Source organism: Hydra viridissima, unplaced genomic scaffold, assembly GCF_058129835.1.
Source record: "Hydra viridissima isolate aposymbiotic clone 2 unplaced genomic scaffold, HvirCarnegie_v1 scaffold_12, whole genome shotgun sequence".
In the NCBI taxonomy this organism is placed as follows: Eukaryota; Metazoa; Cnidaria; class Hydrozoa; order Anthoathecata; family Hydridae; genus Hydra; species Hydra viridissima.
Window position 1 is genome coordinate 15,188,997 of NW_028324311.1, and position 58,521 is coordinate 15,247,517.

At 30.5% G+C, this 58,521-nt stretch overlaps 5 protein-coding genes, 1 long non-coding RNA gene and 1 other non-coding gene across 10 annotated transcripts in view; 4 read left to right on the forward strand and 3 right to left on the reverse strand.

Moving 5' to 3' along the window:
- LOC145189142 (BOS complex subunit NOMO3-like) overlaps positions 1-6,489 on the forward strand; it is a 21,433-nt gene extending 14,944 nt beyond the window's left edge. The window contains exons 27-39 of the mRNA XM_090068877.1: positions 216-252; positions 367-456; positions 596-709; positions 835-897; positions 3,147-3,211; positions 3,331-3,388; positions 3,466-3,549; positions 3,807-3,896; positions 3,985-4,095; positions 4,184-4,276; positions 4,586-4,711; positions 4,839-4,928; positions 6,230-6,489. Coding sequence (XP_089925003.1) covers positions 216-252; positions 367-456; positions 596-709; positions 835-897; positions 3,147-3,211; positions 3,331-3,388; positions 3,466-3,549; positions 3,807-3,896; positions 3,985-4,095; positions 4,184-4,276; positions 4,586-4,711; positions 4,839-4,928; positions 6,230-6,364 — 1,156 coding nt within the window. The 3' untranslated portion in view covers positions 6,365-6,489. The remainder of the gene's footprint in view (positions 1-215; positions 253-366; positions 457-595; positions 710-834; positions 898-3,146; positions 3,212-3,330; positions 3,389-3,465; positions 3,550-3,806; positions 3,897-3,984; positions 4,096-4,183; positions 4,277-4,585; positions 4,712-4,838; positions 4,929-6,229) is intronic.
- A 1,491-nt stretch (positions 6,490-7,980) lies between these two features.
- On the forward strand, positions 7,981-15,603 carry LOC149881475 (uncharacterized). Of its 4 annotated transcripts, none has more exons than XM_090068918.1 (4): positions 7,981-8,045; positions 12,331-12,918; positions 13,464-13,838; positions 13,977-15,603. In XM_090068918.1, the coding sequence occupies exons 2-4, from the start codon at positions 12,382-12,384 to the stop codon at positions 14,133-14,135; spliced, it is 1,071 nt and encodes a 356-aa protein (XP_089925044.1). In that variant the 5' UTR covers positions 7,981-8,045; positions 12,331-12,381; the 3' UTR covers positions 14,136-15,603. The 4 variants fall into 4 exon arrangements, with proteins under 4 accessions (XP_089925044.1, XP_089925043.1, XP_089925045.1 ...); XM_090068917.1 differs by having other exon boundaries at positions 8,025-8,045; positions 12,321-12,918; XM_090068919.1 differs by lacking the exon at positions 7,981-8,045 and adding an exon at positions 12,048-12,249.
- Positions 15,604-18,644: 3,041 nt separating this feature from the next.
- Positions 18,645-18,718, reverse strand: Trnam-cau (transfer RNA methionine (anticodon CAU)). Its single transcript has one exon. It is a non-coding gene; the product is annotated as a tRNA-Met (tRNA).
- A 2,604-nt stretch (positions 18,719-21,322) lies between these two features.
- Positions 21,323-24,919, forward strand: LOC149881477 (extracellular calcium-sensing receptor-like). Its single transcript, XM_090068885.1, has 2 exons — positions 21,323-21,607; positions 21,698-24,919. Exon 2 carries the CDS (start codon positions 21,770-21,772, stop codon positions 24,458-24,460), a length of 2,691 nt encoding a protein of 896 aa, XP_089925011.1. The 5' UTR covers positions 21,323-21,607; positions 21,698-21,769; the 3' UTR covers positions 24,461-24,919.
- Positions 24,920-28,964: 4,045 nt separating this feature from the next.
- On the reverse strand, positions 28,965-30,073 carry LOC149881478 (uncharacterized). Its single transcript, XR_016445661.1, has 2 exons — positions 29,761-30,073; positions 28,965-29,365 (listed from the first exon to the last, which is right to left on the reverse strand). It is a non-coding gene; the product is annotated as an uncharacterized LOC149881478 (long non-coding RNA).
- On the reverse strand, positions 30,028-32,482 carry LOC149881479 (uncharacterized). Its single transcript, XM_090067993.1, has 3 exons — positions 32,397-32,482; positions 30,281-31,444; positions 30,028-30,164 (listed from the first exon to the last, which is right to left on the reverse strand). The coding sequence occupies exons 2-3, from the start codon at positions 31,386-31,388 to the stop codon at positions 30,028-30,030; spliced, it is 1,245 nt and encodes a 414-aa protein (XP_089924119.1). The 5' UTR covers positions 31,389-31,444; positions 32,397-32,482.
- Positions 32,483-38,073: 5,591 nt separating this feature from the next.
- Positions 38,074-39,278, forward strand: LOC145181292 (zinc finger BED domain-containing protein 4-like). The gene has a single exon (XM_090068913.1). The coding sequence runs from the start codon at positions 38,074-38,076 to the stop codon at positions 39,250-39,252; it is 1,179 nt and encodes a 392-aa protein (XP_089925039.1). The 3' UTR covers positions 39,253-39,278.
- The last annotated feature ends 19,243 nt before the right edge of the window (positions 39,279-58,521 follow it).

Here is a 58,521-nt window from a genome sequence, read left to right on the forward strand (position 1 = left end):
TTAAAGTTAGAAAGTGATGTGAATGAATTTTTATCTATATAAAGAAAAATCATGAAAACACTTTTAGGCTGATCATATAATTCTTCTTTTTAATGAAAAAATTGTCTGAAAAAACAATATAAATTAAGTCTTAATTTCTGCAGTTGTGTTGATTTGTTAACAATTTTATTAAGCAATTACAATAAAAAACTCTTCTTAGAAATTTTTTTTTTTAGAGTGGGACCTTTGCATAGCAATCTTGATTTTGTTGTTGTAAGGCGTTAGTGTTCTTTGTTTGAATTTTTCTCATGAAAAACTTGAAAGGCTTTTTAAAGTTCTCAACTAATTTTCTTATTTTTATCTTCAACTTCTCTAACTTTACTTTAGAGTGCAGTAAAAGATGGCTATGTCATTACAAAGAAGCCTGGTCAAGCTGTTAATTTTGTAGCACAGAAACTTTCCCGTATTCATGTTCAAGTATGTGGTTTTGTTAAAACTATTTCACTATGATATTTATATCTTTCTTTAAAATTCAAAAAGAGAAACAGTGTATTATACAGTATATACTAACTATGTTTTTTTATAGTACTACCCTATTTACTTTTATCTTACAAAGGTTTTAGATGAAAAAGGGGTTGGCATGAGTTCTGTGTTAATGTCATTAAGTGGTGGTCAATACAGAAGCAACAATCTAACAAATAGTCAAGGTTCACTCAGCTTCAAATACCTGGTAATGTTAAGCTGTTTAGAAGCCTTGTTATAAGTAAAATATCTAGAGAGCTTGATACTTAAAAAGTATTGCTTCATCTTTTATGGTTGCTGACTGTGATACTTACAAATTTATGTTTATTATAGAGTCCTGGACAATATTTCTTGCGTCCAATGCAAAAAGAATACAGTTTTGAACCAAGTAGTAAGGTAATTGCATAATAAAAGTTTCAAAAATTTCTTTAGTTATTTGATTTATATATTTGTTTTCATCTTGCTTAATGAGTTGTTTTGGTTCCATTTCATATGTATCAGTTTTAATATTATGAAATCATTATTTAATCTTCCACACTTAAATCAGTTCAGGTAGTTTTACTGAATTTTCATGTGTATTGTCAAAACCAGTTAAAACCAGTTTGCATCAAATTTGTTACAAATATTCAGGTTTATTTAAACTTATAGTGTAGCTTATAGAAAATCTTATAAACTTAAAGAAAATCTCACCAAACAACCTGAACCAGATTGTCAAATAATCAATGTCTTTTTGGTGATAAATTATATCCGTTTATCATACGTAAGTTTGAAAAATAGTAGAATGAGCCATGTTTAAAATGAGTTTAAAGAGAGAGAGATCTTCATTGTTTTTCAAAAAACAATAAACATTTTGTTTTACAGTTTTACAGTTAGCATTGCGATTGTCATTATTTTGATAAAATCATTGTTAATTATTTTTTAAATTAGTTTTCCCTGCATGGTGTCACAAATATTATACACATGCACACTTTATTTTGGCTTGCATAATTGTAAATCAGAATACAAAAGTTTTGAGGAGGACAAGAAAATCTCCAACCAAGATTATGATCCAAATTTTGAAGAAGGCAAGAATATCGTCTGCCAAGATTGTTATCTAAAACATGCAGAATTTTTTAACCAGAATTTTATTGGAATCAAAAACTTCTGACATAACTCATATCTTTAATGAGAGCTTTAGGATTCCCAACTCAAGTAGAAAATGAAGAAATAAATAAGGTTTGTTTAAGATGACAAGAGATGCTTGGTAAAGTATATAATACACTAATCTCACTTGTCAACTCCTTGCCAACTTTTGATAGCAGTTATTGGGTTGTAAATTTACCCCAAGTCTAAGTTCTTAAATAAATTTTTATCTAACTCATAACGTCTAGTACTACTAAAAAAAAATACCATGTAGTAATACCATGTAAAGTACCACGAAACTAAAATTTAATCCTGGACACTAGTCTTAATATTGTTCCCAAACTTTGAGATTTTTTTTCATTTGTTAAAATAAAATGAAAAATTAATATTTTTTATTTATTTACAAAATATCACTTTTTATGAGTCTGTTTTTTCACGTTTCAAATATTTTTATTTTTTATACTCTTCCAATCTTTTATTTAAAAAATTTAATTGGAGGAAAAGAAAAGGAAAATAAAAAAAAAAAACTGAAAAAGAAAACATTCCTAACTTTTGCATACATCAACCAAAAAATTGTAAATGAGCATTAATCCCTAAAAAATTTTTCCCTGGGTTTTTCCTGAATGCATCCAAAATTTTATAAACAGTTTTTATCTTAAATTTTTACAGTTTTTTTAGTCATGCAATGTATTTATAATTAGAGAAATTGAATTTTACATTGAAAAAAACTTGATACAGGGAAATGAGTCATTCAATGAAGTTTTGATTCATTTTATGTCAAAACTTATGATAAGTTTAATGGAAGAAACTTAGAGTCGAGAGATGAACATTTTTAGATCTATTCACAACAAATTTTGGTCAATGAGACTCAAAATTACAAGAGAGTATAATAACAGTTAGTTCAGCAATTTTCAAGTAAAAGTATGACACTTTGACTCCATTCCTTAAATACTCAAACTGTTTTCTTTCTTAAAATTTTTAATTAGATCTGTACATAGTTATTTACTGGCATACATTTGTTTTGATGCTCTAATATATCATGTAAATATATGATGCATCAAAACAAATCATGTCCACGTCATTCTTGAAATTTCAGTCAACTAGTAGATCTTAAATTGCTCTTGCTGTTGCTCAGTTATTTCATAACCATCTGTTATTAAAACAACTCTAAGTAAGTGCTTACTCTTCCTTACATGGCAAGAGATCAGCCTATAAGGGGTTTACGGCTAGAGATCAGCCCATTTTGGGGTTCCACTTACTAAAGGACAATAATGAAAAAAATTTTGAAGTTATTCAACTTAAAATTATAAAGAAATATGAAGAAACATTTTTCTTTATAATTTTAAGTTGAATAACTTCAGTCTGTCGTGTGTGGTGCTTCAAGGGTTTTACCTAAATTTATGCATGCTTCTGGTAAAGATTACCTGAACTTCTTCAAGTTAAGAGATTAATAATGCTCTTAATGATTCATTTATACACTATTTTAAATGAATTTTTTTTTTATAAGTTAATTTTGCTTTCAGATGATTGATGTTAAAGAAGGCGAAGACTTGACTATTCCTATTACTGGTACTCGAGTGGCTTTCAGGTAAGAAGTGTTTAAGTATCTTCTTACTAGAAAGAGAGTGCAATATCTTAATTGCCAACGTTCTTTTTTTTTACAACTTTTTTAATTGTAGTTTTTTTGTTTTTTTTTGACATTTTTAGTTGTATTGGTCTTTTATCTTCGTTATCTGGATTGCCACAGGAAAAAGTTGCAATTGAAGTATGTTTATTTGCGTTTGTTCAGGGAATCTTAATAAAGGCTGCATAAAACAATCATTAAAAGTAATTTTCCTCTAGGCTGTTGGCATACACAAATGCGCAGATTTGCATGAAGCAACAATATCTGATGCAAGTGGCCAATATAGGATACGTGGCCTGCAGGTATGTTACTAGAAAACACTTTAGTTTTTGCTTTTGAAAAAATTTATTTGTAGTTTATGTTTGTTAAGTTTTTGTGTTTATATAATTTTAGTCAATGTTTTTACTTTGGTCAAATGAAAAAAAAAAAAAAAAACAAAAAAAAAACAAGAAATATAATGATAATAACAAGCATCTTTAACAATTTAATATTCATCTTATTTCCTGTTTCCTGTACAATTATTATAAGTGTTTTATTATTTGCATATTTATATGTAAAGCCAGGTTGTTCATACAATATTCGAATGATAAGCAAGTCAGATGAAAATCTTAATATTGAAAGGCTGGCTCCATATAGTCAAGTTATTCAGGTATTTTTATGGCTTTTGTATTTATAGAATTTTATATGGAATTGTGACTGTTTAGTTTGAGTGTTTTGGAGAAACATTTGTTTTTAAGGTTCACGAAGAAGACACGCTTGATGTAAATTTTGTGGTTTTTATGAAACCTAACAAGCTGCATATTACCGTTAGCTTAGAAGTGCAGACAGATTATTTGTCATCTTTGAAAGTATGCATAACAAATTACGGAAAAGAATTTTTCTTTTGTGTTCCTTTATTATTTTTTTTTATTGACTTCTTATATGTACTCTGTTTAGGTTATGTTATATGAAGAAGAGACTGAAAGACTCGTTCATGTTGTTACACCTGGTGTTGTTAAATATATTTCATTTCCACCTGTACCGCCAATGGTATTTATAATGCATTAATGAGAGCTACATAACTCAAATGCTTTTTTTAGTTTCTGAAAATTTTTTTTAGTTTCTGAAAATTTTGTGCTGACTTAAGCAGGCTTTTTAGTGCAGAATGTAATATTTAGACGTTGTGTGTAAAAGATGATGATAATGCTCAGAATGTGCAATCCCTAAGGAGAGCAAAAATTCGTGTTTAAATAAAAATTGGAACGATTTCTGCAAAAATCAAAAATCTGTTTCCATTTTTTCTCAAACAAATAAAGTAATTTTCTTGATAAACATTTTTTGGGAATTTTTTTTTTTAAGGTTTACGTTGTAAAACTGCAAACCTCTCTCTCATCTAAAACGCACGAATACCGTTCAACATCAGCGACGATTGCTCCGGATAAAGAATTTAAGAAAAAACACGCAAAACTCCTGTTCGAAGCAAAAGTAACGTGTTTTTGTGTTTGTTTCCCTTTGAATATTCATTCTTTTTAAATTTTTACAAAGACGTAGACGTTGGTAATAGTTTAAATTTTACCGTACAATTTCATTTACGCTTTTATTTTTTCTTTAGGAGAAAAATATTACTTTTGAGCCAACTCAATCTGTGGTCGCACTTCCTTTAGCTGTTGCACTTGTTTTTCTCGTCTATAACTATGATTCGGTATGAATAATTTTTATATTTCTATCTATTGCAACATAAGTTTTGTTTTATGTCAATGATATAATAGTTTTTTATAAACAAAAAGATAAACTGAATACTGGTGCTTGTTGAATGTTGGTGCTTGCTGAATGCTGGTGCTTGTTGAATGCTTTCATCAAAACCTGAAATAACGCTCATAAGTGTTCTTCTTGTAAATAGGTTTTTTTAAAAAAAGCAGAATACAAGAAATGTCTTTTGAAGAATCAATGGAAGGGTTGAGAAGAACGGGGGGCTATCGACCAAAAATGAAAAAATGATATTTTTATAGAAAATTTTGAATCTGTTGTTTTGATATAATGTAAAATTATTAGAAAATGCTCAGTTCAGAAATGTCGAATGATAAATGCAGACTTTGCACAATAAATATTCTTAGCGGCAGGATATGGAGAGACCAGAACACTAGCTCTTTAGCAAACATGGTGATTATCCTTTCACGCATGTTTTCCCGATGTTTTAAGAATAATAGAGCTAAGCTCACATGAGCCATTTTTCGGTCCAAAGTTCCAGTAACGCTTCCCATAGTTCATCGAATATGCACACATTCACTGTACACTCACATTTGGCTAGTGTAAAATACTTGAATTTATTTCAGGTATAGGAGTTTGCATGGCTTGTTCTAAATGATCTCCTTTTTCTTGATATTATTCCGCAGCTCTTCGTACCCTTTGTGTCTTTTTGTTATTCAGTTCTGTCTTTAGGAGCAGCTCTCTTTTTCTTTACAAGCAGCTTATTTCTTGATCAATTAAACCAGGGTTAACGACCATCGCTTCGAATTTCTCTCTGGTTTTTTATCACTGGTAACACATGCTTTAGTTCTCGGCGCTCCAAATCTTAAATTAAATTCATACAGAAAAATGTATCTATCCATTCGCTCCTTAACATCTTCAGATATCTAGGTACAGTGGAAATATTGACAAGTTGATGGTTGGGTTTAAGATTTACTCTAGTGCAACCCTCCTCTCTAATTAATCTTAATTTTTTATTAATTTTAATTAATCCTTTTTGATTACTTTGTATAAATCTTTGTTATTTGATCAAATTAAAACAAAAAAAGTTATTAATTATAATTTGCCTTCTTTATGTAGCTGAGGTTCGAAAAAAAAAATTCTCTTTTGCTCTTGTGACATTTTTTTTAATTTGCTGATTTCTAAGTTATTTTTTTGGTTTGTTAGCAACAAAATGCTTACATTAGCAACGAAATGCTTACGTAACTCACCGAACTTTCAACGAAAATTTTTATATCGTCATTTATGTTTTTTTAGGTTCTAATTTTATTGATGATGCTAAACTCGTTTATTCAATCCTTCAATAAATCAGAAATCGAAGAATCAGAAATTGATCGAGACGATGATTACGTCAAAAATGCAGTTAGCAAAAAGAGTAAAAAGCAACGCTAGAAACCGAATTGCTAAAGTAACAGCTTCAATAGGATTTTTTAAAATTGTTAAGGCATGGGTTACATTTTTTCTAGAGAAAAAAAAACAATTCAATCTTGTTTTGTTGAGAACTCTGACTCGACTAATTATTTGTAGTTTTTCTTTTACTTTTTTGGTTTCTTATTGTTACTATGCAATTTATTTTCAAATTTATAACTGCGAGATTAATCATTAATGCTCCCACAAAATTTTTCTTTCTATCAAAAACTGCAAACATTTAAGCGGTCAGTAATGTACGTGGCAGGTTGAACTTTTTTGACAATGATTTAAATTCGTAAGGAAATATTTTTTAAATATTTTTAAGTTGAAATATTCTGTAATTGTGGAAGTATGAAAAGCTCTGAAAATTTTAGTCAAATTCAAAGTTACATTTCTAGTAAAATCTATTTTTAAAAATGGTGCGAATTAACATAAAGTTGAATTTTTGTCGAAACGGAGCATGAAATACTCCATTTCTCTTAAAAGCGCGATTACGTACGTAAAGTGGTATTTGTAGATAATTAATAACCTACAAATAAACTCGGTCGTCATGACTAGGGGCAAACCAAATTCACGGCAAAAGAAAAAAGAAAAATCATAATAAGCAAAGCAACAAATTCCGCTATCTTATTAAGACTTCTTAGGGCCTGTTTGTATGGACAAGGGCTAGCCCGGAAAATGAGTCAGTTTTATAATTGCGTTTATATGAATTTTTTGCCGAAAAAAAAAATGATATCGAGGTCAGCCTGGCTTTTTCTAGCAGGGCTGGCCTCTTTATCGGTAAAATAATAACTTTAAAGACAAAAAAAACACATTGCATTTAAACAATACGTTTAACTGATATTATAACACAAATAATGCTTCTTAAAGGGCCTAATTGTATTACACAAGCTTCACTAATTTAAATTTGATAATTTTTTAAATATTATTCTTTTACAAAAACGATAACAATCACTTCAAAAGATGAAACAAGCAAGAGAGAGGCGCCTTAAAAGAAAAAATTGTAGTTGCTGGTTTAAAACCGGCAGAACTGATTTATGGTGGCATAATATAATAACTGGTGTTGCTCCCATTGATGTATGGAAAACAAATTTTAGCCTTTCACGGTTTCTTTTTATGAATTTGGTTTCAGAGTTAAGCCCTTATTTATCTCCTGACCCTTTTTCGCCTAACTCTAGAGCTTTATCAGCAGATAAAAAAGTAACTATTACTTTATTTTACTTAAAAGATACTGAATCTTTGGTAAATTATAAAAGCAAAACAACTAAAATTTTAAGTACACGGAAGTTGCCAGTTTTATTATTAAATTTTATATTTTACGCGGAAGCTTTCAAATTTAAAAAATGTAAGAATTTGTACGCATGCGTACAAATTTATATAAGAAATTAACCAGCCCGTTTGCCGAGATCTCGGCAACAAAAATTGAGATCTCGCCATCTGGGCTAGTTCGTTTATTCATATAAACGCAAAATAAAATTAAGTTAAAATATTGATGACGTCGATATCTCGGCAAACGGGCTGGCTCGGCAAACGAGCCAGCCCGCTTTCATGTAAACAGGCCCTTAATAATGCGGTTTTTCGTTGTTGTGCTTTTTGTGTTTTTTTTTTTTTTTTTTTGCTGTGAATTTGGTTGGTCCCCAGTCATGAGTCTATTCACCTGATTGTAAGATGTTTTTTACTTTTAAAGTATTATGGTTCTTCGTTAACAAACAAAAAACTTTTTTTTTGCAACAAGAAAAGTTTTAGCAGAAAGTTGGGAATAATTTTTAGAAAAGAGGATTTTTTTTTTAAAAAGAATTTGAAAATCGCAATTCTTAAACTCGTCTTTAAAATTAGTAACTTTTTACATCTTTATTATCCTTATTATTAATATTAAAAATATTTATGTTTTATTAATAAATTAGCACTGCTATAATTGATCTGTTTTAAACATATATCACTAAACAACTGATAAACAGTTTCACAAAATACGTAAGTCTTCCAGTTCACGCAGTTCATATAAAAATCGTCTTTTACCTTTTTTAGACTTTTGAAAGAAAAAAAACCACTAAGTTCATATAGTTCTTGTTAAAAACATTTTTTTTTACGTTTTTAAAAAGGAAAAAAAACAAACTCCAAAGCAAAAAACGTCTACAATAAAAAAAAAACTTTTGTATATTTTGGATTTTCTTTAATTACGTCCATTGTAAAAATATCCTTTTGAAATCCAGCAATCTACTATCAATTTTTTTTCCTTACGTAACTTAATAAAATATTTCTGCTTGTTCATTGCTCGCATCCTTGACTTTTATTATTTAGATATTATAATATCTAAATAAAAAAAAGTCATAAAATATCATTTTATCAACATTAAAATTTGAGCTTTAGCAAAGTATCAAAGTCGTGTTTGGATCAATTGATCCAACTTAGGGCTTCTTGCGTTAAAACCGGCAAAAACACAATTTGTAAAACGCAATCCGAGTTCTTTTTTCAATTATGGTGATTGTGTTTGATTTCGAAGTGAGCGAGACAAGCCTTTCATAAAACGTCACAAAGATTAACATACTCTGCTTCTAAAGAATATTGGTGAAGGGAAAAAAGTTCATCATACCGAAAAATTTTAATTTTATAAGGTGCGATTGAACTCTGTTGTTCAATTTCATATTGTACGTCTAAAATTTTTTCTGCGCACAATCTTTAATAAAATCTGATGCAAGACTCTAGTCGTTTACAAAGTTCCGGTGCGTTTATCAGGTTATCAGATTTTTTTAATTTCCATGAACTGATTTTTGTCCATACTTTGAGGCAGCCTGTTTACTATCATTTACATGTTAATGTAATCGAGTTGATTTTAAATTGTTGACGAGTTTATGTAGAATATTAACGAGTTTATGTAGAATGTAAAGGAGAACTAATTATGCTTACTTTGGGGATTTATAATCTTTTATTTGCAATTTTATTAAAAATAAAAAAGTGATCAGTATATTACTTTTTCTCTTTTATGATGAGAACAAAATGTTCTCGGTTATAAATTATTTAAGAGGATTTTTTTTTTTTTTTTTGAAGCTAATGCCGTGTCACATCGTGGCCGCTGAAACAGGAAATCCCAGGGAGGCCACTGCTTTTTTTTCTCGGCAAGCATTGTTTACAAACGGATACAATTTTTGTAAAATTGTCGTTTAAAACAAGAAATACCCAAATTTCCTCGCTTTCCAAAATTATTTGGCAAATTTACTTTGTTTTTATTGTAGGGAGAGAAACATTAAAAAAAAAGATAAAACTGTTGATAAGAGATGATGAGACATTTTTTTGAAAATTGTTTTTACAAATCTTCGAAATGTTTTTATTTCTTCTGTTACCATTTTTTTTTATGACTTACCTTTTAGGTCGTTTTTTTTTATGATTTGTGTATTAAACATTTTACGTACATAAATCTCTCTGTACCTAATGTTATATCATTAACTACCGCAAAATGGTGAGTGTTATTTTGTATTTATTCTTAAAATGATCCATCACTAGCCATCCTACCAAATTTTATTAAAAGATGATAGAATGTTTTGCACAAAACCGAAGGTTATCAAAGAAAGAATATTTTATACTTTGTAAAAATTTTTCTTCGAGCTGAAATAAAAAATTAAAACTTATCACCTTAGTATAGCTCTACTTTATAGAAAAAATGGTCACTTATGACTCGACAGAATAAATTCTCAGAAAAAATCATTTTTCAAATCAAATTCTCGCAAGTTTTTGATTACATTTTGAACTTAAAATTTTTGCGTTTTAGCCAATACAGCATTTTTTTTCTTGTCTAGACAGTTTTTCACTTTTCTTTTCAAAAAAGAATTTGAAATATGTTGGAAGTTTCTTCGTCAACCGTAGTTTCGTCCTATCGAAGAGTTTTTTTCATTTATGACTATAAAATGTCCTTACAGGAATACCAATTTTCCTCAATAAATCCTCATTTTCTGAGCGAAAGATTTCTTTGTTTATCTTTAACGAAATCTTAGTAAAAAATTTTTTAAGAAACTGAATTCTTGAAGGAAGATCACGTCATTGGTAACGGCCCCTAAGACTGTTAAGTTATTGTAGTAATTATATTTCGATCGTCAATTGCAATAACTATTTATCAACAATTAATTATATATCAATCATTAATTATTACAATTCCACATTAAGAGGTTTTGATCAAAATAAAAAAAGTATTTATCTATGTATCTATATATATATATATATATATATATATATATATATATATATATATATATATATATATATATATATAAGAATGAAAATGATAATTGTAATATCAATTACGTCTGCAATTCGTTTTAATGTTGTTGTTGACTCGCTGGTTGCCTAAGATGAAATAGCCAATATTGACATTGCTTTTTATCAAAAATAATTATTTAAACTGAGTTGTTTTTTTTGCTGAAATTTTGTAAGTAAATAAAATCTCATTAACACATCCACAAGATCGAGAGAATCTTGTACAACGCAAGAAAAGGAAATAATATGAGGTTAACTTGTTTGCATTGCAGTCGGGTGTGACTTCGTCATGCTAAGGCGGCTTCGTGTAACGTCGGAAAATGATGGCTGAAGCAATTGCAGTTCTCATTGTTTAATCAAACACGATTAAACTTTACAAACATTTTGTAAAACAAAAAATCGAGACGTTTTGGTCATCTCAGCATGCTCCCATCTTTAGTTGTTCTTTCGTGATCAAGGATATGTTGGGATGGAAGACACCGCATTTTGTTCTTCAATTATGTAATTTGAATACAGGATATAGAATCAACTTTTTTTTGAAGAAATTTTTTTAAGTAGGTAAAAAATGCAAAAAAAAAGTTTTATTAAAAACAGAATTTAACGTTCATCCTTTTTGTTTATGACTTTCAATGTGCAAGTTTTTAAATGATGTAGTTACTCGTATTAAGTTTTACCGAACGTTACGAAGCCATATAGTTCATTTTTTGTTTTAGCACCTTGTTTTGATATTTTAACTCTAGAAATAAAAAAAAAAAAAAAGCTATACATTTGCACATTGCTACATGGTAACTTTTTCTTTCTACTTTTAATGTTTGCTTTTTTTTTATTTTTTTATTTTTTAGTTACAAACTTTTTGAGAGGTTTTCAAGTTTAACCCATAAATAAATTGGTTGCTAACGCAATTTTTGTGTCGTGAAGCAAAAAAACTTTTTCAGCGAGTTTAAATGAACAGCATTTAACGTAAACTGCTCATGAACCTGCCACTCAGTTTGGATAAAATTTTGAAAAATTATTGCTTTTTGTTAGACAAACTGGTGTAAAGGAAACTTTGATTTAAATTTTTATATCAATGACCAACAATTTATCTTGCCTTTTTTGTTCGGCTGTTTTTGCGTAAAACTCGCTGTAAACTCTAGGTAAAGAAAAGCTACATATCGACTATTTCTTTATAACTTTATTGACCTTCGAGTTATATTCAACAATATTTCAGCTATTTACTAAAAAGCATTACAAATTGGATTATTTTCATTCTGGTTTCGAAAAAGATCGATTAGCATAGTTCACATTTTGAATGGCTTTTTTGAAGTTCTTAAATTAGCGAAACAAAATCAAATTTCAAAAAATTGAAAGTTCGCATCTGTTGTTTGATTGTTTCTATTTACAAGCGCATTTAAAATCTTAAGTTTGTACTTTTTTCTTTAGAGAACTCTGCCAGTAATTACTGGCCGGTGCTCTGCGTGCCATAATTAAGTGCAACAAAAGGTTGCGCAAACGATCGGCGAAAGTCATTTTTATGAAATAACGCAACGAACGTCTCTTGAATATTATGAAATGACTGAACGTAAAAATATTTTCAAATGAATGTTATTCTCTGATATTTTTGTTCTCAGAACCGGTAACCGGTAAAATAATATTTTTGTATTTGATTGCTGTATATAATAGTTTTGCTTATGATTTTTTATCATTTTACCAGTTTCTTTTAGGAAAGTACTAAAACACCGTTTGGTAAAAAGAAATTCCACAAAGTTCATAAAATGCACTGCTTTGATACCATGAGTTGCTTTGAATCAACTGATACTAGTGGTTCGGATACAGACAGTTTTGAAGATTGCACTTATTGGGCAAAAGAAAAGAAGATTCCATCAAAAGAGATGGAGAGAACCGAAATCAAAATCGAGAATCATGATCTGAAGTTTAAAAAAAACAAGTTACCCGGAAGTTTATCTGTGCCCTTATTTACGAATTTCGAAAAACAACTATCACCCAACTCTGACATACTCTATACAAATTTTGATCGCAAGCTATCTTTAAGTGCCAACGACTTATTTGAGAGCCAGCGTATCAATGACGACCGAATTTGTAAAACATTGACTCCAATTATGAATAGGAAAAATAAAAAGTTTTCATTTTTGACAGGAAATAAAACTGAACTGGTTAATCAAGAAGCACCCATAAAGTTGTCTCGTTCAAACCCAAGTATATTTAGAAAACCGATTGATATTACATCGTCAAAAGAGTACAGAGATATTTACGCAAGCAACGTGCGCTTGTACAGCGTCGTTATCGCAAAAGTAAGTTTGAATTTAGACAAAACTTTTTTTTTTTACAACTTGTTTTTTTCTAAAAAAAAACAAAAAAAAAACAGAATTTACTCTTCATTAGCCATTTACAGAAAATTTCGATAAACCGAGAATCTGCTTGTTACAATGGTTATTGTTGGTTCAGGGACCTTGGACCTTAAAGTCCAAAGCGTTCTCATGTTGTAAACCACTTAAATTTTAGTATCTAGGAAAACTTATTTCCGTTCGGGGAAATATTTATTTAGGTATACATCCGTTGGGGATTGTTAGTCGTTTGGGGGGGGGGGGGGGGTTGGGGGGATGGGAAGTTGGAGAACAATATTTTTAGGTACATGTTTTGGGAAATCCTCACCAAGACACGAGAAAATGAGCGAGTGTGTGTATCAGGAGTGTGGTCACTTTGCTTAAACTTTTATATTTATCATTATTATGATTTTTTTTTATAAATTATGTTTGGCGCTAAAAAATGAACGAAACTTGAAAATAATTTAAGATATACAAACAAATTATTTTTTTTTTGTGTATGAAATTTTTAGCAAATGGCTTCTTTGAGTCAGGTTGGCCGTGAAATGGATGATATACGCAGAAATAAAATCAGACAAAAAGCCCTAAACGGTCAAGATACTGTTGACAAAAGAAAAGCAAGTTCATTAAAAAATGTTTTGACTTCACCTACATCATCAAATACTCCTCCCATAAATACCGCTATAAGATTAACCAAATGTAAAAAAGAGTACCCACAAAGCGACACATCCTCTAAAGAAATTCTAACAAAGGCTACAAGTGAGGTATTGCAAATAAAACAACCCAGCGATGACCTTTGTAAAACTAATGAAATCGATGGCTGTGATTTGCTAAAACCATCAAATGCTGTTTTAAAAAATGACTTCCAACACAACCGTTACAATCGAGTATGTTTGTTTTGGATCATAATGTTTATCTTTTAAGTGACTCATAACTTTTTTGCTGCTTTTGTTGATAAGAAACTAATAATTTTGAATGAAATATTATTATGAACTATTATTATGGATTTAACAATTCTATTACAGGAAAACGAGATAAAAGCATCGAAAAGTGGAACCTCAAGATTCAAAGCTGCAGCTGACAGGACAGAATATCTACGTAAATGTCTAGAATCATTTGATGATACTGTGACTTTGGCAAATACATTCTTAGCTAAAGTTAAGTCACAAAATACGCCAGAATGACATAATGAGAATTTAAATTTAAATGCTGGCTGATGGAAAAAAAATCGATAGAAAAAAACCCTACATACGGTAACTTTACTTAGATATTAATATGCATTTACAAGAATTTAATATACACACATATTTATAAAGCAAGATTACTTTAATAAAGGTGCTAAAACTATGGAGATAAATATAATATTACAGAGGTAAATAGGATAGTTATGGGCTTGACCATTTCCAGCCCAAGTTATTTAATTTCGAGAATTTTGTTTTAGTTATTTTTTTATACAACTTTATCTAGAAAACATGTTATAATGTTTAATTAAACGAAATTGCAGAGGGCCATCTTTGATAGACAACTTTCTTTTTTCTTAACGATCCGGATTATAAAACAGCTTACAATTTTAAAAAAAACAAAAAAACAACAACAACAAAAAAAAAACAAATGAAAACAATTGTTTTTTTGTTGCTTTTTTATTTTTAAGTGTAATTTATCAATTATTTTGGCATCTTAGCAAAAACAATAACAAATGATTTTAGTAAATGGGGGCCTTGAAAATACAGGTAAAAGTTACTCGTGCATAAATCTGTAAAGTTGGCATTAATATAATTGGCTCAGCAGTTTCTTATACTGCATTTTCATAATCTGGAGTTCAGAAAGATTGCATTTCTGGACAAAACTTTTTTGGTTTCTTTATGATCAGTGAGATCCGATTAATTGATTTGTATGGATCCAAACAACTAGTATTGCATGCACAGTTTTTAGTTCGTGCAAAACGGTTTCTTTGGCTGACAAAACTCTTAGTAGACTTTCAATTACTGAGTAATCCGCAATGAAGCTTCCGTATGAAACATAAAACTGAGTTTTTATAAAACGCATATGAAATTTTTTTCTGAAATGTTTTCATATTTTAGTTCAATATCCAAAATACATTACCATTAATGTCATTCAAATACATCGATACTTGATTTTTAACATTCAGTTTGGTATTTTAATGATAATACCTGATACATTTGCTACAATTCCAGAATATCAATGTCGATTCGTGCTACTATTACTACAGGTACCTAGCGCTAACCAGTGCGATTGAGACTCCTGTTTGCATAATTCGACTTATGAAAGTAATGCTTGTAATTTCTGATTCAACATTTGGATCCAGGAACTTTGATTTAAACTTTCAATGTGCTGAAAGATTAATTTTGGCTTCAAAAATGAAAATGACAAGAAAAATCATTTAAGCTTACCTTATTTATAAAAATATTTTTGACCCATAAACTTTATAGATATTTTTGACCCGTAAACTTTATAAATATTTTTGACCCGTAAACTTTAGAAATATTTTTGACCCGTAAACTTTATAATATTTTTGAGCCATAAACCTAATTTAACTCTTGGACTATAAACTGTAAAGTGAATTACTTTTCAATTATTTTTTCATTTTTAAAAACCATACTTTGGCAAAAATGCCGATAAAAAAAAGAAAAACGAAATGTTTAGAGCAATATGATTAACGCGATTGACGTGATCAACGCGAAATAACTGCACAGTAGGGAAGGAAAGCTCTTCTGTACAAATAACATGCAAATCTAATAAGGAACTCAAATAACTTTTGATTGATTCAACCCAATTAAACTGAAGTGGCTAAAAAACTAAAATTATTTGTGCACCACTAAGATTATTTGAGTATCAATAAGACTATTTGTGAACCACTAGGACTGTTTGTGCGCTGCTGCATCAACATTACAATCCCGTGATGTCAAACCATAAAATGTCTACATTAAATTCCTTCCTCAAAAAAGGATATTTAGGGTAATGTGGGGCATAATAAGATAGAAGGTGGGAGGTGGAATGGGATGAGAATAAAATGAGACAAGTCCTATTTATCATGATGCCAAATACACATTTCTTCGTTTTTAAAATTTTTAAAATTTTTAAAAGTACATCTTAATAATACCATTCACTTATAAGAAAAAAAGACTCTGAAACGAAGAATGTAAAAAAGAAAGGCAATATTTTCATGCCTCGGCTTTATAACAGTTATGAATTTTGAAGGACAATTGATATATTTTTGATTTTCCATTTTTGACCACATAATGCGTAAAAAAAGCAATTTTGATACCAAGATGTTGCGGAGGCTAAATGAGACCATTCTGTTTTTATTTATATTGCCAATATCTACTATGTTTATTTAATATAAATATCTACTATGTTTATTTAATATAAATACCTAATAATTTCTATGTTCATTTTTTATCTAACATAAAAACTTGTCAAACAAACTGTTTACCTAATATCTTTATATTTTATCTGTTGTATTGTTGTACTTCTGTTTTATCTTTTTTATTTTTGTACTTCTGTTTTAAACACGATATAGATGTGAATGTACCAAGTGGATTTGAAAATCTACAGGTATAAATAAAAAAATTTGTTGTGTCTATAGCTGTAAAATGCTTCTTTTTTTTCTTTTTAATTTTTCTTTTAAATTCCCCATATCAAATCTGAGATTGTTGCAGTAAACTATTTAGCTACTCAACTCTCTGAAACCCCACTCCCATTCCCACCTTTTCATAATTGATTGGATATGCAAACTATATATGTATGATTTTATCAATTCTTATTGTTAAAACAATATAAATGCTGAGTTAAAGGTATTTTTTTTAACACTTTTGCACTTTCGCCTCCCCCCCCCCCGCCCCGTATCTTTTATTGTAGGTTATGAAAGATGGTTTTTTAAAACAATGATAATTGGTATCCGTTTTGTTTTTTGATTAACGCAAAGTGTTTTGATTACACTGACTTACAGAAAAATTAAATACCTACTAAAACACTAATACTCACCATTTTCTCAACATTGGGAACTCAACAAAATGCTGCATATTCGTGTTTTACTATGTTTTTAAAAATTTTTTATATAATAATTTTTTATTGAACATGCACATCATGTAAATCACTCACCAGTTTTTATGGTTTTTAAGAACCGGTATTACTGGTTTTATTCTTTAAATTGCTTTGTTTTTGTTTTTGAAGAAGAGTTTAAACAGAAATTTGAAACAGATTAGCACAAAGAAAGGAAGAAGTTCTATCTGAAACGCTGATTAAATTCTTAAAAAGTTCAGGGATAGCGACGCCTGGTTTGAACTCGGACAAATTAGGTCGTGTAGCTATATGTAAATCTGTAAAATTTATTACAGAAAAAGGAAAACTTTGTGTTTCCTCTGCAACAAGGTGGTGAAAGTGGTATAGCAGTAGCAATTATTTGTTCTATGAATGTGAATGGACAATTTGGTCCACCAATAAAAATATTTTAAGAGAAAATGAATGAAACTAGAGCTCATAAAGCATGCTACCACTGGATTACAACTGAGCTTTTTATAGATTATACGAAGAATTTTCGCAAAGCACGCAATACCTTTTACTGAAAAACAGACTCTTAACTGTGGATGAGCACAAAACTCATATAAAGAATATTAATTTATTGGACGTAAAAAAAAAAAAAAAATGGAGCTGTAATTAAAACATTACCACATCATACTTCTCCTTACAGCGACTTGCAGCGACCTCTCAGAAGTTGCAACAATCTGAAAGATTTTGTTCTGCACTTTTTGATCCTTTTCTGAATATACACCTAAAGGGATCGAAGAAACTTGAAATCCATGATCTTGTGCATGTGTAGTTATTGTGGAACAGGTGGGATTTTTAGCCACATCTGTCAATGAACTTTCTGAACAGGAGAAAAGACGAAGTGGAAGACGGAGTTTTGCAGATAGGTAAAAAGAGAGTTTTAAAGAGTAAAAATAGAAAAAGAAGAAGTAATTTTTTTTTCGATAAACAGAAGTAAGAATTAAACAGAAGTCAGAAAAAATAGTTATTTAAGTAAACGGAAGTTTTGGCGGTTTTAAGTTAATAATAAGAAGAAGTAAAAGAAGAAGTAAAAGAAGAAGAAGTAAAAGAAGAAGAAGAAAAAGAAGAAGAAGAAAAAGAAGAAGAAGAAGAGATATTCCTTTAAAAAAGCAGAATAAAAAGAGGAGTAATTGATAAAAAAAACAGTATTGAACACTACAAGTAGAGTTTCCAAACCAAACTATCCCCAAACTTTACCTTTTCCAAACCAAACTATAACCAAACCTAGCCCTTTCCTAACCCAGTAATTCTTGGACCATCAACATCAATCCCAACCTCTTCATAACCTTCCACATAACCCTAGGTCTTATACCTACTTCATCCATCTATAACCTTAATAACCTCAGATAAAACATTTTGTATAAAAAACGGCGCCATCAGAAAACCATTTCGAGAAAAGTAACAACCAAAAGTTGCAAAAATCTTCATAAAGCAATGAAAAAGAAATTCGTGGCATAAGAAGTTCATAAGAAATCTTTGAAACTTTATTTAGACTTTGAAACTTTATTTAGAAGACTGTGGCCGAATGTTGTGTAAGATAAGTATTTAGATTCGATAGAATTCACCTCCAACCATTTTAAAAAGAAAATATAATGTAATAGAGAAAAATCTGCTGCATAATACATTGCCTGATGTGAGGGTCGAACTCACGACCTTCAGATTATGAGACTGACGCGCTAACCAACTGCGCCAATCAGGCTATATCTATCACACAATTACTAAATTATATATTTTAAAATATTTAAAAACCGTCGTGTTTAGAAATGATTTCGTTCCAAATGTAACTTGACAAAAAATTATTCTTACTATTGACACTAAAATTATGAAAAACATAAATTTTTTTTTGATCTGTATTAGAAATCAATGAACATTTTAATACTGGTTAAGAAAATCATATTTATTTCGTTATATTCAAAAAAAAAAAAGTTGTGCACCGAAGACAACGGAATCTTCTAAAACCTTTGTACATTAAACAGTGCTGAGTCATCAAAATGTAAATAACAAATGTATGAGTTGCAATAAACTTAAGGTTCAAATATTTATCTGTATCAGAATTATGCATTTCTGGCGTAATTCTTCAATTAATTTTACAGCTCGTTCAGCACAAATATTTGTACGCTGTGTTCTTACAATGGAACTGTCAATTTTCCAGTTGCAAAGCACTTTTTGGCTTTGGGGAAATTTAATTCTGAAATACCATCATTCTCTGGAGAATCTCTTTGAAAATTTGGTTGGAAACCCAGGCTTCCTAAAATGCATTTGAGATGAAAGCGCATGGTATTTCTAATGATATTTTCCGTTGCGGAATGAGAAAATCCACAAAAAAAAGCGTATCTAACACGTGAATTCCATCTGGCATTGTGAGGTGATGGTAATTTATTCCACTACGGGATATACATCTGTTTCTTTAAAAAAAAAACGAAATGCTCTACATAATTGGTACGAATATTTGAAGTCATCTTTCCAACCTCGATTTTGAACAGTTTGCATTTTAGTTTCTGTCTTGTAGGAACTGCTGCAAGTCATCGTATTGTTTTATCACATCGTCTAAAAATTCATAGTTGAAAGTTGTTGAAGAAGTGTGGCTGAAGAAGTTGGATTAAAGTCTAACACATGCTTCTGGATTCTGTCAAGTATGGGATGTTGACATGCAAGGTACTAAGCCTTATGAAATCCTCTTTTCACAGTTTCAGCTTGTAGTTTCACAACAACTTCATTGATTCTTCCTGTATTAACTGTTGTTGTGTCACATATTAACTGTTGTTATGATCATTTTTAAGTTCTTCCACTCGTCAAATTTATTCAACAGCCTTTATAGTGGATTAAAAATATCCTATGATGATCCTTGTCACATTTTACCATACCTAATATCAATTCTCTTCCAAGTGAACTCTACAAGCATTGCACTTACTATTCGATTACTAAGCGATTTTATTACAATTGAAATGAATCTAGTACACATTTTCCACTTTCATTATCACTTTCTTCTGATAAAGGTGTTGCCTCAGAAAATATTTTTTCACCATCTCATATTGATGATCTGTCATTTATATCGTTGACAATGATAGTGTTTAGTGTAGCTTGTGATGCTGATTTTCGGACTCGCTTAGAGGGATTGATGGACAATCGTGAAGCAACTTTGCTTGAAGCATATCAGAATTTACCTTGTGATTCCACTTTTAAGTTGTATAGTAGTTTATCTTCCTAGTACAGCCAATTTCCGTTTGTTTTGGTTTTATCAAATATATTTTCTAATTAAACTTGGAATGAATTCTTTTTCTTCTTTCTATTATTATCGTTCGCTTCAGTTAATCTACAAACTTTAAATTCTATTGTCTACTTTGATAAAGTTGGAAAGCTAAATTTGCCCCAGAGAAAAATAAGTCAGTCAGTTATCATTAAAATTCTTTTTTTCGTATCTTTCGCTGTTTCCAAAAGCTGATGGCGACCAATGTTGTCTCTCTTTTAGGGAAGTTGAGTAAGAGTAAGAGAACACAGTGTTTCAATTATAGGTATATCTCGTGTTCGTGTTGAATCTCGTTTGTGTGTTGAATCTCGTCTTCCTGTTGAGCCCCTAATTCTGCGTTTTTATTAATAAGTTCACTTGATTTACAATAAGCCATTACAATAGTAGTCTTGTACTACAAGACATGAAAATAGAGCAAAATATACATAATAAGTCATAAAGCATATAGAAACATGTTATATATAGCACAAAAAATTAAACTATTCAACAATATTTATTTTTCAAAAAAAAAAAAAGAAAACTGAAAAGAACGAAAAGCTCAAAAAACCGAACAACTAAAGTTCGGTTTTTCGCCTCTGGGTTAGCTTTAACAGGTAGAATAATCTGAAACAGTGCGGGAGGTTTTTGTGGGGGCTAATTGCAATGATTTTTCTTTAATAATAATAGCCGCAGAAATCGTCATTTGCGACGACCAGCGAAGATAAATTTTCAAATTTTTTTTCTTACGTCATTTCCCTTACGTCATCGACAATATTTTTTAGTGTGATTTTTTAGCGAAAAAAATCCCCAATTCAAATAAAAAGTTATATTTACAAGAAATTTGTCAGTAACTTTAATATATATATAAAAAAGTATTTATCAAAATATAATTGAAATATATATATATGAATAAGAAAGTTTTGAGAAATATATTGAACTATTCTAAACTGAACTTGTCTAAAATTTATATAGAGTTCGCAATAAAAGTTCTTATATAAAATGAAATATAAATTTCATTGCGTTCAACAATTTTGTTTACGTTTTGTTTAGACAACATTTTCATTTGTTAATATTATTAAGCTGTTTTTATAGCAAATTTGAAATTTACGACTTTTTTCACAAAAGAATACGAAATGTAAAAGAAATTAATTCAAACAAATTAGAATGTTTGCTAAATTGTTTAACTCAGGAAATATTTGATGGCGGTTTTTATACAGAGAGATAAAATAGTTGTGCTATTGAATGAAAACGATTTTCTTTCAACATAAAAGATATTTATGTATACATGTTTTTTGAAAGTTTCTGCTGTTTTGTTTTTGGAGCTGTTGTATTCTGAAATGTAAATTCTAGTTTTACTACTTGGTGAGTCCGACATACGGCCATACGTTTTGAAAGCAAGTTTGTATTTTTGGTTGTTTTTAAAAGCATGATATTTAACTCAAGATTTTTTAGGTATACACACCCAAGCCAAAATTTGCAATAAAGTTTATTTAGAAAACAAGCAAGAAAGAAAAAAAAAAAAAAATGTGGTTTCAAATCTGTTTTTTTTTTGCTGCGATAAAATATAGAATGGCCCAAAATCAATGTCTGCAAAAAAGCTATATTATAAATAATAAATATCCAAGCCGCCTCATTAGTATTCAAAAAGGAAATTACACTATTCAAGGAGTACTTAAATTCACAGAGGACGATTCATATGATGTTGTGAGCCTTTATGGCTTGATAAATGCATTCGCTGTTCAATACGCTGTTGATAACGCAAACAAAAATCCTAACTTAACACAGTGGGCTAATATTGGATTACGTCTTGACGATGACCACAGAAGCTTACCAGTAACTATGTCTATAGCTATTGAGTTTGTATCAATGGTGCGCAGCAACTCTGTATGTCGGGCAGAGTTTTTACACTGCTCAGGGGTCAACCAAACAAATCCCGACAACATTCAACCAGCTACTGCTCTTATTGGGACCGATCGAAGTGCTACAACTATTCCGCTCGCAGGTTTAATGTCGTTGTATCAGATTCCGCTTATCAGCCATGCTGCTTCTAGCCCTTTGTTAAGTAATACAAACTTATATAGGTCTTTTTTTAGAACAATTCCATCTGACGTTCATCAAGTTTCAGTTATGCTGGACATAATAAAAACTTTCAATTGGACTTACATCATTGCTATCGGCTCAGATGACGACTATGGAAGACTTGCAATCAGTGATCTTAAAAATCGAACAGCGAACACCAACATTTGTGTAGATTACGAATCTTACATAGCTGTTAACTCATCAAGTACTGAATCCTCCGTAAAGAAAGCACTCAATTTTATACAAGGATCAAACGCCACAGTTGTCATCCTGTTTTGTTATGTCTTTGGCATAGGAGAAAATATTTTGATGGAAGCAAACAAAATGGGTTTAGAGCGCATTTGGTTGACAAGTGACCCTTGGAGCCCTACCGCAGAAACCATGAGTGTAACACTTAAAAATCAGCTGCATGGTATAATATCTGTTTCAATGAAACAGCAAGCACTACCGAAATTTGTAGAATACATGGAAAACGAAGTGAAGACAAATTATCTATGTAACATGTGGCTAAAAAACTATTTGAAAAATAATTTTCATTGTGAACCGACAAACATTTCGATAAACAAAGAAATTCTTAGGGGGGAAAATAACTGTTCTATTATAATCAATTCCTTGGTTCAAAAATTGTCGAGTCTCGGAGAAAAAACTAGCAACTTAATAGATGCAGCAACAGTTCTCACTCGCGCTATTTACGTGTTTCTAGAAAAAAACTGTAAGCACGGCCAAACTTGTTTATTTCCAAAAATCGATCCTTCTGCTTTAACTGACATAGTGAGAAACATTTCGTTCTTAAATAGCGCACAAGACCTTGTTGGGTTCGATCAATCGGGTGACGCTTCTTTTGTCTTCTATTCCATTGAGAATTTGCAATTCATTAACGGTGCGTTAAAATTCAAAACCATCGGAAATTGGAGCAAAACCCGCACGAATCGTCTCGTGCTGAATAAAGAACAAATCCAATGGCCATTTTGGTTTAAAGAAATTAGCAATAAGTATCCAGACTCTCAATGTAGCAAGAATTGCCAAAAAGGAGAGTATTACATTTCCAAGACTAATTGCTGTTGGGAATGCAATAAGTGCGAAGGCACAAACTACAGTGATACTATAATGGCGTCAAAGTGTAAAACGTGCCCCAAAGGTTATCACACGAGTGATAATATTAATTGTGTCGTTACGCCTGTTTTCTGGTTAACTTTTAAAAATGCGGAAGGAATTACAATTTTTATAGCAAGTGGTATTGGGCTGCTCTTTTCTTTTGTTTCGGGCATTCTTCTTTTTAAGTTTCGGCAATTTATTTTAACAGACGAATCATCTCCGCACATTATTACATTGTCATGCTTGTTGTGTTTCTTGACATTTTGCTTTGGATTTCTTCATATAGTTGAGCCATCATTGCCGTTGTGTCACGTGCGAAACGGAGCGTTTTTTTTATTGTTAATGGGCTTTTCTTCATTTCTGATCATCAAGACTAAATTTTTAAAAAAATACCTCGAAAAAAATGCGAAGCCTTTTTTAAAGGGGCGGTTGTTTCTGATGCAGTTGATGCTAATGATGTTGCTACTTCTTCTGGAGTTAGGTACAATATTTGCGTGGGTCAGGATTGATTCAGAACAAAATCCTTTAGCAACCATTGAAGCTGATTTTAAGATTGAGAAACGTTGCTTCTTGGAGTTTACGGCGGCTAGGTTAGTTTCAACGTTCGTCCCTTTTATTTTGCTTATTGCGGCAACCTTTTGCGCTTTTCGTGAGCGGAATAACGCGCATACCTTTTACGAGCCAAAATTTTTAAGCTTCACGACTATTGCATTATGCATCATCATCGTTGCTTTTTTACCCACTTTTAAGTACGTAAAAGGAAACTTTCAGGCGGTGGTGATGGCGTTTACAGCCAGCGTCTTGGGTTTCACGTTCATGGCTTGCTTAGTTTTACCTAAAGTTTATGTGGGGTATGCACGTTTTCGACACGGAGCATCTTTTATTCAAGCAAAACAGACTAAGGCCAAAAAATCAAAACGTGTAAATGCTGTTGAGCCAAAAAAAACATCGTCTCATAGGGTTATGACCAGCGATGCAGAAACGACAGCGACAAAAATATCCTCGATTGATAATGATGAATTAAATGATAAAACAATTTAGGAGGAAAAAGATCCGATGCCATGTTGTTCTTTGATTAATCTTAAATGGATAAAATGCATAAAGTAAATTGGTGTAAATTTATTACGTTGTACTCTAAGTAAATTTATGACGTTTATTAGGATGTTCAGGCAACTTAAATTTTTTCATTTTACACGAATTACAAACCTTAAGATTTATCATTTTTCAAATGCTTTCAACCAGCTTCTTTAGTTCCAAAGTTGGCTTCTTTAGTTCCAAAGATTTTGGTGTTTAAATACTTTTAACAGTTTGACTTTTTATCAAATATTTTCCTAAGGTATCTCGTTAAATTTTTGGCACCAAATGTTTTTCGAGAAACTTTCAAATTCAAAAATACAATGTTTCTCTTTTTTTGAATTGATAAATATGAATTTTTTTGGGGTGTACAAACACGGGCCATGAAAATGGTCAATAAACAGCAAAGTATGTGTTAAAAAAAAATTTTAAAGATTTTAAAAATTTTCATTTTTTAGATGTATTGAGCATAACCAAGCTTTAAGAAGAACATGTAAATTTAAATGATAATTTCATTTTTACTCTTTCTTCATACTTTACTACTAAGTAGGTACAACTGACTGGTATCAGCAATCTAGATCCACACATAGACTCAGTAACAACAACTCGGCAGCTTGCAAGAAGCTTGGTTAGAGGTTAAAAAACAAATTTAAAAACAGAGATTATAAAAAAAGTTTCAGCTCGATATACAAACCTATATGAATATTTATTTATATGAACCTACATAAGAAGAAAAAATTATTTGAATGTGTAGATGTATGTTTAAACTAAGAAATTGGTGGCTTTCTTTATTAAAACATTTTTACTACGCTTACAAACGTAAATAAAGCGGGGGAAAGTCTGCAAGTTGCCTGTAAGAAAATAAACTACACATCCTAATTAACCATGAAAATGCATTAAAAAAAATTTTTGCAAAAAATAAACAAGTAGTTGGAAAACCTGTTTTATTATGGTGATATTATAGTATATATATAGTATTATAGCATATATATATATATATATATATATACACATATATATATAGTATTATAGTATATATATACATATATATATATATATATTTATATGTATATATATATATTTATATATTTATGTATATATATACTATAATACTATATATATATGTGTATATATATATGCTATAATACTATATATATACAATAATATCACCATAATAAAACAGGTTTTCCAACTACTTGTTTATTTTTTGCAAAAATTTTTTTTAATGCATTTTCATGGTTAATTAGGATGTGTAGTTTATTTTCTTACAGGCAACTTGCAGACTTTCCCCCGCTTTATTTACGTTTGTAAGCGTAGTAAAAATGTTTTAATAAAGAAAGCCACTAATTTCTTAGTTTAAACATACTTACATACTAAACATACTAAACATACAATTATTTTATACAAAGCTGTGTATCTTTTTAATTACTTGCATTTTGAACAATATAAATAGAAAGGAAGGGTTTTAAACATTACAAGTTAAATTCGGATTTCTCTTAGTACCTACACCCTGTTTGGTATGTATTTATTAAACATTTGAAGACTCCACGGGAAGAAACGGCAGGGTCACATTTTGAAAGTTTCTACTTTTTACACTTTCTAGCTTTACTAACCATGATAGCATATTTTGTATTTGAATTCAAATCAAATAAACGATTTGATGCATATTTAAAGTTTTTCTAAATTTTCCTAAAACTTCGAAACTTATAAAGGTTTAAAAGTTTAATAATGATTTATCTCAAAATGAAAAAATGTGACCCTGCCGTTTCTTCCCGTGGAGTCTTCATTTGTTTAACTCAAAAATTAAAACAACCACCGTTTAAATATATATATCGTTTTTTAAAATAAACTTTAGACCATTCTCGATTTGACAAGCACTATAATAAAATACTAAACCGTAAATCTAACTGTTATCCCGGATAAATAACTTCTTACCATCCGTTCGAACAATTAACCTGGTATAGTTTGCTTAATTATTGCTTTAGTTTGCTATAATTATTCGCTCTGTTTGCTTTTATCTACCGACGCATCATATTTATTCAACAAAATATTGAAGTTGTGAAAGAATATATATATATATATATATATATATATATATATATATATATATATATATATATATATATATATATATATATATATATATATATATATATATATATATATATACATATTTTGGGTATGTCCAGCGACGTAGCAGCCATCCCCTAGACACGCCCCTGCATGTTGGCAATTAGAAAAATAATTTTAATATTGATTTGTTTAATTTTAATGTGATTGGTTTCTTATCAGAGTTGATAACGCCTCCCGTCGGCAAAGTAACTTTCTGCCGAAAGGCCGACTTTTTTTAGAAGGCGGACGGCACTGGCGGCCGCCGTCAGAAGATATTTCGGAGGCAAGTTGGTTTAGAGACCGCCTTCAGTGGCTTCCGCCTCCCTATTGGCAGCAGCAGCCAGAATTTATTTTTGGAGGCAAAATATTTTGGAGGCCGCCGCCAATCGGGAGGCAGAATCCTCTGGCGGCCCCCGTCAGAAGATGTTTTGGAGGCATGATGATTTGGAAACCCCCTTCAATGGCTTCCACCTCCCAACTAGCGCCGAAAGCCATACTGAAGTTGGTATTTTAGTCTCACGCCGCCAGAAGAAATGAAAACAAAGGGTGTTGCCATATTGTCAATAAAGGAAAAGGAGCAGGTGTTTTTGATTGCTCATAAACTCTCGATTTTTAAAAGTGATAAAGAATTTGTTAAAACAATCGATAGCAAGGGAAAAAACAGCTTAATTGTCATTTGAGGCTGTCGTAAAAAACTCTCTAGGAAATAAAAAAGAAGAAAGCTCTGCTGTTTAATTTTTAGAAAGTTGAAAGCCTTTTGTGCTCTTCGATGCGAAATAAGTATAAAACTTCGTTTTATAAATAGGCATCTTAAAGAGTTTCTTAGCCAAGATGATTATTTAAAGGAGAGCGGTTCCACCAAGATCTTAAGAAAACGGATGATTGTTATCAAGGACATTTGGAAAAACACATGATGGCAGACTATTGTCCAACAGTTCTGTCCGACTTTTTTTTGTCAAGTTGCATCAAGTAAGTTGACAAAAGAAAGAGCTACAAGCAAAAAGTTTCTTCTCGTTCGAATATTTATGAGTAAACAATTTGATCGAAATCCTTTTCAAAATTAAAATTTACGTTAACTTTTTATAAATTTATAAAAAGTTTGACTTTGATTACTCATAAATATTCTTCCCGATTGAATATTTATGAGTAAACAATTTGATCGAAATCCTTTTCAAAATTAAAATTTACGTTAACTTTTTATAAATTTATAAAAAGTTTGATTTTGATAGGATGATGTTCATGCTATAAATTGTTTATTTTAAACATGTTATTGACTTTTTTTTTTCATCTTTTAATTTTACAAAAAATAAAATCTTTCAAAATATACCCTAGAATTTCCAAATGAGTTTCAATTCAGAAATACTTCGGAAAAAATGTGCTAACTACCAAAAGTTTGCAAAAATTAAAAAATTCTATGCAAAAAATCTGATGTTAGATTTGAATTCAGCGTATCAAAATAACAAGTGTCAAAATTAATGTAATAAATTTTTTGCTTGCCTGTGTTATTTCATAAGAAAAGTTAATTGTTTTTCTGCACGTTTTAAGACAAGATTTAGAACTTGGGTTTTCTCTTATATTCCATTTCAAAACAAGTGAGATTAAATGGAATCCTTTTTTTTATTGCTTGTATTATAATATAATTCAAGCTTATTGGAAGACAAATATTATTTTGTCAATTTAAAACTTAAGACAGTAAATAAAAACTTTTTTTCGATACTCTCCAATTAGATACTTTAGACTTGATAAGTTTTTCCACCATCCTAAAGATATACAATTTAGAAACGATAAAAATTGACGTTCTTTAAGAAAAAAAAGTATAAAAGTATTTTTTAATGACCTCAAACACCACAACGTTGTGATTGTTTTCAGTGCGGGTTTTTTTAATTATAACTTGTTAAGGACAAAATGTTTTTTTATTAATCAAGGACATGTCTTGTCATTATTTTCGAATGTTTCAGTTAGCAATGTTAATACTAGTTGAGTGTAGTTATTTAGCCATCAGCAGAGTTTATAAAAGACGGAAAAATTCTCGTCTACACTTTTATTTCGCAGCCATTGGCGTCCGCCTCCTCAAAATACGGAAATCTTGAAAATCGTTTTATAATATTAATTGCCAAATTTTGAGTATTTAAACAAAATTATGACTTTGTCAGAGATTGGTTTTTTTCAAAAGCTATCGAATAAAATATTTTGGTACGATGAATTTTTTAAATTTTAAAATATTTTACAATTATTTTTGATTCGTAATTTTTTTAATTTTTTTATTATACAAACTTAAATAAAAATCGATTTAATCATTGAAACAAGTCAATTTTACTGAGTCTTCAAAGATAAGAATTAAAGTTTGGGTTGTGTTTTATATTCCATTTTAAAACAACTAACATTAAATAGAATCTTTTTTTACATATGATTAACGTAATAAAGAGAATTTGACTTTGTCAAGCAAATCCAAATTTTGTCTTACTACTAAAATCGCGTTTAATGTTTCATCCGAAAGCCGAGTTCTGAAATGGTTGTAGACCATTGCAAAGCTACTAAAATCTCGTTCAACTTTGACCTGAGAAAATGTAGCACCAAAAACAACTTGAGAAATATTGTAAAGTTCCTTCCAGTTAGGATCATCACGTTTTTAATGCCAATATTCAAGAATATTAAAATTTTCATTCACACCAATACGTGGCTCACTATATACAATATTTGTTATTTGCTAATAAATTCTTGTGTTTTGTATAATATCTATGCTTTGCCGTTGACCTCCTCCTGAAAGAAGAGATATCAATTATTTGTTAATCAAACAACAAGTGTTGTCTATTCGAACTGATTTTCGAATCATTAAAAGTTTCAAAGTTTTTCAAACACTTAAAAGATAAAAACTTTTCTTTAAAATTTGACTTTTTGACCTTAAATCAAAAAAATGTCAAACTATTTTCGTTTGATTTGTGAAGAAAAAAAAAAAAAAAATAGAAGAAACGAATAATACTCTATGATGACGAAAATCATTAATATCAAGTTATTGAGTAGCATTGAACTTTTATTGATATACAGTGTGGAAATTCTTGATTTTTTTAATGTAATTGAATAAAATTTATTTAATAAACCGCTTGATATCAAATACTGGTTAAATATCAATTACTGAATGATAGTAAAATCTCTACCTGAAAGTTGAGTCAAACGTTCTTCATCTTCATCTCGTAAATTTTCAGGCTGTCGAGCAATTTCAGCAAGTTGTCTTTGTGAGTTTACAAAGTGATGAATCTTCAGTAGATGATCTACTCCACGGCTTCTCAATAAATCGTTGAAAACTTCATGACTAGCACTATTCCATGCAAAACGAGGATCCAGTGAGAGCAGCGATGAAAGCATCACATTCATAAAACCTTTGCGAACGTAAATTTAAAGCTTCTAGAAGTTTAGATGTTAAATTATTTTGTCCATCGGCAATCTTTTCTAAATTCATCACCATTCTCATCCATCGTAAAAAGAAGTCCGACATGGTATAGTCTGATCTTTGAAAATCCTTTATTGCATAAAATATCGGCTCGAATGTTCTTGCATATTCCTCAATAAATTTCCAAGTTTCATCATTTAATCTTAGCTCGCGGTTATTTCGATTAGTCCCGATTTGTTCATATATCGCGAGTTTTTTAAACATGTCTGATACCATGACGTAAGTACTACTCCATCTCGGAGTAATATCTTTGCGTGGTTTCTTGAGATCAGCAAAAATTGCATCATATTTAGGCGCTTGTGTATTTCTTATAAATTTTCTTATTTCGGCAAGAGTGGCTTCAAACGGCTCTGTGACGTCTTTTGCAGCTAATTGGCAAACATGCGCTCTACAAAACATTTTGGTACAGATTGCACCAATATTGTTTTCTAACACATTTACTTTTCTCTCTTGTTCTTGAGTATGTGATAGCCTTTCGATCCCATCGTCTGTATATTCAGAATTTTCTACAAGCTCTTCTTCAAAATTGACTCGGTCAAGCAGATCGAAATCTTCAAAATCAAACTGTTGTGCTTCCTCAACAAATTCATTACAAACGATCATTTGACTTTCTCTGATAGCATCAGAAGCTTTGATCATGTTTTTACCTTGATCCGAACAAGTTGAGTAAATATCATCTGCCCCTTTCTCTACTTTCACAATCAGAGTAATTAGCTGATCAGCTAAAACCGCTCCAAGTTGCCGTCCGTGGTGAGTGAGCATTTCCAAAGTTCTATTGTGCAATTTTTCACCTTTTGTATACCAAATACTTGCAGAAAAAACATTTGTATTGAAACGAGACGCTGAATCAAACATTAATGACGAATATACATTTTCTATATCCTTTGCAATAATTTCATAAATTTGGCCAGCAGCTTTAAGAATAAATTCTTTTGCTTTTTGACGATTCCATCTCACACCAATAGCTTGAAGAGCCTTTCTAATTATCTCATTCTTCCCCATGTCATCAGCGACTGTCATAGGCAAATTTCTCATCAAAATCGATTTTATGAAGTCTCTTACTGTATCGTTTATATCGAAGTCAAATTTAGCTTTTTTACGCGAAACGAAAGTAGCATTTTCTTCACCGTTACCCTCATAATGATTGTTATTTCGAACTCTCCTCCTTTCCGAAATTCCTAGTTCTATAGCAATATCCTTGTGTTTTGAATGCAAATGGTTTTTGAGATGAGAAACATTTCCGGCAAAAATTGCTGGCTTTTGTTCTGCGCACACTTTGCATTTCCATCTGTTATTTTCAGTCAAAAAATATTCTTTTACTCGTGTGTTTTGCATTTTTCTCTACATAAAGCTTAAATCATCCCGATCAATCTCTCAGAGAAAAAGGTTAACTAAAAAAAAATAATAAAAAATACCATTTCTTATTACTCGAATCTTAATGAATAAGAAATTCGAACGATGAAAATTCCATCGTGTAGAGACGCTTTTCAAAAAAAACTTTATGATACCGGTAAAGTACGAGATTTTTACTCCCACGTTTTTTTTACTTAGTAAAAATCTCATAATTAATTTTTACTGTATTTTTATGTAAAAATTTATTTTGCAACCACGTATTTTGTCAATACTTTTAAACGTTGCATCGTGTGGGGAAATCTCTAGGGTAAATAATTAGTAAGAAAGCGACAAGGTAACCAGTTTATATATTTATAGTTGTTTAAAATAATTGGATTGAGTTTCCAATTATGTGATTTTAAAAGTACATGCCAAACTAAGCTAGTATCGCACCACTTTTATAGTGGTGCGATACTAGCTTAGTTTGGCATGTACTTTTGTATGGTGCAGTTTTCAACTTAAAAAAATTCAAAATTTTTAAAGTTTCTTTTTTTAAATTTTTGTTCAGAGAAAAGTTATTTGGTGTAAAGAAGAGCAACACCACATAATTAAGTTTTTGAATGATGCTAATGATATTTCCAATGAGGCAAATGCGTTATCTGGCCGCATAGGCATCAATTCAACCACAAGAAATATTCAAAAATTTTTTGGTAAAGAATGGTAAATTCCATTGCCACTTTTGTTTTAGAATGTAATAACTTTCAAAAAGCTAAAAAAAAGAACCTTCAAGTGAAAATCGTTACAGTTCAAAAAGTTAACATAAAGCAAGTTATGATTGATTTGACTCGATTGCCATAAGTAATATGTTATTTTCAAAAATTTTGAATTTTTTTAAGTTAAAAACTGCACCACACAACAAAAGTGCAGGCCAAATTAAGCTAGTATCACACAGTTGGTAACATAAAATGAATATAAGTAGTATAAACAACTATAAATATATAAACTGTTTACCTTATCGCCAGTTTTACCTAGATGACACATCTCATTATTATTAATTATGAAAAGCTTTGTTTTTCTTCGAAAATTCGATTTATGAACACCATTTACTAGTAGTCTTTGGATTATTTTGTCTTTTAAAAAAATACAAACGTCAACTAATTCAGTATGCGGCGTTTAATTTTTAATGATACAATGCATTTAAAAATCTAAAAGAGAAAATTTTAATTTTATTCGTACGAAATGGAATCGCTTCTTTATTGCTTTTCAAGAAACCGCAATCTTAAAAGCGATTAAAAGTAATGACAAAATACAACGCGGTCGCAAAATACATGTTTGCCGCAAAATATTCTAACTAGGGGATAAATACCTGGTGATGACCGTAAAAGATTTATTAGATTTTTACTGGGGGAGTTAAAAAAACGTAGTAGTAAAAATTTTATAGCAAGCTGGAAATTTCAACAAGTAAAAAAAATCTCCTTAGTATAATATTTGATTTGACGAATGCGCATTTTTGCATTTTCAAAAAAAAAAAAAAAAGAAAAAATCAATTTTCATAAAAATTTTGATCATTGGAAAAAATTCAATTAAAACCGATACAAATTTCTAAAATTTTTAATGAGTATTTAAGAATATTGGGTTTGTCAGAAATTTTTAACAATATCTAATGAGTAAAATTAAGAATTTAATGTTATGGTTGAAAAGTGACAGTTTTAATTCAACCGATGCACAGTGGGCCAGAATTCACTTTTACTGGACAAAATTCGTAACTAATTTAATATTAGAGCTATATTCACTAAAATTAGTATGAGTACTAATATGATGTCTGTGCTTTTTATGAAGGTAATATTTTTTTATTTCGTTGCTATGGATACCTTTATTTTGCTTAGCAACAACCTACTTTGTTATCTGCAGATATTTTATAAGTGCTATCTTCACTAAATTTTGGCATGAGTACCAATATGAGATCACACTTCTTACAAAAGTGATAATTTTTTAAATTTAGTTGCTATGGATACTTATATTGCTTAGTTACTGGATACTCTCCTTAGTTACAAAGTGGTAAATTGATATTTGAATATTTTATCGGATTTTTGACTCACCTATATTGAAAAACAATTGAGCATTTAGGTAAATAATGTTTTACGAATAATAAAAGCAAAAAATAGTGCAAGAAAACATTGTAAATTTTAAATTGCATCAAAAATTATAAAACAATAATATCGTTTGAACCTTCCTATCAATCATTGTAACTTCAATAATACAATTCACTTCAATAGAAGATCTGCAAACCTCTAATAAAATCATACCCAAGCTTTCTATCTCACTTTTAATGTACTGATCTTCTTCAATCACAGAATCCTTGGATTCCATTTTGTATGCAAATCTTATGGGTCTACAATAGGCTGTGGAGGACGACTTTTGATTTCTCCAAATAGGCACCTTTTCGTTGCTGTTGTTAAATCCAGTCAAACCCAATGGGACAAGACAAGTAATAAATAATGATTCTTCACGCTTTAAATCTCTGTTAATGTCGGGTTCTGATAAAACTTGTTTATAAATGCTTTGGCCAGTAGCACCATCAAAACCAGCCTTACACGTTAGTGTCATTGTTTTTATTGCTTTGTCGTTCAATATCAAGTGCCTCAGCACAGGTTCCTGAACTGCACAGATTCTTTGCAAAGTATGAGTCATTAAATCTTTTAAAGGAACTGAAGCTGAATAGTCCTCCACTGTTATGTTTGCAGGATAACATTTCAATTTTGCATCTCTGATATCATTGTAAGCAGGGTAGATGTTATATTCTTTCTCCAAGGCTCCACTTCTAATCAATTGATAGGAAGCTTTTGTCAGACTTGCATCATATATTAAAGCCAGTGCTTCGTCTGCTGAATATTTAGTTGCTTTATCTGTATTTGAAATACTTAAAATGTTCTTGGCAGCAATAACAATAGATTCATCTCTAAATTTTCTATTAGCAGCAAAAAATAATTCATTGGATGAATGAGATTCAATTAAACAAGATACACGCCGTTTTTTAGTTTTATTAGAACTATTATCAAATGCAACTGGTTTTCGACCACGACTACTTGCAGTTGGTTCATTGTCTTTTTTTCTGACAATTAAATATTCATTAAGCCAGTTCACATACTTCTTTTCAAAATTTTTGACAGTATAGTTTGCAGATTTCCACTTTTTTTTTATACAAGTAAACAAATCGTTGAACAGCATGTCTAAAATCAACTTCTTTAAAATCAGCAAATTTTGGCTGAATAAATTTTGATATATCTTCATTAATATTTTGTTTTGAAATACTAAGATTGTTTTTTTGGAGAAAATTATGAATGTCTAAGTTTAATAAAACCATATCTAAATAATTATTGTAACAAGTATTTTGTATTTAAAAGTTTAATGTTATAATATATATGCCGCCCGGACTACTAATACTTGTTATTAATTAAGTTACTACAAGTGTTGGTAATTAAAATTAAAAGTAATTAAATTACTGTTAGTGTTAGTAATTAAATTACTAACAACTACCAAAAATATGTTGCTGCTATGCTATGCAAAGTAAGGTATCCATACTAACCAAAAAAAAATAATCTCATAAGAATTGTGAATCTCATTTTAATACATACCCCCAATATTATGTACTTAGCGGAAGTAAAATACTTTTAAAACAACGTTAATGTAAAAATGAGTTGTTGCTATGCAAAGTTTAAGACCATAGCAACTAAGTTAAAACGTATATAAAATCTGAACAGGGATTTAAGGGGACAAGCAATCAATTAAAACTCGATTGAAGCATTACATAGATCAAATAAATATAAGACAGTACATGGCAAATTGTGGTAATTATTAGTTATAGTGCGGCAAAAAAAAAATTTCTTAAGGAATTTTTTTTTTTTAATCTGTGATTTTAAAAGTATAACTGAGATAACATGCTTTGACAAATTTATTTCACACATTGGTTTTTTCTTATCTCTAAATACTCTAGAATAACATGTACTAATTTTTTGTTTCAAAAACGTAGATTTAATTGAAATATAACACAACGTTGATGTCACCTTGAATTACTTATTTATATATATATTTTTAAATTTCAATATTCAAATGCTTAGAGTCCTGGTAACTAAGGGATTTAATATAAATAAGTTATCAATAAATTTCTCCTAATATATATAGATACTAAAACTTAATAAGTTTTCAAGATTAGATAACTAAAATTTTTCCCATTTTGTCCACCTACTAGCCCACTGTGCGATGAGCGACTTGTTCAAAAGTTAAAACTTAGATCCCATCAAAAACTGACAATTTATTTTCTATTAACTTTCGTGGAAAAGATTTTTTAGCCTACAGCATGGATATAAAAATTCCAACTTTTAACTCTTGTTTTGAATATAAAACTTCAAATTTTGTTGATAGCTATAAAAAAAAACCACTCTGACAAAATCGTAATTTTTTTAAATAGTCAGTTTGACAATAAATTTTATATAAAACTCAATTTTAATTTCAATTTTTCAATATTTGAATTCAATTAATCTTTAAATTGCTTGTTAATTTAAAAACAAACTTTTTATAATTAATAGAGCATGAAGGTTAACCGTTAAACGGTTAATAGGTTAACCTTAAAACTTTAAAATTAACCTTAAAGTTTTAAAGGTTAACCTTAACCCTTAAAATTAACCTTGAATTTTTAAAGGTTAACCTTAACCCTTAAAATTAACCTTAAAGTTTTAGAGGTTAACCTTAACCTTTAAAATTAACCTTAGAAAATTAACCGAAGTATTCGGTTAACCATACAAAATAACTTTTTGTACGGTTAACCGAATATGAATTTTTTTAAAAGTGTATAAACTAGAAACAGTGTTGCAGTTTAAAGACGACAAAGTCTCATGCAGAGGTGGTGTTTAACCCCCCCCCCCCCTTTTTTTTTTTTAATTTGGCATCTATCTAGAAGAGAGAAGTTAAATGAACTTAATTTAATTTAATTATCTGTAAGAGAGAGTTTTTCTCTTTTCACTTTTACAATCAGTGCTTGTTTACTAATTGTGTTGAAAAGTTCTACATATATATATATATATATATATTCAACTTCAACAAACTTCAAATTCAAATTGATCAAGTAAGAAATTTATTTATTTATTTAATTTTTTATTTATAATCACATTATGTTTGAGGGTATATTTAAGTGCGTCACCTTAAAACAGTAATTTCTAAAACATCTTTTTCAACTAAGCACTGAATTTCTTTCCAAATGATCGCTATGTTTTTTATCAATAAATTAAAATATTATTTGTGAGTACGAAAATCTTTCTTTTTGGCATTTTGGAAATTTTGTATTTTCATTTTTTTATGTGACCCTAGCAAAAAATTACTAATTAAGAATCATCAAATAAATATAGAAGAGAAACATTTTAATAACAATTTTTCATTAACTAATAAATATGTTTTTTTAAAACAGCAACTAAAGAACCGAAATGATTGATTTAGAAAATATACCATATATTTCAGAGATCCAAAAGTATTTTGGTTACTTATAATATTCTTGATTATTTGCAATAGCTATTTGTTAACATGTAACAGTTCTATGAATTTTTAAAAATATAGCGCTGAAATATTTTTATACAGAATATAAAATTTTTAAACTGTGTCAACAGTTTCACGAAACTACAAACAGGGAATTTTTAACCTAGTCCGCCCCCCCCCCCCACTCCTCCCCCCTCCTCCCCCCTCCCGTCAAACAGATAATCTTTTTTACTTGCAAATATTATTTAATTGCTTTCTAGTTATTAATTTCTTTTATTACTTTCAGTTTCATCATCATCAATCATCATGCCAAAAAAATCAATGATTTGGGACTTTTTTACAAAAACTGATGATTCTCATGCTAAGTGTAATGAGTGTGGCGCGATCCTTGTTTCAAAGAATGGCTCAACATCAGGTATAGGGAATCATCTTAAGAGACATCCTCAAAGTTTAATTGAATTCGAGCAAAGAACTGATTCTCAAGCAGTGTTAAATTCCAATGGAGCAAAGAGACACAGTAGTAGTGAAAGTGATAATGATGAAGACTTCATTCATTGTCGTAAACGTGCTCGTTTAGTAATGATTCCTGGATCATCAATTACCTCATCGATCAACAAATACTCAGAAAACTCCAAAAACACCAAGAACAGCTCGTGTTGTAAGTCAATGGCCCAAAGACCATCCTGAAAATGTGCAAATAGTTACAGAAATAACTAAGTGGATCATAAGGGAACAGTTGTCATTTAAGATAGTTGATAGTGAAGGATTTCGTACAATATTGTCACTGACAACAAAGGGAAAATATAACCCTATCTTATCAACTTCCTTGTCCCGTTTAAGAATTCCAAAATTATATCAATTTGTTCAGGACCACATCTCAAAAATTGTGAATGATGAAAGGCCCTATCTTGATGGTGCTGCTTTTACAACAGACATCTGGACTACTCAGTATAATAATCTTTCATTCCAATCTTTAACTCTTCATTTTATCAATAACCGGTTTGAGCTTAAACGTCTTCTTGTCAAACTTGATTATTTCGGAGAAAAACACACGGGTGAAATAATCTTGGAAAAACTTGACTCATTGATCAAAGGATTGAAATTGGAACAGAAAACCCACACATGGGCAACAACAGATGGAGGTACTAATGTTTTGAAAGCTATGCACCTCAGCAAAGCTAGCCAATTACCATCGATAAATGACAACTTGTGGTGTGCTGATTATCAGATTCATTTGATTGTCACTGATGCTTTAAAAGCTGTTCCTGTCTGGAAAGAACTTTCTTCTAAACTATCTAAATTGGTTGGCCACTTCAATCATTCTCCCAAAAATTCCAGTATCTTGAGGAAAATAGCTCTTGATTTTAAGCAGTCACGAACTAAACTGGTACAGAATGTTTTAACAAGATGGAATTCAGATCTGAAGATGTTGCAGTCAATTATTGATCTTGAAGGTTACATTGCTAAAATGGCTGAAACATCTACAGTCATTAAAGGTTTCTTGCCAAGCCTGGATGAAATTCTTATCATGAAGGGTGTTTTGAACTGTCTTGAACCTCTTGAAAAAATGTCTAGAGCTCTTAGTTCTGACAAAGAACCAACTATGAACTTGGTGTTTATGCAACTAGTCAATGTTAGGAGAAAGTTAGTATTCTTTGGTAACCACAGTACTCTTACTTGTGTCAGTGAGATTTCAGAGAAGCTTGTTGAAGGATTAGATGCCCGATTTCCAAATTCTGGTATTGAAACACCAGAATATGTAATGTGTCATTTTCTTGATCCTCGTTATAAGGGCTCTGTTATCAATTTTGCAGATCCTGAGAAGTATGAATTGATTAAGGTAACTGCTGTCCAAGCCATAATTGATATGAAAAAGCGAGATGGTTCAGAAAGTCCTACTAGTAATGAAATCTCTTCACCAACACTACTGGAGTCTGAAGAAGATGAACAGGAAGATGTTTGGGAACAGGCAAATAAAAAACTTTATGGGAAACAGCAAAAAAGACAAAACTCTAAAGATGACTCTTTTAAGGAGGGACAAAATGAAGTAACGTTATATGTTGAAGAAGGCTGTGCACAAAAAGATTCAAATATCCTTCAATATTGGAATAACCAGCAAAATAAATTTCCATATCTAACCAGACTAGCCAGGAAGATGTTGTGCATCCCAGCATCATCTTCTACATCAGAAAGAGTGTTTTCAACAGCTGGAAATATATTGACAGAACGAAGAACTTGCCTTAGCATTGACAACATTGAAATGCTTGTTTTCATGAAAGAGAACATGAAAGAAATGAAAAATATCACATGGCCTGGATTTGAAGAGAATGAGAATGAATAAGATAAGATATCCAATAAAATAAAACATGTTATAAAAACAAAAAAAAAAAAAAAAAAAAAAAAAACCTCCATCACAAAGGATAGCCTTGACGAATAGCTTTACAAAAGCTTGGCGATGGGGCTTATGCCTAGCAGTTAGAGCACTATCCATAAGATTATGCTCTAATTACTATGTAACCAATATCCTTTACACTTTTACATGTTATGAACTTTTAAGTGTAATTAATAACCTTTTACATTTATATAAAGAGCATAAAAATTTTAAACCTAAAATTCTTAGGAACTAAGAAGATATTTTGAGAAAAGGGCATTAATCCGTGACAATATAAACAAATTTAAGGGTTAAGGTTAACTGTTAAAATTACTCTTAAACTTTAAAGGTTAAGGTTAACCTTTAAAATTAACCTTAAAATTTAAGGGTTAAGGTTAACTGTAAAAATTAACCTTAAAATTTTAAAGGTTAAGGTTAACTGTAAAAATTAACCTTAAAATTTAAAAGGTTAACCTTAACCTTTAAAATTAACTTTAAAATTTTAAAGGTTAACCTTAACCTTTAAAATTAACCTTAACTTTTTAAAGGTTAACCTTAACCCTTAAAATTAACCTTAAATTTTTAAAGGTTAACCTTAACCCTTAAAATTAACCTTATAATTTTTAAAGGTTAACCTTAACCTTTAACATGATTAACCTAAAAATTAACCGTTTAACAGTTAACTGTCATGCTCTAATAATTAACAAGCAATTTAAAGATTGAATTTCTTTTTATGAAAATTTTGCCTCTTTGTCTTCAACTTCAGGCGGCGGGAGGCAAAAATTTCGCCTACAATTTAGCGGCTGCAGCCAACTGGCGGCAGAAACCGCTGGGGGTAGCCTCCCAATCAACTTGCCTCCAAAATATCTTTTGGGAACGACTGTCAATGACTTTCGCCTCCCAATTGGCGGCAGCCTCCAAAACATTCTGCCTCTATAAAAAAGTTCTGGCGGCAGCAGTTAATTGGGAGGTCGAAGGCATTGGAGGCGGTCTCCAAATCATCTTGCTTCTAAATTATCTTCTGACGGCAGCCGCCAGTGACTTCCGCTTCCCGATTGGCGGCAACCTCTAAAACATTCTGCCTCTATAAAAAAGTTCTGGTGGCAGCAGCCGATTGGAAGGCAGAAGCTACTGGAGACGGGCTCTAAATCATCTTACCTCCAAAATATCTTCTAACGGCGGCCGTGTATGGCTTCCGGCTCCCGATTGGCGGTGGCCTCGAAAACATTCTGCCTCCAAATAAAACTTCTGGTTGCGGCAGCCAAACGGGAGGTGGAAGCCACTGAAGGCGGTCTCTAAATCAACTTGCCTCCAAAATATCTTCTGACGGCGGCCCCCAGTGGCTTTCGCCTCCCTAATGGCGGTGGCATCCAAAAAATTCTGCTTCCAAAACAAAGTTCTAAAGCGGCCTCCAATTGGGAGGCGGAAGCATTTGGAGGTGGAAGCCAGAACATTCTGCAGGCAAAAAAAGTTTAAGGAAGCGGCCGCCATTAGCTGCGGAAGAAACGTGGAGACGAGAAGATTTTTGCCGTTTATCATCTCTGTTTCTTACTAATAAACACTTGTTAACAATTTCCTTATTAATAAGTGCTTATTAATAAGAAACCAATCAAATCTTTAAAAAACAGCATTTTTATGGAAGAAGTACTTAAAAATTTATCAAAAATATAGGTGTGCGACTTCTAATAAGATCATTACATCTTAAATGAAATAGCAAGAACTGAAACTAAAAATACCGTAAGGTTCTTGAGATATTAGTATATTAGGCTTTGCTGAGTCAAGAAACTTTTTCGACAAACAAAAAATTTAAAAAAAACTCTTTCATCGCTTTTTTTAATGTGTTTTTGCATTTCAAATGCAGGTTCATTCTCACTTACATGACCATTATCAAACTTTTAGCCATTGCAGATCTTGAAAGTTTTCGTATGTAAACCATCAGTTGAAATCCTCCGTAAAGACCTAGTGTAGAGAATGTGCTAAACAAGGATTCCTTTCCTTCATAAACCTAATGATTGTTCTTTCACATTTGGGATTAACAAATCGGGTGCGATATACATAATTGAGCATGTAAATTTAGTGAATAGAACTTTAGAAAGAAACTTTGTCTAACTTTAATATTCAATCTTTAACATTAAGATTTCAGCCTGCAGCTAAATTTGAATCTGCTATTTCTGCCACAACAATTTTCTTCCAGTTTTGGTGAGTAAGCTTAGCACCTTTTTTATAATAACGTAAGAATAGCCTCTTAGGTTGCTCGTCAAAGTTTGTGTCTCTTCCTACCTCTTTTAGTGCCTGAAAGTTACAAACATTTAGTGAGGAAACAATCAGGATTGATTTATTTTTTTTAAAGGTAATGTAAAATTACGCATACCTGGGTAGGAAGGTAACTTTTGGAAAGGTAACTATTTTGGAAGGTAACTTTTTGCAACAGTAAAAAGTTACCTTCCAAATTATTGTGTTATATATTAGACACATCTATATTGTTTTCGAGATGTTATATTTCATTATAGTAAGATACTGTTCAATTCAAAGTTTTATCACATTTTCATGGTTAACTTTTATAAATATTATATTGCTTCGACGGATTTCGAAATATACCTCAGGTTATACCATTAATTAGAAGACTCTTAAACAATAAACTATAAAGCATTAAAATAAAAAGTTGTCAAATACTTGACCAAAATTACTAAAACTAAAACATTTGACCCACATTCAATCTATACCAAACGTATTTTGTGAATAATTAGAATGAATTAGAATTGGAGTTAGAATAAGTGTTAACACATCATATAGCTTAGCTTATTATTTCTGTAGTTGACAGACTTTTCTATTCAAATCTAATTCTTCAACTAATTTTATTAATTTATAATCACAGAAATATGTAGCAGGTTTTCGTATTAATCTACTTATTGATTAATTTATTCACATTTTTAAACTCTGGTAATGTGTTCGATGCACAATGGGACGAAATCCCGATTTCGTGGCCGAAATTCCCAAATTACTTACACAAGGGTTTTCGAAGTCGCTGATTATGAATCTGAAGTCAGATTTAAAAAATCAAAATGGAGCTCCAATATGGCGGCCAAAACTGTTCATACGTTGAAAATATGAAATCTAATGTAGTTTGGTTTTCTTTGCTTCGACGGATTTCGAAATATACCTCAGGTTATACCATGAATTAGAAGACTCTTCAAGACGTTTTACAATAAATTATAAAGCATTAAAATCAAAAGTTGTCAAATTCTGGACTAAAATTACTAAAACTAAAACATTTGACCCACATTCAATCTATACCAAACGTATTTTGTGAATAATTAGAATGAATTAGAATTGGAATTAGAATGTGTTAACGCTTTATATAACTTAGCTTATTATTTCTGTAGTTGACATACTTTTCTATTCAAATTTATTATTAATAATTTATTCACATTTTTAAACTCTGGTAATGTGTTCGATGCACAGTGGGACGAAATCCCGATTTCGTGGCCAAAGTTCCCAAATTACTTACACAAGGGTTTTCGAGGTCGCTGATTATGAATCTGAGGTCGCTGAGTATTATCACCAAAACTTCGAAAAATTTTTTTCGAAGTTTTGGTGATAATACTCAGACAAAAATTCTTTCGAGGTCGCTGAGTATTATCACCAAAACTTCGAAAAATTTTTAGAAAAGCAGGTTACAGGGCAGTCTTTAAATCCAGTGCAAATCTTAAATCTTTGCTAACTTCGCGCAACAAAACAAAACTACCATCAAATAGCCATCCCGGAGTATACCTAATAGAATGCGAGTGTAAGCAAAAATACATCGACGAAACAAAAATGAAAATCGCAACAAGAACAAAACAACACCAAAAAAATGTTTTTGAAGAAAAATTAGAACAATCTGCAATTGGCCATCATAAAATTAAATGTTCATGTAATATAAAATGGGATCAAGTAAAGACGCTAAAAGTAGAACCCAAAAAATTTGAAAGAAAAGTTCGAGAGGCAATCGAAATCCAGTTCAACAAATGCGGACCTAAAAATGGAGGTATGAATTTAGATGTCGGATTTTGTTCGATAGAAAATCATTAAAAAAAACATCAAAATTTAGTACTTTTATGTAATTTTTTAAACACCAACCTCTCGAGGCAATCGGCGGCGAAGCTCATTTTCTGCAACTTCGAAATCTAAGTCTTCATCCGAAAAAATTAAATCCATGTTCCTTCTTTAATTTTACACAGTCTTTTTAAACACCAAATACTAGAATGTAAAAATATTCATAAAAATAGAATAGGCAGCACAGCCTACTTAATAATCAATAAAATTTATTAAGTAGGCCTACTTAATAAAAATTTAAAAAAAATTGTTGTTTTCAATGATGTATTACGAATAAAAAAAGTTCGTAAATTTTAGTGACGTATACGTTTCATGCTTTATAGCAATGGCCGAAAAAAATACAAACAGCGATAAATTCTTCGAGTTTTCGAATTTTTTTACGTAAAAATAATTTACTTAAAAAATTGCGTTTTTACGAAATTTTTTTTTTCTCGAAAAAAACTTCGAATTGTTTATAGCATTGGCCCCAGGTTGTTTTAACAATTGTAAAGCTTCTTGATGTAGAGATTTTGCCAGTCTCTGGGGCAATTTCCTGAAGCTCGAGAGGGGTTGTTAACGTGACATCTTTAACAACTTGAGCAACATGTACTCGACCAGAAGTCCTTAAACTCATTTGAGCAGCGTATGCCAATTCTTCTGTAGAAAAAGTAGAACGTAGTTCTTGAGTCTTGCGCCTCTTTGATCTATCACTAGATGAAGCAAAGGATTGCGAAGGTCGCCCACATGTTCCTTTTTTATTGTCATTCTCCACAATCTTCTAAGGTGTTGTGCATTCAGTATTGGATAATTTTGAAAATTGTACTGTGCCCTTCAATCATTCTTCATTTTTTTTCAGAAAAAAATCTTCCCATCTTCCTGCTGCTCTTTATCTCGATCGAAAATTTGCAGATAACCGTGATAATGACATTTCATCCTCGCCTACTTGTATCACATGTTCCGTTTTTTTGAAAATTGCATCTGTCAAACACATCAATGATGAATTTATATTCATTTTTTAAACTGTCTTTCACCATAAAGAATATATCTTTTCTTGACAATTCCATATTTGAAGATTTGGAAGACTCTGTAAAAAAAAAATACAGTTATAACGGCTGAGAGTTCTTTGAGGACTAATTTATAAAATTTTGAGATTATCATAAAACGGAACGAGAAATAACTTGTAAAGCATATATTTAAAATAATAAATTATTGTATTAAAATGTAATTAGTGCCATTAAATAATGTTAATTCACTAATTTCCATGACCATTTTCAGACATTAATCTATGTTAATAGAATAATGTCGCACCACGGATTCCTCCATAAAAACTAGTCTCACTATTAAAATGGCACTCAATGGCAGCCAGTTTTTTTATATGTTATATTTAACACTCTGCACTATCAGTTCCTTGTCGAAAGAAGGTGGATAACCGCGGTTAAATTTTTAAAACGACATTAGAAAATCGATTTCAGATAAAAAATTTACACTTTTTTATGTTTAATTGTCGCGCAATTTAAATATTAAAAAAATTAAAATTAGCAATAACAGTGCATAACCATCTATTCTACATGCCTCCAGAAAGTGATTCCATTTTGCCGAATTCCAATTGAAATAGTTTCTTCAGTTTAACAGCACTTTAAAACAGGCAAGAATTTTTCAACGAGTCCACTTGTTTAGTGCGTACCGAACGGAAGCTATATGTCAACTGATGTCCAGGCCAGCCTAGAGCAGGTATATACCTACCCTGTTCGGAATTTTGTTCTAGGACAATCTGTAAACAAGATCTGAACGTAAAAAGACGAAAATTTAAAACTGAAAAATTTGACTTTTGGCCACGAAATCGGGATTTCGTCCCACTGTGCGATGGAACGAACACAAATTAGTTAAGAGGGCAATCAATTTCATTTTTAACGAAAGTCTAAGTTTAAAACTTCTTGCCTTAGGGTCTGTACATACCATTTAAATTTCAATACTGCAGAATGCCACAAAGCCCTAAAGTAATTAAAAAAAGCTTTCCAGGTTTAAATGATATATATTAGCCACAAATTGCAATATACGTTTCTCATTAACTACAGAGCATAATTTATAAAATGGAGTAAATTTTTTAAATGTGTCTCCCTGTTTTTTGTTGTTTAAAAGATATATGGATATATTTCAAGTAGTTAAGTTTTCTGACATTATTGAAGATGCATAAAATAAATTATGTTTAAATCGATAGCTCACAACCTTAGACCAGTTTATGACATCAATACCTGTATGTATTATTTCAAATGTTTGAAAAATTGCTTCAATTTACTGGATAAAAATTGTTTCATTTACGCTTTCTTCAACAATCAATAAACATTTAAACAAGCATATTTAGTTTTAAAAAAATAACTAATGTTTAAAGATGAATTTTTGACAAGTTTTAACATTCCTTTTACATTTTTGTTTTAAGAAAGAAGTCCAAAAAAATATATAGATTCAAGTTACTAAAAGGTTAAGAAATTCTATGATTGTGCCACTTGCGATTCACTTATCTATTTATTATTAATCACTTATTGACTTTCAACTCATCGGACAGCTGTTAAACTATCTAACCGTCTCTGCAGCAAGCAAAAAATTCGGGCTCCACTTGCGCTGATTATATCAGAAACTTTTCGACCTAGCCTTTTTTCATGCTAGACTAACTCCTGGCTAAAAGAAACTAATGATTGTTGCAATGGAAGAAGCTGTTACCAAACATCTCTCATAAAGATTAAACATATATTCTCATGCATTTTGCTGCACCTGGAGCAGTTTTGCATTTTAAGAAGTTGTTCGAACTGTTGCAATTTTCATATATGCTACTTATTGTTGATTGTTATCCTTAGGAAGAAAATAAGTTTAAGGCACGATGGGCTGGCAAGATATGGCTTTTGTTTAGGCTTTCATAAAGAAGTTGATCAAAGATGAACAACAAATTCTGTTTTTGTTACAAGTTGTCAATGATCATTGCAAGCAATTATCTGGCTATACTTATAGCAAATTTGTAGCTAGCACAAGTATTAGCCATCATTAACTGTTGAGCGTGGCCAGTAGACGTAAAAAATGTTTATAGAAATTTTAAACTTGATACATCATTAGAAAACTTGATACATCATTGTCAGAAACATTTTTTGGACATACAAAAGTAAATGAATTCTACTTTCCTATAACCGAAATAATTGTAATTGCACAATGAATTCAATCTGACTTTTTTTTTTTGCGAGAAAAATTACCTTAATTGGAATATATTTTCATTAGCATCCATTTATATTCTTCTAAATTTCTCTTTTTTTACGATGTCCTAAAAAAAAAAAGAACATACATTTGAACATTTAGCCTTGTCACGACACATAATCGTTTACTACCGCTTTTTTAACTTAATTGTTTCTTTAAATAAAAATACAGTGTGAAATTATTAATATAATCAACTGCAAAAAAATGATTAATTTCAGCGAATTGAAACGTGCGCGGCGAAACTAAAGTAGAGCATAGTTCAGACTCTTTAATTTTGGATCTTTTACCTAATTTTATTTAAATAATTCTAATTATCTGATTTCGACTTATCTAAAACTCTGTCGATAAGTCCACCGAATAATTAAGGGAGTTAGTATAAACATTTAATAAACGTTAAATATTGCCTCCACTTTTTTTAAAACACAGCGACACTCAGTAATCGGTAGTTGGTGTGGACTTTAATAAACTGTTCTTTTTAAACAGATTAAACTTGCTTTCCGGCAGGTTGGAGTTGCTGCAGAACTTTTTTTCTAATAAACCGCCGTTAAATGACTGAAATTTTCTGACAACTCGTCGTTTAAAATTTCTAAGTACTCGCTTTTGCCATCAGACTTGTTTTTCGCTATAGTATACAACTAAGTACAATCTTTTGAACGGCGCGACAGATTTCTGCTTATTTACTGAAGCAATATACGTCTCCAATTTCGTTTGAATGGAAGGCAGAAACTAAAGAAAAAACAAAGGAGGTGTAAAATCTCGAGGATTGAAAACTGATCCTTTGGAGAGATTATGTATTGAAACTAGTACAAAATACTAGAGTGTCTATGCTGCTCCACCAACAGAATATATAATAAAAAATAGGTCTGTAAAGAGCACGCACCAATAATTTATCCATTAACAATAATAACAATAACTAGATGACAAATACACATTTAACAACACCCACTTACAATATTTAAATAATAATTATCACTCTCAACATGCTCCTTTACAATTATTAAATTATTACTGTCACTTTTAACAGGAGCTAACAAAAAACATTGAAATCAAATAGCAAAACTACCATTAGCTATGGTCAAAATCCACGGACGTCAAATCTTTATTCGTCATCAACTTAATCTAAAAATATTAGATGTGAAAGTGGCACAGTTGTTTAACTGATACACCTGCCAGTTCATCTTGTTTCATTTGTAAACCTACTACTTTACACTAGAGCGATATTTGACGGATCCAAAAAAATTAATGAAGAAGCCTAAGAGTTTTGTACTTCTCTATTACACGTGAGAATATAGGTCATGGAATATATTTTACACATTGCCTATGATAAAAGCTTTGGAGTAACAACTTCTCTGAAAAATAATTCGCAATCAAAAAATGCGAGAGAATGAAAAAAAAAGACGAATTTAAAAGGAGTGAAGAGAAAGATTAGGATTTGTTATTAATGCTGTAAAACAAAGCTGTGGAAATACAAATGATGAAATACAGCTCGCAGATTTTTTGACGATTCGGAGCATACATCTGAAATCAAAAAAGTGGACTAAGAGTTTATTAAGAAATGCAAAACCATCCTCACCATTTTATCTAGTGGGCATTAAATAAACTAAATAAAGGAGAATATTCACGCGAAACTGCCGAGTTATACAAGATTTATTACCATTGAAAGCCAATGTCAAGAACACTTCACAAAATACTAAAACACTTCACCATAGCGAACAAATTATCAAGAGCAACACCTTCTCTTTCGCTGAATTGTAAGAAGAGGCCAAAGACACTAAAAATGAGGACTTTGTATAAATTTTAAATTGATTATTATTAAATATATTCTAATATAAAGTAAATATATCTAATATAAATATATATATATCTAATATAAAGTAAATATATCTAATATAAAGCCTCAAAAAACTTGCTCTCAAAGATAAAAGAAAAACCATACACAGGAAAAGAAGTTGCGATTGACCAAAGTACACAGCGGTGAAATTTCACGTAACAAAACTGCTCAGTCATTCTGCATACCAGTAGCAACTCTTCACAGGCGTATCCGCTGCATTTGTGAAAAGTTGGGAGTGGTTCAAACACGAGATTGTTGCAACAACTTAAATTAGTTCTGGTAGATAAGCTCATCAAATTATCCGATTTGGGCTTTGGTATAACTTACAATGACGTCATCACAATAGCTACCGACTATTTGCAACACCAAGGTCAATCTCATTTGTTTCCTAATTTCACACCAGGTAGAGATTGGTGTAAGCTTTTCATAAACCGGTGGAGTTATAAGTTGAGCATCAGAGCCATAGGAAACATTTCATCACTCAGAGCCGCTTCTTGCATGCAAGAAATAGTGGCAACATATTTCACCACACTGCAAAAAGAATTCAACGAAGCAGATAACAACAAAAACACTTCATGTCATTTGTAGAATTTGATAAAGTTGGTTTCTATGGTGATCAGAGCAAGCAACATATAGTTTGGCAGCGCCGTGCAAAATAACCATTGAAATTGGTTGGCAACAGTGAAGCAATCTATTATACAGTTGGCAGTTGCATCAATGCTGCATCAATGCTGCCGGTAATCGTTTAGCTCCACACATCATTTTCAAATAAAAAAAAAACGCCTGCACAGAGATTTACGCCTAAATGGTCCAGACGATGCCGTATACGCCGCATCTCCATCTGTATTGATGGATGGTAAGCAAATCGTGATGTGGCTCACTGGCGTGTATGTTCCCAACGTTAAAAAGATTCCAGTTAGTTAGTTTAATCTTTACTTTAATATTCCATGAATCAAATTTTTCAGTGCTTTAAAAACTCATTTTTGTTCTAAAAAATTTTTCGAATCGCTGCCGCACCCTGTATTTTTTGATTGAATTCCTAAATTACATTTCTTATTTAAGTTTCTAATCTAAACTAAAAATTTGAACTTCATTTTTCTTTATTTTATAACTTCATGAACTTTATAACTAAATTTAACAATTTAAATTTCTAATTTTTGAATTATTGTAATTTATTTAATTTATGTAATTTATTTCAATATGTGTTTGAAAATTCTAATTTAAGCTTTCAACATGAATTTCAAATTTAAACTTTATTTTTATTTTTTTGATTTAAATTTCTAAATTAAATTTATAATCTAATTTTATTTAAACTTCTAATATGATCTTCTAATTTAAAATTAATAACTTGAAATTTTATTTTAACTTTATTACTTAAAATTCTTAGTTAACTTTTGACTTTAAATTTCAATTTATACTTTGACTTTTCTTTTTTCTAATTCAAAAAAAAAAGTTCAAGTTAAAATTTACTAATTAAAAATTTGTATTTATAATTCTTATAAAAATTCCTAATTTACATTTCAAATTTAAAGTTCTAGTTTGATTTTCATATTTATTTTCTAATAAATATTTCTAAACTTCTAACTTACATTTCTAGTTTAACTTTAAGACTTAAATCTGAAATAATTATTTCTTATTTAATATAAGCGTCTAGTTAATATTTCTAGTCTCAATTTCTAGTTTGAATTACTATTTTAATTTTTAATACAAGATTCTAATTTAAATTACAAACTTAAAGATCTAACTGAAATTTTTACTATAAATCTCATATTCAAATTTCAAATTCTCGAATTACTTTTTCTATAAATTCTTTTTTATATAAATTTAACAAATTCTTCTTTTCATATCTTGTTTTCATAATACGTCTTAAAACTTCTTTTTTTAATTCCTTTATTTAAAGTTTGAATTTAATTTCACCATATAAATTTTATTCTATGTTTTTTATTCTCTTTTTTTAATTTTCCCATCAAATATAAATAGAAGCGCTTGCGTATTTCTGAAACAGTTTTTGAGGAATTCTCCATGAAACATATAGTATATAACCACTTTTATTCCTATGATATTTTCTCTATTAAAACCAAACAAGCTACTCAAGTGATGTACTCAAGTATATACTGCTTCTGTTTTTTTTGTTGTTGCTGAGTATATGCTTTTCTCATTTTATTTTAAGGTGTTCGTAAAGGGTTTTGGGTTTCAAAGGATTGTGTGTTTGCTGATGTGAATATGCTTAAATGTTCTAAAAAATGAAAGAAATCTGATAAAATAAAAGGCGTAATTTTTTGCGCGCATTTTTTTCAATTAACTTTTACGTTGATACGTGCATATCAAATGTATGCGTATTGTTATCGAAATATCGGGATGAACCGATATTTTGAATCGATAACAAAACGAAGCGATAACGATATCAAACATTATGAGAACTTCCGATAAAAAAGTTATAAAACCGTATAAATCTATTTCCATACATATTACTAATAAAATAACATAAATAGGCATTTTCGCAAACAATTATCTAGAATAGTTAAAAATTTCTTTTCTTCATTTTTCTCCGTTTCATATTTTTCAAACAGTTTGAAATATATTTTTGTGCGCATTGTTAATGGATGTTTGATACCAAAGTATCAGTTTGTTTTTTATCAACTTCATTATAAATTTCTAAAGCTTCATCATATTTTCCCATTTTATTCAAACAATTTGCTATATTAATTTTTGTACGGAATGTTGATGGATGATTGATACCTAAAATTTCAGGTTGTACTTCATCAATTTGATAATAAATTTGGAAAGCTTCATTATATTTTCACCGTTTCATATGGACGTTCAAAAAACGATTAAAAAACGATTTCACGGGACCTTTAAAAAACGTTTGCAAAATGTTCTTGTGCCCACTTGGAAAAGAGCGAAGAAGAAAAGTATACAGCATAATGAAAATGAAACAGCAGAATTTGTAGGGTTGCAACTGATTTAATTAAGTGCGAACATGTGTATGTAAAAAAGTGTTTGAGATTTGCAAAGTTTTTTTTCTTCAAATCAAAGATCTCCCCCGCTCAACTTTTCTACCATAATGAACTCAAAGACGTCAAAAGATATGGATCTGAACATTCTAGTGTCATCTCATTAAAAATGATTCATTTGTTATGTATGCATGCATAAACTAACTTTTTTTCTGAGCTCTCAATTTAGCTTTTGATTTAACTTCTTTCAAATTGCAAAGTGTATCCTGACAAGTAATAATCCAGAAAACACAGGACAACAAATTTTTTTCTTCTGGAACACTGTCAGGTGTTTCTCATAGATTTTTGGGCGCTGATCACAAATATCACATAAAAAGTTACGACGGTAAACATATTACAAATAGGTTTCTACACGATGTTTCAAAATACCTCAAAGTAAAAAAAGAGCTTTTGATTAATCGAGCAATAACGTTTTCAGTCAGTTATTCGTTGCTAGATCAATTCAACAATGATTATGACAAGTACGCAATGCACGATATGACACAGTTAGCGTGTTAATTTTATCAAAAACGTAAAGAAATAACAGAAATATGCAACGAAAACTTATTCGATTTTCTAAAACTACAGTTGGAAGAGGTAAAGGAACACGTTGACAATGGGAAGCACTTTTATAACCATTTCATCCACATGTTTTGTATTAGCAAAGTATGTGAAAAGTGTTTCATAAACAGAGTCGAAGTATCGAATGTTTCTTATCAAACAAAGGCTTTTTTTATTAAAACCAAACGTGAAATCGTTTTTGAATGGTTTTTTGAACGTCCATATGAAACGGTGAAAATATAATGTTTTCCAAACTTTCTTATCTAAAGTTATTTGACTCTTAGCTGCATAGGATTTTGGGGTAAAGTTTTGTGAATGTCAGCGAGTATGTTTATTGCTTCTTGAAAAACGTCTTTTATTGGTTTTTTAAACGTCAATATTAAGACGGGACGTTTTTCTAAAAACGATTTTTGAACGTTTTTTAAGGTCAAACGAAAGCGTTTTTTATTGGTTTTTATTATGTGTAAATGAAATGTTTTAACCTTTTCAAGGATTATCCTAAATGCATTTATTTATGTATATATACATAAATAAATACATTTAGAATGCATAAATAAAGTAATTAAATAATTATTTTAAATCTACCAAACATACAAGCATGGCATAATATATAACTCAGCGCAATTTGTTACCTTAAAGGTGAAACATTTTTTAAATATACAGAACAATCTCTCTAATTTGAACTTTATGGGGAAAAATAAAAGTTCGAATAAGAGAGATTTTCGAATTACAGTAAGTAGGCTTTTTTCAAATATTCCGCTCAAAGTAACAAATAGAAATGAAAAAACAAAGAAATAGTTATTCTTAGGCCTAAATGCAATATAGATTATGTGTTTTAAACTTTTCGTTACCAAAGAAAAAGTCAGTAATTACGAAAAGTGTCAAATATTTTATCTTCATTCTTTTTTTTAGATTAAAAGAATGTTTGGTGGAATATCAAAGATTTTATCTTCATTCTTTTTTTTTAGGTTAAAAGTAAGTTTGGTGGAATATCAAAGATTTTATCGAAACCTCTTTATTTGTTTTTCTCTTCTTTTGTTTTTTTTTCTTTTGATGTAAAAATCTGCTTGTGGATCAAATTTATCAAATAATCTTAGAATTCGAAAGGTATGATGGACATTTAATGATGGTTAATGAGAGAAACAAATTAGCTATAGAAGAAAATGGGTGTATGGCTTTTTATCAAACAGAAGGTGACTCCTATAAACTTATAACGCTAGCTTGTAAAATGATTTTGTGCTTAAGTGCAACTTTAGTTGCAATCTTTAGTTTCGAGAGCTTAGACCACTTATAAATGAATCACAAATGTATTCTTCACAATGTTCTGAAGCAGAAAACTATTTAAAGTTGCAATCTTTACTGAGTGTACGTAAGGCATGCAAAAACTCATCAATAGATTCTCTAGATAATTGTTTACGTGAAGCTAACTGATGTCTGGAAAATAATTCATTTTTAGGTTTTACAAATAAGTTTTCCAAGATTTCTATAGCGTCATCAAACGATTCAACGTCAGCAATAAAGTCAAACACAGTAGGAGGTAAATAGTTAATGAGGACATCTAATTTGTCTTTTGTTTGTATAGTTTTCATGAAGTTTGTAAGAGTTCTAGGTCTTACAAAAAAAATTCAGATACCTCACCTACATTTATTAACCCTAAAAAACGCATGCGCAGAATTGCTATTCAATTGAACTCGTAAAACTTGTTTTTCAAAAATTACAAATTATGTATAAATGTAAATGCAACTGCACTAACAAATCGAAATGTCCAATTAACAACCGTTGCCTTCCAACAACATCGTTACAGAGCTATCAAAGGAGGTATGGAAATGAAAAGAAAAAAACTTTACACCTTTTGTCAGATGGAAAATTATCAAAAAATGCAAACTATACAACCCAGCATCAAGAGTTTGTAACCTTTGTTTGAACAAAAAGTTTCAAATTTTGATGTACAAAGGGGATAACCTACTTAATACAAGGAGTGAAATGGTCTCAAAGTGCAGGCACAAGAATAAGTTCCTTATTTCCTCATTTGATACCGAAGATTGATCCTGGTTGGTTCACTTTACGTTTACGTCACATTATACTTTTAAGATTTTGTTTCCATGGAGTCATTAGAACTCACGCCACTGTAATTATAAACGTAATTTTAACGTTTAATTTTGTAATATATGGCTGATGATTGCCGTTAGGCATGAAACTTAAAGTTCCATAATAAAAGTTTTTTTTCTTTATCGTTTTTAATTATAATTATAAATCGCTCTGTTTTGAATTTATATATAATTAAAATAAATTTTCTAAACATCGAGCACTTTTCAACGAACAAGAGCATTGTATTATTTTAATGCAACACTACATCAAACGATATAAATGCTCCACCAGTTGAGCACTCTACTCGAATTCGTCCACAAGATGGAGAAATTAAACTTGGCAAATTACTGGCAAAGACCGAAACACTAATTAAAAGAATGAGGTGGAAAGCGCTGTTTTTCATTAATAAACAATGGAATGAAAAAGATTCTCTCAATTACGTTAACTACGGTATTAATTCTTCTAAATGTCCTCCGCAAATTAAGGGAATGTGTGCTTTCGAAAATGATTTAATTAATCTTGATAAAACTATCAAATCTCGGAAAATCAACAACGTTTTTCAAGAAAAAATAGTAAACAATATAAAATCTATACGAACCTCGAAAAAAACTTTAACTCTAGCCGAAAAAACATCAAACAAGTACAAACTACCCAAAGAACAATACAATCATCTTCTTACTAATGCAATTACTTCCACGTATAAAAAGGCGGACCCTAAACTCAAAGATCAAGTAAATAAACAAGGTAAACAAATCCTAATTAACCATCATGTATACAATAAAATCGAAATTAACGGTACTGCAGATTATTTCATAACTCTAAAAGACCATAAAGAGAACTTCCTAGATAATCCAACTGTTAGACTTATTAATCCTGCTAAAAATGAGACTGGAAGAATTTCAAAATCTATTTTATCCAACATCAATTCCGAGCTAAGAAAGAAACTACTTTTGAACCAATGGCAAAACACTCAAAATGTTATACATTGGTTACAAACCATAAATGAAAAGCAATTCTGTAAGTTCTTAGTATTTGATATTAATGATTTTTATCCATCAATTAATGAAAACCTACTAAAAAACGCAATAACTTTTGCAGAGCAGCATCTAACAATAAATAGTGAACAAAAGAGATTTATACACCATGCAAGGAAATCATTATTATTTAGCAATGGAACTGCTTGGATTAAGAAAAAGGGGGGATTATTTGACGTCACCATGGGGGCCTATGATGGCACGGAGATTTGCGAATTATTGGGGATTTTTTATTTTGCATCAAATCTCGCAGTTTTATGAAAAAAGCAGTTTCGGTATATATCGAGATGATGGATTAGCTATGTTTAGGAACAAAAGTGGTCAGGAAATGGAGAGAATAAAGAAACATTTTGTACAAATTTTTAAAAATAATAATCTTCTTATCTCTATTAAATGCAATTTGAAAATAGTCAACTATCTCGATCTAACACTAAATCTTAACGATGGTTCTTTTCAACCATATCGCAAACCAGATGATATACTGAATTATATAAATACTAGTTCTAATCATCCACCGAGTGTAATAAAAAGTATTCCTAAAACTATTGAATTAAGATTATCAGCAGCATCGTCAAGTGAAGCGATTTTTAAAGAAAGTATTCCTCCTTATCAAGAAGCCTTGAAAAAATCGGGTTACAATTGCGAACTTGCGTACCATCCAAGTATAAAATCAACAAACGGCACCCATAAACGTAAGATAATTTGGTATAATCCTCCTTTCAATGCAAATGTTGTTACAAAAATTGGTAAATGTTTTTTGAACCTCATCGACCTCCACTTCCCAGTTAACCACAGGCTTCGTAAAAAATTTAATAGAAACACAATCAAAATTAGTTATTCTTGCATGCCAAATATAAAATCCATTATTAACTCTCACAACAAAAACATTTTGCAAAATGAGGCAAAAACTAATGAAATGAAATGCAACTGCACTGACAAATCGAAATGTCCAATGAACAACCGTTGCCTCTCCAACAATATCATTTATCAGGCCACCGTTTATTCGAACAATCCGGAATATAAAGAAAAAGTGTATATAGGACTTAGCGAAACATCTTTCAAAGCTCGGTATGCTAACCACTTAAAATCCTTTAATGCAGTTAGGTACAAGAACGATACAGAGCTATCAAAGGAGGTATGGAAATTAAAAGAAAAAAACTTTACACCTTTTGTCAGATGGAAAATTATTAAAAAATGCAAACCATACAACCCAGCATCAAGAGTTTGTAACCTTTGTTTGAACGAAAAGTTTCAAATTTTGATGTACAAAGGGGATAACCTACTTAATACAAGGAGTGAAATGGTCTCAAAGTGCAGGCACAAGAATAAGTTCTTTATTTCCTCATTTGATACCGAAGATTGATTCTGGTTGGTTCACTTTACGTTTACGTCACATTATACTTTTAAGATTTTGTTTCCATGGAGTCATTAGAACTCACGCCACTGTAATTATAAATGTAATTTTAACGTTTAATTTTGTAATATATGGCTGATGATTGCCGTTAGGCATGAAACTTAAAGTTCCATAATAAAAGTTTTTTTTCTTTATCGTTTTTAATTATAATTATAATTATATATATATATATATATATATATATATTAGGGTGGTCCTTATTTTCGAAAGTTCATATTTTTTCAAAATTATTTGTAATTTTGTTCAGTTACACCAAAACATTAAAAATACAAAATTTCAGCTCAATCCGATAATATTAACACGTGCCGCATTGGCCTTAAAGTTTCATGCATCTGACTGTCTAACATGCTATGACGAGTCGGCGCAACTAACCACCAAGTGCATTCTGAATTCGCTACAAGCGCAACTACAAGCCTCTACAAGCCAATTTTGTTTTTACATATTATTCGTTCAATGCAACATTCGTTTTAGTTTCGTACATGAAGTGCATAAGAAAAGACGTGCTATATAAGTAATTGATAAAAGTGCTAAAATGTCCACTTTTCGGAAAAATATTTATCTAGTTGGAGTGATGGAAAAATCAAATCTGCGGTAGTAAATTACCATGTAAACGAGATGTTTTGAGTGTACTTTTTTATAACATGAGAGTGGTAAATTTAAATCTTAATGACAGCAGTGCTTTAGTTACTGATGAAGTGGTCGTTTTTTGGAAAAAAGCAAGAATCCCAGTTCAAAACCGTTCAAACTGTATTTCGAAATTAAAATCTTTGTACGATAATGTCAGAAATTTAGAAAAATCAAAAATAGAGATACTGAATGGCAAAGAGAAAAAGAAAATGATTTTAAAGAAGATTTAGACAACCTTTTCGATATTGCCACCTTAAATGCGTTAAATGAGATTAATATCGCCGAAGATAGAGAATTTTTAATTAAGCAAAGGGAGAAAGGTAGAGTAGGCTGTATGTTGGGAGTAGATATCAAATTATTACGTAAGGAAAAGCGGAAAGAAGAACGCACAGCTGCAGAGTTGAAAAGAAAAGAAGATTTGTTGGAAAATTCTAGTTGTTCGATTGCATATTTTGAAATGGAAGATAAAGAAAACGAAGATTCACAGAAAAAAGTGATAAATCAAGACAACAGTGAAGATGACACATATTTAATATCGGAATCTGAACAGGGTCCATCTTCAAACAAGAGAGGACGAAAGACGTTAATGACACCTCGCCTGGCCGCTGCATTGGACAAATGTAAAGTGAGTGACAGGGATGTACTGCATATTATTTCTGCCGTCCTAGAAGCTCTTAACATAGATATCACCGAGTTTGTTCTCAATAGATCGTCTATCAAAAGAAATAGAGAGATTTTGCGGAAAATAAAATATTCATCAAAAAAATCGGTAGGAAATGATGCAAATTTTATTGAAGTGCATTGGGATTCCAAATTATTGCCTGATATCACAAATAATGAGAAAACTTATCGGCTCCCTGTGATCGCGGTTGGTTTAGATTTTGAACAATTATTAGGAGTACCTGGAATTGCATCATCAGGAGGATCGGAAGTTTGCTCTGCTGTGTTCCGTATCACTAATGAATGGAATTTAACCGAAAAAATTCAAGCCTTTTGTTTTAATACTACAGCATCAAGCACTGGACGTATAAAAGGAGCTGCAGTTCTGCTTCAACAAAGGTTAGGGCGAGATATTTTGTGGCTTCCATGCCGACACCATATACTTGAGGTCGTTTTGGCTGGTGTATTCACGAGGACAAAAGCAATTGTAGCATCCGGCCCTGAAATTGCTCAATTCAAAGCACTGAAAGAAAACTGGAAGAATATTGAAAAAATGAAATTTTTAGATTATACCAGCGATGAAGCCGTTTATAATGCACTGAAAGATGTAGCGCCCGAAATTATTTCTTTTGTGAAGCAGAAACTTGCAGAAGAGCAACCACGTGATGACTACAAAGAGTTTTTGCAATTGACGCTCATTTTTTTGGAAGATAAAAC

What these genes read in the sequence shown, in the direction of transcription:
- LOC149881475 (XM_090068918.1), top strand. Translation starts at nt 12,382, where the DNA reads ATGCACTGCTTTGATACCATGAGTTGCTTTGAATCAACTGATACTAGT. An exon ending in ACAGCGTCGTTATCGCAAAA is followed by an intron (nt 12,919 to 13,463) that starts GTAAGTTTGAAT and finishes TGAAATTTTTAG; the next exon opens with CAAATGGCTTCTTTGAGTCA. An exon ending in AACACAACCGTTACAATCGA is followed by an intron (nt 13,839 to 13,976) that starts GTATGTTTGTTT and finishes ATTCTATTACAG; the next exon opens with GAAAACGAGATAAAAGCATC.
- LOC149881477 (XM_090068885.1), top strand. Translation starts at nt 21,770, where the DNA reads ATGTGGTTTCAAATCTGTTTTTTTTTTGCTGCGATAAAATATAGAATG.
- LOC149881479 (XM_090067993.1), bottom strand. Translation starts at nt 31,388, where the DNA reads ATGCAAAACACACGAGTAAAAGAATATTTTTTGACTGAAAATAACAGA. An exon ending in TATTACTCCGAGATGGAGTA is followed by an intron (nt 30,165 to 30,280) that starts GTACTTACGTCA and finishes AAATTTATTGAG; the next exon opens with GAATATGCAAGAACATTCGA.
- LOC145181292 (XM_090068913.1), top strand. Translation starts at nt 38,074, where the DNA reads ATGCACCTCAGCAAAGCTAGCCAATTACCATCGATAAATGACAACTTG.